Source organism: Nicotiana sylvestris, chromosome 7 (genome assembly GCF_000393655.2).
Source record: "Nicotiana sylvestris chromosome 7, ASM39365v2, whole genome shotgun sequence".
NCBI lineage: Eukaryota > Viridiplantae > Streptophyta > Magnoliopsida > Solanales > Solanaceae > Nicotiana > Nicotiana sylvestris.
The window spans coordinates 86372844-86444932 of NC_091063.1; the positions used below are offsets into that span (position 1 = coordinate 86372844).

General features: G+C 35.7%; 6 protein-coding genes across 6 annotated transcripts; 2 read left to right on the plus strand and 4 right to left on the minus strand.

The window, feature by feature from the left end:
* Positions 1–16697: 16697 nt before the first annotated feature.
* On the minus strand, positions 16698–20739 carry LOC104230415 (uncharacterized). Its single transcript, XM_009783214.2, has 6 exons — positions 20424–20739; positions 19010–19438; positions 18559–18782; positions 18209–18355; positions 17400–17624; positions 16698–17300 (listed from the first exon to the last, which is right to left on the minus strand). Exons 1-6 carry the CDS (start codon positions 20682–20684, stop codon positions 17027–17029), a joined length of 1560 nt encoding a protein of 519 aa, XP_009781516.1. The 5' UTR covers positions 20685–20739; the 3' UTR covers positions 16698–17026.
* Positions 20740–21491: 752 nt separating this feature from the next.
* LOC104230416 (ABC transporter G family member 26) lies at positions 21492–25739 on the plus strand. The gene is made up of 9 exons (XM_009783216.2): positions 21492–21840; positions 22382–22665; positions 22803–22958; positions 23064–23247; positions 23481–23759; positions 23865–24140; positions 24221–24505; positions 24588–24695; positions 25381–25739. Exons 1-9 carry the CDS (start codon positions 21499–21501, stop codon positions 25648–25650), a joined length of 2184 nt encoding a protein of 727 aa, XP_009781518.2. The 5' UTR covers positions 21492–21498; the 3' UTR covers positions 25651–25739.
* A 5976-nt stretch (positions 25740–31715) lies between these two features.
* LOC138873399 (uncharacterized) lies at positions 31716–32207 on the minus strand. The gene has a single exon (XM_070151867.1). The coding sequence runs from the start codon at positions 32205–32207 to the stop codon at positions 31716–31718; it is 492 nt and encodes a 163-aa protein (XP_070007968.1).
* Positions 32208–32832: 625 nt separating this feature from the next.
* On the minus strand, positions 32833–33528 carry LOC138873400 (uncharacterized). Its single transcript, XM_070151868.1, has 2 exons — positions 33187–33528; positions 32833–33066 (listed from the first exon to the last, which is right to left on the minus strand). The coding sequence occupies exons 1-2, from the start codon at positions 33526–33528 to the stop codon at positions 32833–32835; spliced, it is 576 nt and encodes a 191-aa protein (XP_070007969.1).
* Positions 33529–34435: 907 nt separating this feature from the next.
* On the plus strand, positions 34436–37724 carry LOC104230417 (uncharacterized). Its single transcript, XM_009783218.2, has 2 exons — positions 34436–36620; positions 37334–37724. Exons 1-2 carry the CDS (start codon positions 34764–34766, stop codon positions 37421–37423), a joined length of 1947 nt encoding a protein of 648 aa, XP_009781520.1. The 5' UTR covers positions 34436–34763; the 3' UTR covers positions 37424–37724.
* Positions 37725–38011: 287 nt separating this feature from the next.
* Positions 38012–53929, minus strand: LOC104230418 (uncharacterized). The gene is made up of 8 exons (XM_009783219.2): positions 53773–53929; positions 53426–53581; positions 39486–39589; positions 39260–39301; positions 39095–39176; positions 38739–38829; positions 38413–38513; positions 38012–38321 (listed from the first exon to the last, which is right to left on the minus strand). Exons 2-8 carry the CDS (start codon positions 53554–53556, stop codon positions 38198–38200), a joined length of 675 nt encoding a protein of 224 aa, XP_009781521.1. The 5' UTR covers positions 53557–53581; positions 53773–53929; the 3' UTR covers positions 38012–38197.
* Positions 53930–72089: the final 18160 nt, after the last annotated feature.

Genomic DNA, 72089 nt, shown 5'->3' on the forward strand with positions numbered 1-72089 from the left:
TTTTCTTCGTTTTTTTTACTGATTGTATTTAGGCTGTTTCATGTATTATTGTTTAATAATTTGAATAAGAGAAAAATAACATAAGTTGGTCTTTAGTGAATCAGCTTGGCAAAATGGGTTAATTCACTAGCTATGAAGGTTTTAATATGGTCAACAGTAGGTCAATCATGAATGGATAGTTAAATTTAGTTAAAGCCAAACAAGACTAGATAATGTTTAAGTTTAATAATCTTTCTAATAAGCTTTAGTAATTGTGGTTAAATCTAGTTTCAAATGGTTGTGAATAATTAATTCCAATAGTTTTTTTTTATATAACAATGCGAGTTTCGATCTAGCTATATTTGATTTCTTTTGAATATTAGTTGTCGAATTTCTTATTTTATTTATGATTTCGAATTTGTTTTTTTTTATTTAGTAAAATTCCTTTCCATTAATATTTGTCTTAATCTAGCAATTAGTATGTTACGTTTTCTTAATTTTTTGAAAGTTCCTAATTAATTAGGATTTTCTTTCTTTATTTTAGAAACTAATTTTAATAGAAAAATGTAGTCATTTTAGGATTGCCTTTTTAAAAAAAAATGAGATGAGCCTCGCCTAGTAAAACGTATAGATTGTGGGGCCCTCATAAATGTATGTATTAATTACTTAGAATTCGGGATCGGCCGCTTAGCGAAATTCACGGCTTTTTCAAAAATAACCACGCGCTAGTCGTTTTAGGCACGCATTCTAATAATTTTACCTTCTTAAACTCGGGTGTGCATATCATGCGACCCAAATCCAAATCCCAAAACATTGAATAAAATGTGTTCCAGATTGCGGGTGCATTTCATGTGACGCAATCCAAAGACATGTTTTAAACGATGTTCACATTCTTAAAAAAAATTATAATAATAAAAGCGGCTAAAAGTTAAAATTTGCACATAAGTTCATAATTGTATAAAATCAGATATTTAAGCCAAATATGACAGTTGAGCGACCGTGCTAGAACCACGGAACTTGGGAATGCCTAACACCTTCTCCCAGGTTAACAGAATTCCTTATCCGGATTTTTAGTTCGCGGACTGTTAACAGAGTCATTCTTTTCCTCGATTCGGGATTAAACCGGTGACTTGGGACACCATAAATCTCCCAAGTGGCGACTCTGAATTAAATAAACAAATCCCGTTTTGATCGTCCTTTAATTGGAAAAACTCCCTTGTACCCTCGCGATGCCGGAAAAAGGAGGTGTGACAGAAGGAATGCAATTTATAGCCAATGTTGAGCGATAACAAAAGAGGAAATCAGATTGCTCGTTGCTTTCTGTTTTCTGTCCGTTTTTTCTGTTTTTCAACAAGCTGCTGGCACCTTTCTTTTATAGTGTAATCAGCTCGTAAACACACTCATTTGGTGAAGCATTTTCTCACGGTGGCCGGAGCACTAAGGCTTTTAATTACTGGAGGAAGCACTCATGGTGGTTGGAGCACTAAGGCTTTTAATTAATGGAGGAAGCACTCAACATGGTGGAATGAGCACTTGCTCATTAATATTCACGGATTGGAAAACATCCGTTACAAACACGAATAATATTACGTTAATATTCACTACTAACAAATAAATTTGGTCCAAAAAATTAATCAATCAATCGATCATTTGACCAAATACAAATCTGAAGCCGAAACCGAAACCAAAGCCGAGCCGAGCGAGCGACGACGACGGCGCGAGGCTTGCCTTCTTCTTAAGTCTTTAAGAGCTACATGAAGTGCATTTGTATATAAACCCACCAAACTCCTTTTCCTGTACCAATGAGGGACAACGTCTCATTAAAAAGAGAGGGAAACTTAAAATTTTACTCAAAATCTTCATTTTCCTCCATTTCCCATTCACCCTCTTTTTAATACCTTTCCATATTAAAAAGAAACTCAACAATCCCCCACATGAATGGGAAATGGCTATATCACGGAAGTATGCATGATAAACTTATGTGATTTGCAAGCAAGGATTAGTTGCATCTGGATAAGTAGGTTTCCCTTTGAACTTTCCGTAGTGAACTTATGTCGGATATACTTAGTCAATCGATAGATTTGATATCTTTGAACCGTCGAATTTTAGTGTATATCTAGACAACCATAAGTCATACAATCAACCCTTAACCATCTTTGGTTGTCATTGTTGTGTTCGTTTCAGCCATGAACACCGCTTGGTTTCATAAGTGCGTAGAGAATTGGCCTTGCAGAATTCTCCTTGAAGCGGCTAACATTTTACACTTACATAGGTGATTCCTAAATGTGTTATCTCATAGATACACTATTTGATATATCTCGTATCAAATTTAGAAATCATTAGAAAACCTTAATGCTTTATCCTTGGTACTGAACATTGTCTCATTACGAGAATGGACCAAGATTTTTGTTGACAATGTTGAACCGTCATTAATGACTTTGTTTGATTTCCTTGAACCTAGATCTTGGGATCTCTGGTCTTCTAGGTAGAGTTACCGCCACAATGACTTTTTCTCGGCCATAGTCCCATTCCCTCGATGATTTCTCAACTACCTCTCTAGTTAGGCCTTTTGTAAGTGGATCCGACACATTATCACTTGACTTTACATAGTCAATTGTGATAATTCCACTAGAGAGAAGTTGCCTAACGATTTTATGTTTTCGTCGTATATGACGAGATTTACCGTTATACATAACGCTCTCAACCCTTCCAATTGCTGCTTGGCTATCGCAATGTATGCATATTGGTGCCAACGGTTTGGGCCAAAATGGAATGTCTTCCAAGAAATTTCGGAGTCATTCAGCTTCTTTACCGGCTTTATCTAAGGCTATGAACTCAGCCTCCATTGTAAAGCGGGCAATACATGTTTGTTTGGACGACTTCCAAGATACCGCTCCTCCACCAATAGTGAATACATATCCACCCGTGGACTTAAAATTAGATGAACCGGTTATCCAATTTGCATCACAGTATCCCTCAATCACCGCAGTGAATTTACTATAGTGCAAATGAAAGTTCTGGGTATGTTCTAAATATCCCAAAACTCGTTTCATTGCCATCCAATGAGATTGGTCTGGATTGCTCGTATATCGGCTCAGTTTACTTATAGCACAAGCTATATCTGGTCGTGTACAATTTATGATATACATTAAGCATCCCAACACACGAGCATAATCCAATTGTGATATGCTTTGGCCTTTATTCTTTGCTAGTGCAAGATTCACGTCAATTGGAGTCTTTGCAACTTTAAAGCCCAAGTGCTTGAATTTTTCAAGTACTGTCTTAATATAATGAGATTATGACAATGTCAGACCTTGAGGAGTTTTATGGATCTTAATTCCCAAAATTAAATCAGCAACTCCCAAGTTTTTCATATCAAACTTGCTAGTGAGCATACGCTTAGTAGCATTTATGTTGGCAATGTCATTACTCATTATCAGCATATCATCCACATATAGGCAAACAATGACTATGTGATTTGGAACATTTTTAATGTACACACATTTATCACATTCATTTATCTTAAAACCATTTGACAACATTGTTTGGTCAAATTTCGCATGCCATTGTTTGGGTGCTTGTTTTAGTCCGTAAAGGGACTTAACAAGTCTACATACCTTCTTTTCTTTACCTGGAACCACAAACCCTTCAGGTTGTTCCATGTAAATTTCTTCCTCCATATCTCCATTTAAGAAGGCTGTCTTTACGTCCATTTGATGAATTTCAAGACCATAAACTGCAGCTAAAGCTACTAGCATTCGTATGGACGTAATTCTCGTCACTGGAGAATATGTATCAAAGTAGTCAAGACCTTCTCGTTGTCTATATCCTTTGACAACAAGTCTTGCCTTAAATTTATCAATAGTGCCACCATCTTTCATTTTTCTTTTAAAAATTCATTTACAACCCAAAGGTTTATTTCCAGGAGGAAGATCAACCAATTCTCATGTATGGTTGTTCAAAATGGATTCTATTTCATTGTTGACTGCCTCTTTCCAAGACAATGATTCCGAAGAAGACATAGCTTCTTTAAATGTTTGAGGCTCATTCTCCAATAAGAAAGTCACAAAATCTGGTCCAAATGAAGTAGACGTTCTTTGACGTTTACTACGTCTTGGATCCTCCTGATTAAATGTACTTTCTTTTGTTTCTTCCCGAGGTCGTTTAGATCCTTCACCAAAAAACTCACATTCCTTTTTATACGGATATAAATTTTCAAAGAACTCGGCATTATCTGATTCTATAACCGTATTATTATAAATGTCGGGATTTTCTGATTTATGAACCAGAAATCGATATGCTTTACTATTGGTCGCATATCCTATGAAAACACAATCAACGGTTTTCGGTCCTATGTTTACCCTTTTGGGTTTAGGAACTTGCACTTTTGCCAAACACCCTCACACTTTAAAATAATTCAAGTTGGGTTTCCTTCCTTTCCATTTTTCATATGGAATAGATTGTGTTTTACTTTGGGGTACTCGATTTAGTATTCGGCTAGCCGTAAGAACGGCTTCCCCCACAAGTTCTGTGGCAAATCAGAACTTATCAACAATGCGTTCATCATTTCCTTTAATGACTAATTCTTTCTTTCCGCAATCCCATTGGATTGGGGCGTGTAAGGGGCTGTTGTTTGATGAATAATTCCATATTCTAGACATATTTCTTCAAAAGGAAATTCATATTCACCACCCTTATCACTTCTTATCATTTTGACTTTCTTGTTAAATTGTGTTTCAACTTCATTTTTATATTGTCTGAATGCGTCTATTGCTTCATCTTTACTATTAAGTAAGTAAACATAACAATATTGAGTACTGTCGTCAATAAAAGTTATGAAATATTTCTTTCCACCGCGAGATGGTATTGACTTCATGTCACAAATATCTGTGTGAATTAAATACAAAGGATTTGAATTTCTTTCAACCGACTTATAAGGATGTTTAACATACTTAGATTCCACACATATTTGACATTTTAATTTTTCGCATTCAAACTTAAGCAATATTTCCAAGTTAATTATTTTCCGCAAGGTTTTATAATTGACATGACCCAAACGTACATGCCACAAATTGTGACACCTCCTTTTTACCTGCGCCCGCAGGGGAGTAAGGGGTAAGTGGAGTTTTTCCAATTAAAGGACAGTCGAAACGGGATTATTTATTTTTTAAGAATCAGACTCGCCACTTGGGAGATTTATGGTGTCCCAAGTCACCGGTTTTAATCCCGAATCGAGGAAAAGAATGACTCTGTATTACAGTCCGCGAACCAGAAATCTGGATAAGGAATTCGGTTAACCCGGGAGAAGGTTTTAGGCATTCCCGAGTTCCGTGGTTCTAGCACGGTCGCTCAACTGTCGTATTTAGCTTAATTATCTGATTTTAACAATTATGAACTTATGTGCCAATTTTAACTTTGAACCGCTTTTATTATTTATTTTTTTAAAAAAAAGACTTACAACGTCGTGAAACGGGTCTCGAACCACGTCACATCAATTCACCCGTGGTTATTGACACGTTTCGACGACATTGAGATTTGGATTGGGGTCACATAAATGTGCACCCGAATTTAGGGAGATAACATTATTAAAATACGCGCCTAAAGAGACTAACACATTGTTATTTTTGGGAAAAAAACCGTGAAATTGACTAAGTGGCCGATCTCGAAGTCTATACAATTATTAACCAATTATTGAGGGCCCCGCAGCTCGTGCATTTTATTTGGTGAGGCTCATCTCGTTTATTTTAAAAGGATAATCCTAAAGTGACTACATTTTTTCTATTTAAGTTCGTCTCTAAAAAAGAGAAAAATCCTAGTTAATTAGAAGCTTGAAAAGGCCGCTACTTATTTATTGGATTAAGACAAATGCAAACTGAAAATTGCAATCGAGACAAAGGGAGATTGTTTCATGCCTTATTCTATAATTGAATATTACTAAAATTGAAATTATAAATAGAATACAGAATTTACAAATAATATTACCAAAATAAACTAATTATCCTCTAACTAATTTAGACCCACATTGTTAGATGAATTGAACCGTTGGAATTAATTGTTTACAACTATTTGAAACTAGAATTAACCTTAATCACTAATGTTTATTCGAAAGTTTGTTAAACTTAATCGTTAACTCGTCTTGTTTGAACTCAACTCATGCTTATTGGATTAATGATCTTAGCAATTACTACTACGATCCTAACTTAAAATATAGTGGGCCTACTGATTCTACGAAATTACTGGCCATTTTTTATTCTGCCTAATATTTACATATCTCCATTACTAACATGATTAAAAATTCACAAGCTTTGACTCATTTCTATTTCAGTTTGCATGAATTCAGAATTATACTTCACTAATTAAACTAAATCAAAATAATTTCCAGTAATGACTATCTATCAATTCATGTACCCATAGGCATATAGATAACAGTTCAAACTACTTAGAATAATTCTAGGTACAGTCCAATTTTCAATATAGTTGTACAATGTAAATACATATCTAAGATGAGCAAAAACATATACAATATTTCCTAATGTACATTCTAATACATTAATTGAACATACTTTAATAGACAATCTATTAAGCCTTTTAATTCAGCATTTTTGCAGTTTGAAGACACATCAGAACTAATCTCAGAAATGTGTACCTGGAAAGGGACTACAAGGAAAAGGAAGAAAAGGATCAGTAGGAGCAGTAGCAACAACACAGCAACAACAACAGTAACGGAAATAGAACAGCTCAGTAACAGTATTTAATAAAACCAGCAGAATTCCAGCAACACCCCAATGAAACAATAACAAATAACCAACCAAACTCAAGGAACAAACCAAATGAAAGCCCAGAAACACCAACAGCAATCAACAGGCGGAAACAAAGTGAACCAGAAATGCAATAGGACTATCGATTTCTGACTCTCTGTCTTTCAGACTCTTAAGGAAAGAAACTCAGAACTTCAATTCAACAAAAAAAAACCAACACTAATTCTGATTTTCAGTAGTCAAAGCAAGACCTTACTCTTTCAGTTTTTAGTTCTTAAATTACTCCCCTTTTTTTAGATTGAAAGACCAGTTAATATTTAACCCTTAAATTCTGACTCTCCCTTTCAAGTCTATCTCTGTCCCTTTTTTATGGTCGAATGACTAAGCCCCTTTTTTTTTATTCTCTAAGTCTTTCAATCCCCTTATCTTTGCCGGATCTTTAGGCTCTGATGGATAGTCAAAACTTAAAAAGTGGTCTTCCACTATTAGTGGTCTATTAACTATTCAATCCCACTTGAAATTGTCCCCTCTCTTTTTTAAATCCACTAACCTTTTTCTCAATTAAGCCCTTAGCAGCCTGTCTATTGATTATTGAGGGTACCACATTCCCAAATTACTACTTAAATTACGCCTGAAACTACTACCCATCAGTTGTACCAACTCACCTAAGGAGGAAAGCTAAGCATTGACTAAACTAATTCCCAGATGATCACCTAAATTACTACAGCTATAAACCAATTCCAGCTAGTAATTTAAGACAGAAAAATACATCAAATACAAGAGTTTCAGTGATTCAGAACAATGCTTATAATCAAACAGAATCTTAATTAATCAGACAACTAACAATTGAAAAACTATAAACAACAGAATGTCAAATGATTCAAACTATACGAACGACCTAATCAACGAAGCTTAATTAATCGATTACATATTACAATTGACACTAAACAATCCGAAACAGAGAATCAGGCAATTCACGGGTAATTTCAGTGGTATTGACAGAAACAGGGACTAACAGGAAACTAATTAATCGACGCAACTTATTAATCGATTATACATACACAATTGGTAACAACAAACAGAATCAAACATACAAACAGGGTGATTCATGGCTTTGGACAAAACAGGGGACTTATGAAACTAATTATTCGACGACATTAATCAAATCGAATGTGTAGTTTATAACAGGTACAATTAATCAAAAAACAGAAAAATCGACCAAATAAAAAGGTCACTGGGGATGAGAAGATGAATTGATAAAGAATGAAAAAATCAACAAAACTAAACTAAACAGATACACAGATAAAAAAACATGAACACAGTACAAGGGAAAAAGAAAAATACCTCAGAACATCAGAACTATACGGACCCAGGCTCGAACTCGGACTCGGACACTTTGAGGTCGAACAGACCTTAGTCGAAGTGTTCTCAATTGAGAACACTTCGATTAAGGTTGATTAAACCCCAAATCCTCACTTAATTTGGATGGATTCCATGATTTGAAATTTCTAGGGTTCCTGGTTTTCAATTTAGGGTTCGAACGTTTCTAGGCAGATTTGAACGGAACCAAAGTCATTTATGGTATGAGGGAGGTCTGGGGGTTGCCTGGTAATAATTTGGAGTGGATTGGGGTAGGTTCATGTTTGGCTCGAATCTTCAAATGAAGATTCGAGGAGTTTTAGGAAGATTCGAGCCAGATGGTTAACATATTTGGAGCGAGGGTGGTCTGATGGTCTTATGGTGTTGATTTGGTGACCGGCGGTGTTGTTACCGCTGGGTTTTAGGCGGTGGGGTGTCATGGTGGCTAGGGTTTTGGTGAGGGTGTTTGGTTCAGTCTCTGAGTTGAGACGATGAACAGGAAGACGAGGGGGGTGTTTGGTTAGGGGGGTTGGGGTAGGAGGTTGAGTTTATATAGGGGCGGGGTTGTTTGATCCTGGCCGTTCAATCAAGCACGATCGACGGCCCGGATCGTTTCATTTAATGGCACGACGTCGTTTGGTCTCTATACGAAATTGGGCCAACCTTGGGTGAAAATGGGTCGGGTATAAAGGAGGCCTTGAGGACGTTGGATCAAGATAGATGAACGGCTCAGATCTGATCACCTAAAACGGCGTCGTTTCAATTATGCAGGGGCTGAACTGGACCGTTTGATTGAAACAAATCAACGGCCCAGATTTGAGACTTAGAAACGACGTCGTTCGAGTCTTCTGAGGGACTGGCTGAAATGGACCGGGTCTTTTGAATGTTTGGGCCTGATTTTTGGTCTAAAATTTTGGCCCAAATCCGATTTGCCTTATATTTTCAACTCTTTTCATTTTCTTCTTTTAATTAATAATTAACAAAAATTCTAAAAATAAATTGTAAAACTAAAATTAAACTACAAAATATTAATTAACTCTTAACAACAATTAGCACACAAGTTAAAACATTTAATTAAAATAAAATCACACGATGGCACACTTTAAATGACATAAAATAGACTAAATGCATATTTTTGTGATTTTCTTCTTTTAAAACCAAATTATGGTTCGATTAGTTCCTAAATGCACAATCAAATCCTAAATATGCATGCAACATATTTTTGTTTTTGTATTTTAATTAATTAAAACAGGATAAACATTCACAGATAAAAACACAAATAATTATCCAAAAATGCCACGCAAATTCTAAAAATTGTACACCAAGGAAATTTGTTTTAATTTTCGATTTCTTTTGGAGTAGTTTTTTCGTGAAGCAAAAATCACGTGCTCACACAAATCATTTGACTCAAGTAAGTAAGAAGAAGCTGAAGTCATATTATTATTGTCAACAACTATTACATTGAGCTTGAAAAGGCCCTCGGTGAGGTAACCTTTTCCTACAAACATTTCATTCTTACTTATTACAACCTTGTCGGATACAAAAACGCACTTGAAACCGTGCTTTACAAGAAGTCCAGTAGAGACTAAATTCTTCCTAATTTCGGGAACATGAAGGACATTGTTCAAAGTCATGACCTTGCCAGAAGTCATCTTGAGAAATATCTTCCCATATCCTTCAATTTTTGTTGTAGCAGCATTTCCCATAGAAAGCGTCTCTTCGGGTCCAGCAGAAGCATATGTAGAAAATGCTTCCCTCACAGCACAAACATGGCGAGTGGCTCCAGAATCAATCCACCACTCCTTTGGGTTTCCTACCAGGTTGCATTCAGAAAGCATGGCGCACAAGTCATCAACATCATCATGCTTTTCTACCATGTTTGCTTGACCCCTTTGCTTGTCTTTCTTCCGAGCACGACACTCCGTAGATTTGTGTCCGGTTTTCCCACAGTTGTAGCAGTTTCCACTGAACCGCTTCTTGCTTGGGTTGTATTTCGGACCAGAAGCCTTCTTTCTCTTTTTGTTATCTTCAACAATATTTGCTCCCATTATTGTTGAATTTCCACGGCCTCTTCTCTCAGCAGCTTTGTTGTCCTCTTCGATTCTCAATCGAACAATGAGATCTTCAAGGGACATCTCCTTTCGTTTGTGTTTCAAATAATTTTTGAAGTCCTTCCACAATGGAGGCAACTTCTCAATTATTGCTGCTACTTGGAATGCTTCATTGATGACAAGACCTTCAATGAAAATTCCGTTAGTAAAATTACTAAAAAATTTACTTTCAATATCAGTATTTATTTGAAACATACCTTCAGCAAGTAGATCATGAATAATCACTTGCAATTCCTGGACTTGGGTAATAACAGACTTGCCATCTACCATTTTGTAGTCCAAAAATTTTGCAACGACGAATTTCTTCATCCCGGCATCTTCAGTTTTGTATTTCTTTTCAAGCGCATTCCACAATTCTTTTGATGTCTCCACGCCACTGTATACATTATACAGATTATCATCCAGTCCGCTAAGAATATAATTCTTGCACAAAAAATCAGAATGCTTCCACGCCTCAATCACGAGAAAGCTTTCATTCTCTGGAGTTTCATATGGCAGATCAGGAACATCATCCTTGATGAACTTCTGTAGACATAACGTAGTCAAGTAGAAGAACATCTTCTGCTGCCAGCGCTTGAAATCAATCCCGAAAAATTTTCCGAGTTTCTCTGCCGGTGCCAACACTGGTGTTCGGCTTGTTGATGCGTTGGCTGTCATCATCGGAACAGCTCGGTTTCCGTTGTCATATTCCATTTCTGTAAAAGAATGATACAAACAAACGTTTAAACTTGGAGAAAAAAAATCACGTAGATTTTAATTTCCAACAAACCGCCACGAAGGCTTTACTCTCCAAATGGGAATACCCAAAACCACAAAGGTTTTAGTTTCCAGAATAATAAGAATAATACAAATACAAAAATTAAAATTGTTAAATTCCTTAAGCTTGTTAATATTTTTATAAGCTTGTTAATTTTTATTTGACTTGTATTTGTAAATAATAATTCTGGAGAAAAGAACATTAGCCTATAAACGTAAATATAAATGAAACAGTAATTAATTCGAGCCCACTGAATTCACAGTGTTTTCTTAAGGAATTTAATCCTCTTCTAGTACCCAAGGTTATGGATTATTTCCTCCCAGGATAGAACGAATTGCATACTGGTGTAGCGGTACTTCAAACCCCAGTGTTTCAGCGAACACAAAGTTCGACAGCAAATCACACTTACGGTTGATTTGTTTGTAGTTTAAAGCAATGCACAATAAAGGAGGAGAACCCAGAAGTCGAATGAAAATTCTGAGAGGAAGGAATGCAATTTATAGCCAATATTGAGCGATAACAGAAGAGGAAATCAGATTGCTCGTTGCTTTCTGTTTTCTGTCCGTTTTTTCTGTTTTTCAACAAGCTGCTGGCACCTTTCTTTTATAGTGTAATTAGCTGGTAAACACACTCATTTGATGAAGCATTTTCTCACGGTGGCTGAAGCACTAAGACTTTTAATTAATGGAGGAAGCACTCATGGTGGATGGAGCACTAAGGCTTTTAATTAATGGAGGAAGCACTCAACATGGTGGAATGAGCACTTGCTCATTAATATTCACGGATTGGAAAACATCTGTTACAAACACGAATAATATTACGTTAATATTCACTATTAACAAATAAATTTGGTCCAAAAAATTAATCAATCAATCGATCATTTGACCAAATCCAATCCGAAGTCGAAGCCGGGTCGAGCGAGCGACAACGGCGGCGCGAGGCTTGCCTTCTTCCTAACTCTTTAAGAGCTAAATGAAGCGCATTTGTATATAAACCCACCAAACTCCTTTTCCTCTGCCAATGGGGGACAATGTCTCATTAAAAAGAGAGAGAAACTTAAAATTTAACTCAAAATTTTCATTTCCCTCCATTTCAAAATCACCCTCTTTTTAATATCTTTCCATATTAAAAAGAAACTCAACAAAAGTTAGAAAGTATCATGTCTTCAACAAATATCAAATCCTAGAAGTATAAAAAAACCGATCTTTTTAACGCCATATTCGAAGCAATCTTTAGCTCCATTAAGGTACTCCCCGCCTAATTTCAACAAGCAATTACCACGAGTGATAATTGCTTCGAGCAATGTCTTATCCACCTTAAGCTATTAAGAAAATACATGATTAAAATGTAAAAAAAAAAAGACAAAACCATGAAATTAACGTATAACTCACTGCTTCTTTAAGTTGATTTTCAGCTTCTACACTATACTCGGGGAAAGATACATCCAAGATAAATCCTTTGAGGAAATGATAATGATCTTTTGTTTTATCCAATAGCAATTCCTCTATCCAATTCAAAATAAAAAATTAACACATACATAAATTAAACTTTATTTTCTAAAATATATTCTAAACATTTACCTTTTGGTATGTTATCAAGTTTCCAGAGAAGTCCAGGGGCTTTTCTCGCTAACTTAGCAAGATCTTTATCCCGATCTTTTGTGAAATTATTATTGGGATGTTCATTGATGGATTTGACCAAAGATATTTGATGTTCAAACAACTTAGAATCACTCATCTTAGTTGGTAAAAAAGACAGAGTATGTATAAAAGAATAATCTGTAAGAGGGAGTAAGAAAAAGATATGGGAAAGGCTGATTGTAGTTAACGAGCTACCATGGGGAGATGAGAAAGGCTGACTGTAGTTAACGAGCTACCATGGGGAGATGGGAAAGGCTGACTATAGTTAACGAGCTACCTTGTTAACCACGGTACTGAGCACGCCTGAGCAGAGTAGCTATTACTTTCACAGAGTACGGAATTCAATTTCTTGTGAGACTGTATTCCTTGTTTAATTTTTTCCGCCAAATTACTCCCAAAAACTGTGGCACAGTTTAAATTTGACTGTATATTTCAGGCTTAGATTTTTTGTTTTTAAATTTTGAAATAAATTTTATGTATTTGGAAGCTATGTAAATAAATACTATAAGTTACAATAATTGACAATTTAAAATATTTAAAAGATAAATAGAAAAATTTGAATATCGAAATCCAAAAGGTATCACATAACTTGGGACGGGATAGTATTTTTTTTTCGTGAAAAGAGTGCGTCAAATTTTTGGACGATTTGCAGTTGTACTCTATATTTATGACACCTTTTAACTTGAAGTTTTATCACATGAACTAAATAACTTCAGTATTTTTTTCTGAAGTTTTTAGGGAAAACTCATTGCTAACCCTCAGACTGCAGGAAAAAACTTCACCATGTTCAGTCTGAAACTACAAAATTACATGAGGTGCCCTATTTAATTGCCCCTTTTTAACTTGTACCAGTTTTTTTTTCTTTTTCTGTTTGCATCCGTATCCCCTTTTTTGTTAAAAGCGTTTTAAAAAGATAATTTTGTCCTTCTTTAATAAAAGACTACTTTCTCTCTAAGTATATGACATATTGTCTCTTGTCTCTGTCTCTCTCTCTCTTTCGAGGTTTTTGATTATTCTCTGAAATCAAATGGTTTTCGTCATTGCATTCTGCTTGATTAGCAACTATTTCTTCACCAACAAAATTAAGTATAATCACAAGTACGATTTTAATGGTTGCTTTTGTACATTGCATTAACTGTGTATGGAATTTTACTTTAGGATTAGCTTTATGATATAGCAAATGTATATAGGTTTTGAGTTCTTCATCTGAAGTTACAAGCATTCCTTTACTTCTATTTAGTTTGACATCAAACCATATTTTTAGTGAATATTTGGTTGAATCAAAATCTGTAACTTCACTAATTTTCTTCAGGAAAGTATTGAATGATACTTCTTTACTAAACATAACAAGTTTTGTATCATGATCCAAGTATTTGTAATCGAAAGTCCAACTTCCATTGAAAGTAATAACAAGGCAAATCGAACTCATCCTGCAAAATGAAAATTGTTTATACTAAAGTTTTCGAAAAAAAGCTCATGAAAAAATTGTTTAATGCAGGACAAAACTTAAGCACATTTTGGTATGAACTTTTCGCAAATGAACTAAATAACTTCAGCATGTATTAACTAAAATTCATAAAAAAAATTACATATTGCAGGAAGAAACTTCAGCATGTTTGTCATGAAGTGTTTGAAATTGAGCTAAATAACTTCAGCATTTTATGTTGAAGTTCAGGAAAAAGCTCATTTTGGTGTGAAGTTTTACCAAATTATGTAAAAACTTCAGCTTGTTTTGTATGAAGTTTTAGCAAATAAACTAAATAATTTCAGCATGCATTAGCAAAAATTCACTGAAAATTAACATAATGCAAGACAAAAACTTTAGCATTTTAGTGTTGAAGTTTTAGAAAATCAACTAAAAACTTCAACTTGTTTAGACTGCAAGACAAATACTTCAGCAATTTTGGTGTGAAATTTTAGCAAATCATGTAAAAACTTGGGCTTGTTTAGTATGAAGTTTTAGCAAATTAACTAAATAACTTAAGCATGCATTAGCAAGAATTCATTATAAAATTACAAAATACAGGATTAAAACTTCAGCATGTTTGTCCTGAAGATTTAGCATATTTGTCATCATGACAAAACTGTTGAATGCTGGACAAACATGCAGCATGTTTGTCCTGCATTCAACATCATACATTAGCAAGAATTTTTAGCTTGAGCATGAAACAACTTCACGCTAACTTGGGTTTAACGTGAAAAATCTTTTGGTACAATAGCATGAAATTTTAGCTTGTATTTTATTAAAACATTAGAATTCAACGTGAAACAACTGCATTCTATATCTTTCATGCAAAGTTTTTGAAGATCTATCACTGAAAACTTCATGTTTATGCAAGTGTGATTTAATTAGCATAAGTGAAAAAATCTATACGTTGATTGAATTAAAACTTAAAAGGCATGATGAATTATGAAAATAATTGCAAAAAAATATATATTATGAAGATCAATCAGTATGAAGTGCAATACTTACAATGTATTTTCTAATTTTGAATTTTGAATTTGAATATGGTTCAACTTTCTGGTTTTGTGATTATGGCAGATGTGAGAGGAGATCTGAGGAGGGACGGAGTGATGGAGGAGAACGGTAAAATAATTTATGTGTGATGCATCTTTTATATCTTTTGTCAATGGTATAATTGTCATATTATTATAGATTTTTTGTCAACTGGCTATCAAATCAATAACTTTTAAAAATAGAATATAGATTAAAACAGGGCACAAATATTGGGTGAGGCTGCAAATCGTTACAATTGTAAGTCGCCACCTCCATTCCAAAACTGGATTTTTGGGGTGTGGCATACCCGAAAGTTAATTAATGACATTAATTAAGAAGTAATTTGTTAATGTATCCTTTTGCTCTCCCAGTTACCTTCTTTAATGCTATATTCCTAGAAAATGTAAAATAGTTTTTTTAAAAAAACAGTAGAGAGTGATAATTTTGAAAGACATTAACTAATACACGACATCTTTGAACTTTATAAAATTTAAGTATTTATTTGAAAAATTGATATAGAGATGGAATGGAAGAGACGCGTTGCATGGAAGGAACAAAGTGCAGCTAAGCAGAGTAGCGGAATGCAAAAAGACTAATTTCTGTTAGGTTGGTTGCAATATTCTAATTTCTGCTCACATTTTTCTAGTTGTTATATGAAGGAATGTATTGCTTGTTTTGGCCTTTTCTGGATGGTAAAGATATCTCGACGATCAATTTTGGCCCTCATTTTTCTTAATCAATTTCTTTATGCTTCCAAATTATTAGTAATTTACTAAATATATTTGACCTTATTTTATCCGAAATATTTGTTGTAATCACGATTTTTTAAGTAAAGAAATAAAATTATTAGTTTTAATATAATTTAGTATTTTGGATTTATTATAGTTATATTATCATCTTTTTAGTTAATTAATTAATCACCATCATTTTATTAAGTATAAAAGAATTATTTACTAATTTTGATTTATTATATGTATACATGCATGAATGATTATAACTATAAAATATAATATTTTATTATAAATTATTAGAATTATGGAAGCATAGTGAAATTTAAAGAGAAAGATTTTTAAATGTTAATTGGATCATCTTTGTAAAGTCCAATATCATTCAAAAAGGGGCCAATTCTTAGAATACATTTTCAGATTTCTAGACCCCTGGATCAACCAACTCGGCCCACAACCATTCGACTCCTATCCATTTCAATCCAATACTTACACTCTCAGCGAGTAGAACTTAAATTTTTTGTAATTAAATTCTTAAAAGAGAAATAGTTTTTTTCCATTTTTAATAGAAATTTGAAGGTTTAAGGAGCAGGAGGCAACTCAGTCACAGTATCAAGAACTCGTTAAAGTAGTGAGTGAGCAACCAAATTATCCCAGATCTCAGTCTCCTCGAGTGAGGTGGGGATTTGGTATTTAAAAACTTCCCTTCTTGGCTGCTTCCATCCACTCGGTTAAACTATAATAAAAGGGAATGGTCGTATCAACTTAATCTTATTCTCTGAAATGTATTGGGTCACTATTTGAAGAATGCCTGTAATGTTCAAGAGTAGTTTCATATCCAACAATTTAAAATATTTCGCTTAGAAAAAAGAATCAAAAAGTAGCATGGACGTATGTTTAAAATGGTAAAACCTTAGTCAGGCTTCTCATTATTTGAAGGAAAAATAAAGAAGAGCAGACCCCCACATTTCAGAATGTGGAAGCAACCTCACGTTTGCTTCAAGGCTCATGATTACAGGCAACGTCAACTATAGTTACTCGGGTGAGAACATGCAGAGCAAGTCTCAATATCGTCAAATGGGGAGCCTTATTATCATCACTCACTCACTGTGTGTGTGGTGTCACAGTTCAAAAAATGCAGCAAAAGAGTTCCCAACATTCAAGCTTTTCATCTTAAAGAATCAATCAACTTCGGCCGTTCTACCCTACACTTTGTGACGAGTCTTTGGACAAATTCTCGGACAGACGTGCTTCAAGAAGATCATTTTCCCTCCTGATGATATCAAGGTCTGCTTTCAGCTTGTCAATATCAACGGTCCGAGACGCCATAGTTGCAAGCTTGCCTTCATAATCAGCCACTTCTCTTCGGGCTCTATCCGCTGCAAGAAGATTTTCGGCTATTTGTTCAAAGCTGTCATGGATGCTAGTAAGTATCCTGTAAGCTTGCCGTCCTACCTGGTCCTTTTTTGCCTCCCTTGTAAAAAAAAATATAGACAATTTACATTATTAGAAAAATCTACATTCTCATTAACACAGCCAATTTTGTAATCACCAGCATATCAAAAGATTGTACCTGAACACCATCTCATCCACCACTGCATGAGTTCGATTAAGCCGTTCTTGGATAGAGTTGCTCTCCAACTGAAGCTCCCTTGTTTCTTTTAAGATCCTTTCTATGTCAGCATCCTGCTTCCGGCTGTTTTTTGTGATCTCTTCAATACGCTGAATGTAGGTACTCCTAGGTTCCAATTCGGGCCGCTTCTCGGCCTTTGCTGAGAGTATAATAAGTTCCTCCTCTCTGCAGAGTGACAGATAGCAAACATCCAGACAAAGTTACCACGTTGATGCAATTTCTCAACATACTTACAGAAATGAGTTAACTTCGTAACACATACAGTCTAGCAGCTTTCAAGGTTCACAAAACCATGACAATCTGCAATGCAGTTAGTGTCTGTTCCAGTCATAGATTCTTGACAGTTTACATGCAGTAAGATGTTAAGGCTTTAAGCCGCGTAAAAAGCTCTGATTTATATATAGACAAATATCCCTCTATCCCACACTATTTAGCCTCTTTCCTAATGAGTAACGACAGATTCTATTCTCAAAGAATCCAACCGATAAGAACCAATAATGTTGTATAGTAACTTAATCATGCCGTATCATATTTTCAACTAAATATTCCACTTTTCACATATTAATTGTTATCCTCTAATACATTTACCGATTCAAAATCGAACAAATAGAGTTTCCTATTCTATGATTTCTTCTGCTACTTCTTTCATTGGCTACAACACAATTTCTTCTCTCAATATTGTTCCTAGTCAAACTAGGTAATCTAAAAGGCGATGGAGAGTCTGCATGACTTAATTGATGATGACCTACCTTTTTTTCTTTTCAGCTAATATAAACTCCAGCTCCAACTCAATCTCTTCCAACTTTTTATATTTTAAATAGCTCTCTGGCTCTGTTGCTTTTAACGTTTCCTCAAGATAACTCTTTTCCTGCTCAAGGGCCGCTCTCTTATCATTCCTGCAAGAGACTTTAGAATTATCCCGAGCTTGCATAGGCAGAACTACAGTTGAGATAGTTATCCAAGTTTCAAAAAGAAAAATATAAGAAATGATGTTAGAAGTCTATAACATGCATGAGACTGAACCCTTCCACTTTTTTTTTTTTTTTTTTTTTTTGAGGTCTTCTGGGGATACTTAATAAGCAACAGATCATTATACTACCAGTGGCTCTCCATTTCGACAATTTTGCCCATTTTCAGTTCCACCGGATCGTTTAGTTGATTCACATAAAAGCCAGTGGGACGACTTTCATTAGAACCCATATCAACTGCTGCTCTCAACAAACCAAGCTTTTCTTGTAGTTTTTGTAATTCGACAGACCCTGAGACTGACTTCTCCACGAGCATTTCCTTTTGGTCTTGTAAAGTTTCTGTTTTGCAGTTCATCTGCAGAATGGCATGAAATAATAAGAGAAGATAACATGCTGGAGGCTTTCTGAAAGCCTAACCACAAAATCAAATATCAATGTCTGTTCCCTACTTCTCTATCTTCAAATATGCTCCAGTTCTAAATTGTCAGCTTGTCCGTTTCATTAACATCGACCTATCTACCTCAAAGCAGGTCTACCAAAAATTCACTAAAGATCAGATGAAATCCACCTACTATTAAGTACCTGAGGCAAATTCACGCACGGAGAAGTTGATTGCTGTCCATATTCAGAATCATGTTCATTTTCCCTCAAAGAACTCCTCACGCCTTCCACCAAATCCAGGACGTTTTGTTCACTGCCTGATATCTCCTTGCTGGAGTCAACTCTACCTTCTCTAGGTATATGAACACCATTATAAAACTCATCCATCTTATTCGGGATAAGATAAGATCGCTGTGACGACTCTGGTGTTTGTATCATCATCAATGGATCACCCACTCTTCCCAAAAGCTCCTTATGTGGCAGTGGTCCTGTATCATCAACATTTTCTTCTGGAGTCTTAAGGGGTCTTTTAGATTCAAAAACTGCATCTTTTCGAGCTTCAACATCAGATAGCCTCCCAACCAAGAATCGGACCAACTCGTACAAGTCCTCTTCCGATGGATAAAGAAACTGCCTAAGCAATAGACATAATGCTTGCTCTAAGCACAAATGGAGACAAATCTAACAGACACATGTAGCAACACAGCATTTTTAAAAGCGGCGTGAAAACTGAAAAAGACAAAGTCCTTGGAGCTTGAAGCGAAAAGAGAGAAGTGAAGCAAACAATCACAGAAGATAACTAGACATATATGAATTTAGTAATGAGGCCTAGTGGTCAATGAAATAGGAGGAGAACCATGACATTTCCGATTCAAATCCCAATGGAGGCAAAAAAAAAAAAAACACTAGATGATTTCTTTTCATCTACTCAAACCTTGGTTGACAGAGTTACCCGGTACCTCAGTGGAATTGTCGAGTTGCTCGCAAGCTGGCCCAAACACCATTGTCATTTTAAAAAAATGAATTCCGTAATATAATAGTCAAATTGTAATTAACATAACTAATTTCAACCTCCAATATACAATAATGTCAATATTAATCGAACTCTTCAAAGTTGAAATTTAAGGAACTGATAACTTTTCGTTTAATTCAGTTTGTGAAGTCATCAATTTAAAGGAAGCACATGTCTTCACCTAGGAAGCGATAACCCCTCGTTTCGCATCGCTTCATATAAGCGGCAAAGAGAGGGCTTTTGGTAACACTGCCTGATCAAGCACTAATGCACATCAAAATCAATTAATTCCTTTAACAAGACGCAGTTAAATCATAGATGCAGCACCTACTACGAACGAAGATAATTTGACAGATTAAACAAAACTTCAACAGAATAAACATTGAGATCTCTGGAAGTAGAAAAGCAAAAAAAAAAAAAAAAAAAAAAAGAAATTCCAACTCATAAAAAATACTAAATACTTATCAAATTCGATTTCGTTTGCAAAAAGCAGTTCTTAATTGTGCAAAATGCCAGCGAAACGACGGCGTATTAGATATAAGATCAAAAGAAGAAGAAGAAGAAGAAAATGGAGAGGTATATAACAGTAGTAGTAAGTAAAACCTTGTGGAAGCTGATGTCACCGACGAAACCTAGGGTTTTGAAGGCGGAGGCAAGGTCGGAGCAGAGCTTTAAGCGGTCGGACACTGAGTTCTCCGGCAAGGAAGAGGTAAAGGATGAATTTTGGTCAATGAGGTGCAATGACTGGGAGGAGATAAAGAATAATGTTTCCGGCGTGAGATCTTTGACCGATGAGATGCCGGGAGGTATCGTCACCCCTGAGTTGGCGATGGAGTTGAGTAGAATCTCTTGAGATTTTTCCATTGTCTCTGCAGAGTGCAGACCTTTAGAGATAGCGGGGATAGCTTATACAGTTCATTTTCATTTGACATCCTGTATAAAGTTTATTTTCTCAAGTAGTAGTATTATTTATATTTTATTTTATGTGACATAATTTTTTATATTAATAATTTAATAAAGTGACATATTTTTATATCTAAATACAACTTCACTTTAAAGTTATTATTTGATGCTTAGTGAAATTTTTTTATAACCACATAAGTATTATTAGATATTTAAGATTGTAAATTTTAAAATTTTTATAGCTATATAAATATTATGACATTTAAAATCACATATTTCAATTTATTGATTACATAAATTGATACTTACCTGAGTTAGAATAAATGAATAATATCTTATCTCTATATGCTACTTTTAAGTATTTCTATCTCCTCTTTGTCATTTTTTTTCAAGTTATTTCCCAAGAGTAATGGAGTATAGTTCCTTTTAAACTTTCTTTCATTTTAAATAGTTTTAATAATTTTTTCTCTTTAATATTTTATTGAAATCCCCATTTTTGTTCTGACAGTACTGCTTATTTCTATTACTTTTATGTAATTTGTCTTAATCGTAAAATGTTTTGTATTTTTCTAGAAATATTCATTTCCTAGAGTTTTTAGATGTCATTAAAAGGTCTAATTTTGTTACTATTTTCAAATTATATATGGTATACATAGGGTATAAAAATAAATTCAAGTGAAGAGCAACAAGGCTGTGCCATAACTAGAAAATAACCTCAAAGATCACACGATGCATCAAGAGCACCAACAAGTTTTCTAGTTTTCAAATAGAAAGCATGTGTTTCAACAAGTTTCAAGATTTAGGCAAAATTCTGGTTTGGATCAGCTTCTCTACCATATATAATAGGCATGAACTTAATTTGTCCAACACCATTGAAAAAGTTCTCAATTTTTCTATTTTCATGGAGCAAGTAGCACAAGATGAAATCGAGGATCTGTCGTTGTCCCCTCCAACTGTTGGCTCCATGCAGATTGCTGGAAGCAATGGTTTCGGCCATAACATAGAGTTTATATCTCAAGCTTATCTTAGAAACAGAAGTTGTTCTGAAATTGATATAGAAGTAGACCATAATACATGTATCACTCATAATGATCAACCCCTTCCCATATTTCTCAAGGTACATTTTGCTCCAACCAAATATTTTTTCATTTAGATTAATTTTATCAATTATTTGTGGGCTTCTTAAGTTTTTTTCTTTTATTCCCTAGTTCAGTGTTCTTTTAAACTGGGCATTCCTTCTTTCGAAGAATACAATTTTAGTTCCTTATGGTTTTCTATATGAATTTATACATATTTCTATTCACTATCTGTTTTATTTTGTGCTTATATTAAGATATATATAAAAATGTCAAAAGGAAACTTAAGCAAGGCGGGCAGAATGGGACAGGTTGTAAATAAGAAAAAAAAAATTTAAACGGGGCAGAGCAGGGAGGGCTGGGCAGGTTGTAAGTAGGAAAAAATGTTAAATAGGGTGGAGCAGGGCATGATCAGCGGACCAAGGCTTTACCCGCTCTACTGCTCTGCTCCCGCCCGTCTCACAGTAGTGAAGCCAAAAATTTCTCTAAGAGTATTCAGACTTGAATAAAAAAAATCCTGATAAATTTATGATATAAGTTTAAGAGTTTTGGCTTCTGTAATGTGAGTGGTTACAAATGCAGTTTGCAAATGTGGAGTACAAGGTGAAGATTAACCAAGCTTTCTCCAACAATCCTGTCAAGGCAGTTGTATCAAAGGTAGCTTCCCAGTTTGAGCATGACAATTACAAACATATACTCAAGGGTATAACAGGAAGCGTTGGTCCTGGTCAAATTCTTGCCTTAATGGGGCCTTCTGGCAGTGGGAAAACAACTTTGTTAAAGATATTGGGCGGAAGACTGCACGAAAATGTCAGAGGAACTGTCACTTACAATGACATTCCATATAATCCGGCTCTTAAAAGAAGGTGATACCTATCCAACAATAACTTCTTTTTGCCTCTTTTTATTCTGTTGCCTTAAAACTAGGAGTAGGTACAAGTTTTTCTTTCAATGTAGATGATTTTGTATTGACTTTTGTTTGTGATGTGTGCTAATGCTATAGGGTGGGTTTCGTGACACAAGATGATGTACTTTTTCCGCAATTGACTGTTGAAGAAACCTTAGTTTTTGCTGCATTTTTAAGACTTCCAAGCAAGATGAGCCGACGCCAGAAGTATGAAAGAGCAGAAGTTATTATTAAGGAATTAGGCTTGGAAAGGTATGTGAGCTACCTTTGCATGAACTTCAATACATACTGCACCTCTGCTAAAAGAAACTTAACATGATTGTTGCAACTGTTTATTCATGAATTTCAAAATCATAGATGTCGTCACACGAGAATAGGTGGAGGACTCGTTAAAGGTGTTTCCGGGGGAGAAAGAAAAAGAGCTAGCATAGGTCATGAAATCCTTGTTGATCCTTCTCTCCTCTTGCTCGACGAACCAACTTCAGGCCTTGATTCTACCTCCGCAAATAGACTACTTCAAATTCTTCAAGGGCTTGCTAAGGTAAATGCTTCAGCCATATTTTCACAGATTTGCTACATAATTCCATCTTTTTAGATGGATCCATTTATTGCAATATATTCATATAGTTATTTCATTTTGTTACTTACAATACTCTCCTGTATCTAGTTTCTTTTCTTGTTTTAGCTATAGCCAAAGGTGGCAATTTTTGAAAGCACCATTAGGCTCTGCATTATGATTAAGTTGGCGAAATACTAATTTATTTTGTTCGTCAGATGGGAAAGACAATCATAACAACAATTCACCAGCCCTCAAGCAGGATTTTTCACATGTTTGAAAAAATCTTGTTGATATCAGAAGGTTATCCGGTATATTATGGTAAGGCCAGGGAATCAATGGAGTACTTCTCATCTCTAGGTTTCATCCCGGAAATTGCCATGAATCCAGCAGAGTTCTTGCTGGATTTAGCAACGGGGCAAGTAAACGACATTAGTATTCCTGATGATTTATATCCACCTCAATGCACATCTGAACAAGAGAGGGTTGTGATTAGAGTAAGATTCTAATTTGTACTTGTTCTGATGTTACATTTCTTTAGTTTCTTTGAAAGCTCTTTATTGGACATACTTTCACAGAATTGTGTCTATGACCATAATTAGTATCTGCAACACAAGTACAAAATCCAGTTGGAACCAAAAGAGAACCATCAAATCGCTAAGGCACCAGAGCATCTTCAAATGGCCGTTAAAGTAAAGAAAGATTGGACTATATCCTGGTGGGAACAATTCAGGATACTGTCAAAGCGAACATACAAGGAAAGATGCAGAGATTATTTTGACAAGTTGAGGTTAGTTCAATCGCTTGGAGTTGCAGTATTGCTCGGCCTTCTTTGGTGGAAATCCTCAACTGCAACTGAAGCTCAACTTCGTGATCAGGCAAATCCCAATATTCAACTTTTTCTCTCCTTGTTATAGTATCTTCAAGAAAGTTTACTTTAATTTCACCTACATTGCAGATTGGTTTAATGTTCTACATCTGTATATTCTGGACTTCTTCATCAATATTTGGAGCAGTATATGTTTTCCCATTTGAGAAGATCTATTTGGTGAAGGAAAGGAAAGCAGACATGTATAGATTAAGCGTCTACTACGTCTGCAGCACATTGTGTGACATGGTAGCGCATGTTTTATATCCGACATGTTTCATGTGCATTCTCTACTTCATGGCTGGATTCAAGAGAACTGTCCAATGTTTTTTCTTAACATTGGGTGCAACACTATTAATTGCAATAACCAGCCAGGTAAATCCAATCATTTTAAGTTCGCGAACCAAAAAAGCTCTCATTTTTGGGAAAGATAAATGGATTTGTTATCTGATGATAGGGAGCTGGAGAACTTTTTGGAGCTGCAGTTATGAGTATCAGAAGGGCGGGGATGGTCGCCTCCTTGATATTGATGTTGTTTCTTCTCACTGGAGGTTACTATGTTCAGGTATCCAAATTACAACATAGTAGTATTACATTCTTAATCATTGTCAAAAAGGATATGTTGGCCCAAGTGAATCCTACTCAAGTTAAAATTGATGATACTTCTTGTATCATATGTCAATAACAAATGAAGCTCAGAAAATAAAACATCTCTCCTTTGGTAAATGATTTTTGCAAACAGTAAATCACTATTACTATATGATTGCTAGCAAAGGATTGAGAAAAATTCTGCTCAAGAATCTGTCAAACTTGTCAACAAATGGGATAACTTGATAATTGTTGGGCTAAAACAGCCCAAAGTTAGACTTAACATGATATAATATTGTCCGCTTTGGCTAAGCCAACGCGGTTTTTCCCAAAAGGCCTCACACCATTAAGGGATCCCTACACCTTATACGTAGGCTCCCAATCTTTTCACCTACCAATCTGAGACTTTGTTCGCACGCCCAACAATAATATATAGAAGTACATGCATGAGACTAATTTTATCTACATTCACTGAATTCTTATCCGCTATAACAATGAAGTCACAAAACTATCTTCTGTCACATTAAAGTAATTGAAGGTTACTCGCTATAACAATGAAGTCAAAAAAATAATCTTTTATGTCACATTAAAGTAACTGAACTTGGTTGAATTGCTCAGAAAATACAAATGATTGTATTGTTGGTGTGTGTATTTGTTTGCAGCATATACCAAAATTCATGAGGTGGCTAAAGTACTTATCATTCATGTACTACGGATTTAGGCTGCTGTTGAAAGTGCAATACTCAGGAGATGAGTTATATGACTGTGAAAGCAAAGGAGGATGCAGAACCCTACAGAGTTCTCCATCATTTGACACTGTCAATTTAAAAGGTGGCTTAAAAGAAGTTTGGGTTTTGATAGCAATGGCTCTTGCTTATCGCTTCTTAGCTTACCTTTGCCTTCGTAGAAAAATCAATATTTGTAATCTTTAATTCGTGAAACTTAATTTCTTGATATTTCACACTTTGGTATTGACTATAGGGAAATTGAATTCTCAATTTTTGAAAGCAATCATTTTGAATTTCACAATCTTTTCTTTACTTCACTTCTAATTCCCCCTCCCGGAAAGAAAGATGGTTCTCTTTTACTAATGTCAATGTTGACTCATTTAGTTAAACCACCTTTATACTCCCTCTGCCTTATATTATGTGCCGTGTTTCTCTTTTACACGCCCCTTAAAAAATACTTCATACGGTTCACAATAAGTGATTAATTTGCTTTTGGCACACCCATTAAGAAAATACTAAATTCTAGACAAAAGTAGTTAGTATTACTAAACTACCCTTAATTAAATGTTGCAGCATAGTTAATATGAGGAGTAAAAGACTTTTTAGAGGTACGTACATGAGGTTAATTTTAGAAAAACAAATTGAATTGTTTCTTGGTTATATAAATGAGCACTTATTTTGGACCAAAATAAAAAAGTAAATTAGTCACTTATTGTGGACCGGAGGGAGTATTAATTAGGAAAGGGATTAAACTATTCTACCCTTATTTATGTCTAAGATACAATCTCTCTTCATTAAATATTTATTCTATTTATGTGTTATCTCTATCTTCAGGAACAATTATTACTAAAGGCAAAAAAGGGGGAAAAATCAATTTTGTCTTGAACTTCTGAAATAACAAATAATTTGAGATAACTATTTTTAGTAGCCATGACTAGTAATATGAGACCGTGGGAGTAGCATAATTCCATTCTTTTGTTTCCTAATTAAGCTATAACAGGGAAACTACATTGATTAGCTTTAAATCCTTTATAATATTGTTTAACTTTTACTCCTTCGACATTTTCAATATCACCAGAAAAAAATAATTAAAACCTTATTTCTTTCAAATAGAATTTTGTCCTTTGTGTGTTCTACTATAACACAAAAGTAAATTGTAAGGGGTCGCTTGGCCCAAATACTCTAAAATTCTAATCAGAATAGATAATTTCATCTTTTATATGAAATATACAATTTCGTAATTTTGGTATAAATCTTATCTTTATTTTTACTAGTATTCGCAATCAAATGCTGAATAAATTTAACATTACATATCTTTAAAAAGATATTATTTTATTTTTAAACATAATGGGGATAAATGTCCAAGTGGAATAGTATTCAAAGTCATAGGTGCATGTTGAATAATTCGTTGTTTTCATGTCTACATGTGCCATCCTCATTGTGGGTCCCCCATTCCCCCACATCCCACGTTCTAACTGTTTAATTATCGTCCCATGACTCACTGTTTAATCACATTCACACCCCTATAATTATAATATTGTATACATAACTCCTTTCAAGTTAGTTCTAATTTTTACATAAGATGCATGAAAAAGAATAATGAAACTGTTTCTCCGTTATATTTTACTTTTGCAAAAACAAAAAAAAAAAAGTAGCCGATGCACTAAACTCCCGCTATACGCGAGGTCCGGGGAAGAGCCGGACCACAAGGGTCTATTATACACAGTCTTACCCTGCATTTCTGCAACTTATATTTTACCTTTGCAAGAAGGAAAAATAGATATGACGACTGCACTAACGACTTATATAGACGGGCGATGGACTTGAAAAAGTAGCATTTTTTTTTTCAAAAAAAGAAATACGAGGAACATTAACTCGATCAATAAAAGCATTTTAATTAAGAAAGAATTATTTTATTGTTCAAACGTTTTTAGATACTCCGGTAAAATGCAACATATATCAAGATTCACTATAGAACTATAACATCAAACAGTGTCAAATTACTTAACATATGTATGATACAAAGTTGTAGATGGAAATAAATTATCTATCTCTTGCCAAAACTAATTCAAGAAGACATATATTATCTCTTTACACAAATTATTATTGAATAGTTAAAATACATTTGCAAGTAAACGAGACTATTGTAAGCACATATGGAAAAGAGGCAAACAATGTATGAGTCTCTTGGCAAATGAAGATTATAAATTTAACAAGATTCGTTTTTCTGGAAGTGAAACACTATACTCAAAGAATTTTATAATTACATCTTTTTCATTGTGTCTAAAGGCAAAAACAAAGATCCTATCTTTCCATTTTATCCTACGACGTTGGAAAAGGGGATATATATATATATATATATATATATATATATATATATATATATATATATATATATATATATATATATATATATATATATATATATATATTAAAATTAGTAGGTTCATATATGAGGATTTGAAACTTAATTAAGGTGCTACTTTCTCGGTCTCAAATTATCTGTCGTATTTCCCTTTTACACTTCCCTTAAGAAAATATTAATTATAAGGGGTTTAGATTATTTTATCCTTATTTTATGTCTTATTTACTCTTATTTATGTCTTGATAAGAGTGAGTTGCTCTACTGGTGAGAACCCTCCACTTCCAACCAAGAAGTTGTGAGTTCGAGTCACCCCAAGAGCAAGGTGGGGACCTCTTGGAAGGAGTAATGCCGAGGGTCTATTGGAAACAACTTCTTTACCTCCTCAGGGTAGGGGCAAGTTATAATCTCTCTTTATTGAATACTAGTGATATTTTCCGCGTTTCGTGCGATTATAATATATATCACTAAATTTAAAAAAAAGAAAAATAATGACATATAGTGGATGAGAGAGAGAATTTTTTTAAATTAATATGAATATAAAAGTTAATTCTAAATACTGATAAATCATATACTTAGCATTTTAATTAGAATTAGATTTTAGGTAAATGATGTTTTCCTGATTTTCTTTTCAAAAAGAAATAAAAGAAAAAAGATTTTTAAGAAAAAAATTTCATTTACATATATTATAATTAATGAGGAGGAAGCGAGAGGTTAATACGTGACTCTTTAAGTACAATTATATGTTAAAGGCATGTAAATAGATAATTTTTTCATTAGATAGTATAATATCGGCTTTGCTAAAATTTCTCCTATTCAAATAAAAGAAATATGAAATAAAAGAAAAGAAACTAATAGCGAAAAGAAAACAAAACAAAACAAAAGAAATATGTGGAAACTGCCACGTATTCTTTTTTATATTCCTTCTCGTTATGCCCTTCTTAGCCTTCATCTTTATCTTTTCTTTTCTATTTATTAGCTTCCCTCTCATATTCTCCATTCCAAGGAGAATAGAGTACTTCACTTCATAATACTTGCTCAGTTATTTGTACCCTCAGCAGAATAAAAATGTTTTTGTCTTACAAATAATAGGCAATTCAAAGAGAAAATCAAAACATAACTTTCAAAAAAAAGATAATTATCATAATACTTCAAAAAGAATCAAAAGTTACAAAGTAAACCAAATACTTTATTTTATTTTGTCGTACATATATTACATGATCCAATCATATGAATAAAATGAAAGATAATTTACTACTTAACTTTATAAAAATTACAAGTAGAAATGAAGTAGAAAATAATTTCTATTTTACAGAAACAAACATGCCGATGGCTAGAGAAGAACCTGTGCCTGCTCTGTGACTTTTTGCCCTAACACTTTTTACTGACTAAAAGAAATAAGAAGTGTTACCAAAATATCCAATGAAGGGCGTATATGAATGTTTAAAATTTATCCATTTTACACAATAAGCTGTTATTGGTTAGTAGTTAGCAGATTTCCAACAAAGTTTAACTCATAAGTAATTAATTTGAGTCTAAATGAAAATAAAAACTTGCGACAAACAAAAGTTCATAGAAAATAAAGCGAAAGAGAACACACGAGAAAGTAAATGGAGAAGAAAAGATACAACTTGAGACCTTAATCTTAAGAAAATAGAAGGAAATAGAAATGCAAAATCAGTGTATAATTTTTCGAGTTCTTATCGGCACCCCCTCCCGCAATATCGATCATTATTCAAGAACCTTCTTCCTCGAATGAAACTAAACATGAATCAAATATTGCAGTAAATATGACAACATTACTATTTCAGATAGAGAATAGAAAGGGTAGTCTTGGGTAGGGGTCTCATGAAACAAACTTATGAATTTATATAGGAAAAAATAGATGAATACCATAAGGTATTTTAATTTTTAAATTAAATATGTGGGGGTTATGAATATGAAAAGCATAGGAGTTATGGATATTATTGAGAGTAGAAGTTAAGGTAGTATGAGTTATGAAAATAAAAGTTTAAATTTTAAAGTAAATAAAGGACAACAAAGATAAATAAAGAAAATGGTATTCAATTGCTAAAGTTATGTGAGCTTTTTTTTTTTTTTTTGGTAATTAAAGAGGGAAAATATTTACAAGTATAACAAGAACCCTCAAAACTAATATAGATTTGGACATGTAGCCCTAAATCTAGTGCCCTCATATCTACATAACTACTCAACTACAAACTATGGATAAAAATTGAAATTCTGTAAATGTCTCGCTATCTTAGAACTCAACATTCCACGACAGTGCACTTCCTGAATTATCAGTTTGATCATCTCCTTCTTCTTGTTTAGATTCCACAATTGCTTGATTAGTGCAGCTCTATTCCATATAACCATATATGTGATATTCAAACCCCCTGCAGATTTTGGCCAACATAGTTGTCTCCAAGCTACTAAAGCTCTAGCTTTGGTTTCTGTTTCACCTGTCCACAGAAATCTCTTGCAAATTGTCTCAATTCCTTGTAGGATCTTCTTAGGTAAAGGAAATATTTGTGATCAAAATGATTGAATAGCAAATAAAACAATCTTGATCAGCTGCAACCTGCATAAGACAGAAACTTTGTTGTCCGGTTTTTTATTCTGCCTAACATCTTATCCAGTAAAGGTTGACGTTGAGTAATAGATAACCTTTTACTACTCAATGGGACTCCCAAGTATCTGAAAGGCAAAGAGCCTTTAGAAAAACCTAAGCACTGGATAATGTTTTGTTGAATATCTTCAGTGACCCCTCCAAAATAGATACAGTTTTTTTCCTGATTAGCAATCAGACCTGAAACCTTTGAAAACTGTTGAAAACATTCATACAATAGTTGTATAGACACCACATCTCCCTTGCAAAACAGCAATAAGTCATCTGCAAAACTGAGTTGGATAATATTCAACTTCTCACACCTAGGATGGTAGTTAAAGTCAGGCATCTCTTTAAGAGTCTTCAAGATCCTTATAAGATACTCCATAGCTAGAACAAACAAATATGGTGATAATGGATCACCTTGTCTAATTCCTCTCTTTGCATCAAAAGGAGTTGTTGGCTTTCCATTAACCACAATAGCATAAGACACTGTAGTAACACATGTCATAATCCAAGAAAGAAATTTCCCTAGGATATTCATTTCTATAAGTACTTGTTCAAGGAAACACCATTCTACAGAATCATACACCTTTTGCATATCAATTTTAACCATACATCTTGGTGACACACCTTTTCTCCCATATCCTTTTACAAGTTCATGCCCCAGTAGAACATTGTCACTTAGTATTCTCCCTGATACAAATGTTGCCTGACTCAGATCAACTAAGTTTCCCATTACTGACTTCAGCCTATTTGTGAGCATTTTGAAAATAATTTTGTAAACAATAGTGCAACAGGATATTGGCCTAAACTGCTTTATAGAAGAAGGATTTTTCACTTTTGGGATCAGAGTAACTGTTGTCCTATTTACCGGTTTATACATTATACCTTCATCAAAGAATTTCAGAACTGCTTTTGTGATGTCCTTGCCAATTATATGCCAAGTCTTCTTGTAGAAGTAGTCATTGAAACCATCTGCACCTGGTGCCTTTGAGTCACCAATCCTCTGCAAGGCTATCTTCACATCTTCTTTAGTAAAGGGGCTATAAGCTGAAGCTGTTGTGACCTTGTAAGTCTTGGACCATTCCTCATTATGCTAGGATTAATAGTAGGCATGTTGTTAATTTATCTCCCTAATAATCCTCTATAGAACCCCACTATCTCCTGTTCAATGCCCTCTGGATTGTTGATCAATCTTCCATTGCTATCTATTAAACTCTTTATTTGATTCTGTGCTACTCTCCCTTTCATGCTTGCAAAGAAAAAAGCTGTGTTGGAACCACCTAGCCGAAGCCATTATATTCGAGACCTTTGCTTATAGATGCTCTCTTCTATATTACTCCACTTCTCTAGCTGATGCTTTGTGTTTCTCTCCACATCAAACATATCAGCTGCTGTGTTAGTTGTTCTCATCTGTGCTTGAATGTTTGCTAAGTTTTCCCTTAACTTCTGCACCTTCTTTGTTGTATTGGAAAACGCTCTCTTGTTTAAACTTTTCATCTCTTCTTTGATCTGCTTCAAATTACACCATATATCCTTCATATTTCTATTCTCATTTTCCCATCTTCTACTTATTATTTGTTCAAACTCTGGATGCTCAGTGAGACAGTTAAAAAACTTGAAAGGTCTCCCTTTATACTCCATTCCTGCCTTCACCGCTATACATAAAGGAGAGTGATCAGAGAACTGAGGATCCATCACACAAACTTGCAATGGTGGCATATTCATCATCCAATGTGCATTTACAATAGCTCCATCAATTCTACTAAACACATGTTGTTTGTCCATGTGTTTGTTCTTCCCACAGTTCTTAGTTCATTTAACCTGCAATCCTCCGTTAGAGCTCTAAAGTTCTTGATTTCATTATCCTGTATTTCTGTACCATTTACTCTGTCTTCTTTGTCCAATACTGCATTAAAGTCCCCCATGAGCAGCTAAGTACTATCCATCTGTGAATCAATTTTCCTTTATTCTTCCCACATATCACACCTATGAGCAACAGTATGCAGTCCATATATAGATGTAAAAGCAAATTGCTGGCTGGAGTTATTATTTTTGACTATACCATGAATATATTGAGTATGAGATTGCAACATAGTGAATTGAATACTATTTGCATCCCATAGAATCCAAATTCTACCTCTTTCAGTAACCTTACTATTTGAGCACCAACTCCAGCCTGGTGCACATTTATTTATGACCTCCTTTTCTTTACTACTCTGTATTGTATGCTCAACTATTGCTATAAGATTGATTTTTTGTTTTTTCAAGAAATTTTTCATCTCCTTTTGTTTATGAGCCTTATTAAAACCCCTCACAATCCATGTCACTATCTTCATATAGGTTTCTACTTAGTTGGACTTATCTCTTCACCTTCTCCCCTACTACATCCAGCTTTATCATCATCTGCCCATCATGTTTTGCCTTCATTTGCTACTTCTCTCAATGGAGAAAAGCCATTGGTAGTCCTTATAACTTGCTGTATAGGACTTGTCAGTCCCACCCTGCCATTTGCTTTTGTCCATACTTGTTGATCTTCTTTTGGATCCTGTGTTTCATCTTCTTGATCGATCTGTTTGCCCGTGTCCCTCTCTACTTGCTTTGATGGCCCTATTGTCACCCATTGAGTTGTTGGTTTCCTTGTTTGCTGTATATTCCCAATTACGTTGGTACTCCTTCCTTGTTGCTTAGTCTAATATTGCTTATTTTGTACACTTCTTTTTGTTGTTCTAGCTCTGCCTTGATCTCTTTCACAATCATGACCCACCATCAAGCACTTCTTACAATACTGAAGAACCCAATCATACTCCACCATTTGCTCAAACTCTTTGCCTGAAGGATATTGAATTTTGATACACTTAGGTAACTTCTTGCTGATATCCATCTCTATAAGCACTCGAGCATAGGAAATTCTAGAAGCATTACTTGTACATTCATCAGCATACAAAGGTGTTCCTAGTCCTCTAGCAATTCTACTCAATGTCAATCGTCCCCAACTGTTCAAAGGCAAGTTAGGGAAGCTTACCCATAATGGAATAGTTTTAAGAACTTCATTGTATAAATCGAAGTCCTTTGTCCATGACTTCAGAATCAATGGCTTCACTCCCATTGTATATGGTCCTAGTATAGTACAGCATTTTTATCATCCATACTATTGAATAGTATCACAAAATAGCCTTCATTATGATAATACACTGTAGGTTTGACAGCAAAGTTCCATTGCATAGCTATGAATCTCTCCATGGCTCCTATTGACGGTGATTCTCCAATGATATATACAATTATAGCTTTCTGCCACTTTGTAGTTTCCAATTCCATCTCCTCCTGATGTAATTGTACCTTTTAACCCCATCCTGAATAGTAGGTGGTATGAACACTAGATCCATACCTCTTGCAGCCATTTTATTCCCTGTGAACATATTTGACCATTTCTGTTGATTTTCCCCCACTACTACTTTTGATTTCTCCTGTTCTACCTCCTTCGTTGCTTTTTGATTCAGCAATTGCTGGTCTTTCAAAGTAATTTCTTTGTTCGCACTGTCGATTACCTTATTCTCCATGATGTTCAGCTCATTTTCCTTGTGACTACACACTGTTTCCATTGGTGAAACAGTAACTAATGGAACAGTGTTCATATTCAAAATTTTGAGTTATGAAAATAATTTTATTTTATTTTTATTATAAAATAAATTGAAAGAATGATGAAAAATTCCCCAAAAAAGAGAAAAAAGATAAATATGTTTCTTGGCCTAAGAGATGTGTCACCTCACTTTCTTATTGCCCACTTATATATATATAGATTTATGTGCTATCTCTATTTTTAAAAACAATTACTATTGGGTAAAATAAGAAAAAAATAATTAATTTAAATGACAGCTAACTTGAGACAATTGCTTTTAGAAGAAAAAAGCAAATTCAAGGATTAGAACGAGAAAATAGCAAAGGGCAAAACCGTCATTGCAAAAGAAATAGGAATGGACCATGTGCTCAAAAACTAAGAGGTTCTCAAATCATTGAAACCTGTTTTTGTATCAGTTTGAAGTTGTGGATACTAATAAAAGACATCATTCATGTTAGAGTCTTCCTAAAATTTCCCATTGGAGGATACATAAATTCTGTCAATTTGTGTCAGCTTAGTCCTGAAACACCCTTTCCCCCCTATCAATTTCCTTCAAAATCTTACAGTATAAGTTGTACAGATACTAAAAGCACCATTTATGGTGAGTCAAGAAAGTCAATCTTAAGAATTTTCCCCATTTTGAACAAGCACATGTTCTGACAAAAAGACTTAGTCTTGAATTTCATTATTTTTTCAAACACTTTTCTGTAAGGATTCTTGAGTTAATGGAACTGATACCTTATTCAGACCCAAAGTCTGAATCAAGCTGTATTAATCCACCTTGGGAAGATATGTTTAGATCAGCCTCAATGAGGAAACCAGAAGAACCAAAACCACAGAACCAGCCACCTTCTGAACCTCAGCCAACAAACCCCACAAAGGAAAATAACTCAACAGATGAGAATTCTTTGTCTTCTGATCCTCAGGTACGTTTAGCCCTTTACATAGCTATGGCTCATGCTGGACTTGTATTCACAATTTTCATTATTTATGGAGTTGGTAAATTGCTTGAAGAGTATTTGAGAGCTATGTTATGGGCTGTACTATGTTCAATTCCTTTGAGGGGAATTCAGCAAACCCTTGTTGCATTTTGGTCTGAACCTTTAAAGTTAGGCCTTACTGAGACCATTTTGGCTGTTCCTGTGGCTGTTTTTAGGGTCTTCCTTGGGACCCTTGTTGATATTAAGGATAAGATTTTCAGGGTTGTTCTTAGGAGACCTAAAGTTAATGCGTCGAGGCGTCATACTAGTGGATTTTTCATTTTGTTAAGGTGGCTTGTGTCTTTTTGGGTGTTTGTGATTGCTTATGAGCAGATTGGTGGAATGGGGTCAGTTGCTCTGCTTGCCTTGGGATTTATGTTTACGGCTAACAGTGTGGATTCCACTATGAATGCAGTAACATCTTTTAGAAGTCATAGCTTTCGTAGATTCCCCATCACTGCTTTCTTTACTAGAGGGATATTGAAAAAATTGAAGACTATTGTGGCGATTGGTTTGATTGTTGGATTGAGTGTGGGTTCTTTGGCAGGTATGATTTTCTTCTCTTATAAAATTGGTGTTGAGGGGAAAGATGCAGTTATTGCATTGAAATCCCACGTAGAGGAAAGTAATTATGCTGAGAAAATTGGTGTTAAGCAATGGATGGACGAAAATGATGTCCCGGGGATGGTGGATAAGTACACCTCTCAAATGTACGAGACAGTATTTACCCAAATTGATAGCTACGCTATGCAATATAATATGACGGAGTTTGTTTCTGGAATAAAACATTTTGTAATAGCCCCTGCAAACAACTCATTTAATCACTCCACGGCTTTGGCATCCCCCTCTCCATATGCAGAGAAATTCTTAAGTTTAAAAAGAAGGATTAAGGATCGAGAATGGGCACAGATATATACAGAAGTGGATGTTATGTTCAGGGAACTGCTGATCACTAGAGAGGACTTGGTTGAGAAGGCTAAGGGGTTTGCTCTTCAAGGAGTAAATGTAATGCAACGGATACTTGTTAGTAGCACATCCGTCTTAGGTGGAAGCATGAAAGTTGTATTCTTGATTGGGAATTCCATAGTTTCAGGTGCTGCTGGTCTTTTTAATTTTGTATCTCAGCTAATGGTATTCATATGGGTACTTTATTATCTTATCACGTCGGATTCTGGTGGAGTAACAGAACAGGTGATTAGTATGCTCCCTATGTCACATTCTGCAAAGAGGCGAAGTGTTGAGGTTCTTGACAAAGCTATTTCTGGGGTTCTTTTAGCAACTGCTGAGATTGCACTCTTTCAGGGATGCCTTACTTGGCTCTTGTTCAGATTATTCTCCATACATTTTTTGTACATGTCGACAATCCTTGCATTTCTTAGTCCTTTATTTCCTATTTTCCCGTCACTGCTCTCAACTATCCCAGCAGCTTTACAGTTGGTGCTTGAAGGTCGATATGTATTGGCCGTCAGCCTATCCATTATACATCTTGTGCTTATGGACTATGGTACATCCGAAATTATGGAGGATATCCCTGGCTATAATGCGTATCTCACTGGTCTCAGCATTATTGGGGGAATGACATTGTTCCCTTCAGCAGTTGAGGTAATTAACCGACATCACTCTCTCTTGAATTTCCATTATGAATTTCCTTGCATCACTTGTGTTAGCTGTGAAAGGTTTGTCATGTTGTCCTCTTGTTGAGTATGAGAAAAGAAGTGAACCTGGAGAATTTGCGACTGCCATGGATCAGCTATTAATATATCTTCCATATTAGACAGAAAAATATTACTAACTTTTTTTAATTCTTTATTTACCAGTCAAAAAGGGAACAAGATTTCAGCTCTTTTATGTTCTGACTGTCACATGAGATAGCATGACAGGAACGGCAATAATACCATTAGGGAAAGAAGCTACGAGTCCTTCAACCTTATTCTTAACTCCAATCATTTTATAGATCATCATGGTCTTGGAACTAGAGTTTCCTTATTTCACTTAAGATGAATTTATTACCATAAGTGTTTCAAGTGGCTTGATAGAATACCTTTACAAAATCTCTAGCACCAAATGATGAGTCCTTGCAGAAATAATGAGTCAGTATAAAGAAAGATTTCAAGAATGGTGAATTAGGAAGTCAGATGCATAGGGTCGGTAGGGTCCTTTAGGTGCATACTCAATGCTGGAAACTGAAAGATTGTATATTTCCTTACACCAGCATTGGGAAAAAGATCATACTTGGTAGTTCTGTGCTATTGCATGGTATATGCCCTAACGGGTTTAAGACTTTGACATCGTTTTTTTGTGTATATGTTGCGCAGGGAGCAATAATGGGGCCACTAATGACTACCGTTGTGATTGCACTAAAAGATTTGTATGTTGAGTTTGTATTGGAAGAACAGAAGGAATAAGTAGGAAAAAAAAAATCCATATTTGCAATGTCTTGGCCTTTGAAGAAGGGCGCTGCCACTTTGCTTGATGGAAATACATTGCAATATAAACTGAATTCTTTTTTCTCCCAGTCAACTGTATCCCACATGTGATAGGCTTGCATCATCCGTGTTTTGTTCTCCACAAATTGGGTTGAGGTTTTTTCTCTGTTGATAGTGTGCAGAAGTTGCTAGCTCCTTTAAATATTTAATTTGTATACAATTGTGTATCCTCTTTGTAAAACTTTGATCGTGTGAAGAGAAATTTTTTCAGTGTTTCGAATGCCTTTATGTCTAGCTCGTGACATGTGCTAAAGATCACCTTTAATCAGTTCACTGTAAAATGTTATGACCTACAATTAGATTCAAATAAACCTCGATTTGAAAATGTGAAATACAGCTCGGAGATAGGTTGGTTTTTTCCAAGTGATAGAAGTAGCGTAAGTTGCATGACTTCTGAATCAGATGCATATTCAAACCATGATACATGTTAAATTAACTGCAGATATATATTATATATTTTGTTTCCCCCTAATCAATTCAAAAAAAAAATTATAAGAGAAAAGGACAGAATCGAGAACAGAAATGTATTCAATTTCTCATTGTGAATAGCTAGTTTAAAAATGGCAGTATTACACAGGGATAGTTGAGTGTTTCAACAGAATGATGTAGAGGACATTTGAGAAACAACTCAACAAAACTATCCACTAGGCGCTAAAGTTTGTTGCTTGCCTTTTTTCACATTAAATCCTATTATCATTTCATGTATTTCTGCAGGAACTTCCTATGAAAGTCATTCCGAATGGTGTCATTTATAAAGCGCTTGGCCGCCTTCAGTTCCCCGCGAGCCTGATTCTTGAAGACCACATCATCATCCCACCTAAAGAGAATAAATTAAAGCCAAATGTGGTAAATTTTACACTAAAGTAAAGCTAAAAAATCTTAAATAAGACATATCTTAAGGGGTCAACCTTCTCTTCACACTGAAAGATGTTGGCTGGTTTAATAGAGGGTTTCCCTTCAACAGTTCTGCTTCCTTTGCTTTAAGCTCCTCCTCTTGCTCTTGCCGTTCCTGCCAAAAAGACAGAACTTAGAGTTTATAGCAATGTTATTTAAATCTCTGAATGGAAATTTTACACAGTTCCTGAAGCTATTCCCACAGAGAATGAATACCACCAATTTAATATTAAACTACAGAGAAATATAGTTCAAGAAACAAAAAATAAATAAATAAATAAAATTGAAGAACCAACATATTAATTGATAAAGAAACTATTGAGCATTTAGTTATACTTACTTTCCGAAGTTTCTCCTCAGCTTTTTCCTTCTTTATCTGTTCAAGCTCTGCCAGGAGAGCCTCTGTATCATCATCGTCATCATCATCCTCACTAATCAGTGTAAACAACTTTTAAGTTTTTGAAGTAACAAAATAATACAATTGTTAAGCAAAGCTACAGTAAGGGGGGAACCACATCAAGGGCGGACTGGTAGTATTCAACTGATACATGGCTACATGCATTCTATAACAACTTTTTGATCGTACAACAAAAACTGCATACCCACCACTGCCTTTGCAAAATATTATCCCTAATATATCAATGGAAAATTATCAGGCATACCCATGTTGGTACAAATAGGGAACGAGGTACAAACCTCTCATCATCACTTTTGACGTCAGCATCATCAGCGTCAGCACTGCGTGGAACAATGCGATCTTCAATCTCTCTTTTGCCCCCTGCAGCATAATGTCATATAATAATGGATACTCAGTGTCAAATTTGAAATCCTAGACCAGTCTAATGAACAAACAGCACTCACCTTCTAAAAGGAGTTGACCACCCTTTCTCCGGTCTCTGTCCTCTACAACAAAATAGAGTACAAGTTTAAGAGTTGAACAAAATCAGATTGGAATTAGCATGCGTCAGTATGTGTTTTTTTTACCGGGTAAAGTTAGCATGCGTCAATATATGTGTTTGTATCTGTTTCTGTATGTGTGCTTGTGTGTCTGTGTGCAAGACATAGAGAGTGTCCACATTTCACATACCATAGCCTTTATCTTTTGAAGAAAAGTGTCTCCGCTCACGGTCTTCTAACTCTTCCCGGAGGTTTCTCCTCTGCAACTCATCCTGAGTGTCCTGTCCATCCTTTCTGTGTCATGCATGACAATGGAAACACAATTTAATTTGGAATGATGATACATTTTAGAGGACTACCAATTTAAGTTACTAAGGCACAATCATTAATGGGATAGAGAAATGCCCTGTTTCTGCCATGCAAATAACGGTATCGAGTTTAATTTAGACTCGTGATACAAATCAGAAGACAACCAACTAATATTGCCTTAATGAGAAACTCAATTGAGTTAAAAATACAGTCTCAATTTCATATACCATGAAGTATGACTACTGGAAGTTCATCAAACAGTTTGACACAAAGTACAGCGCATAATTCAGCCTGTTTCTCACGCAAATATATTGTTTCAGCCCTCAGAAAACTTTAGATCAAAATTGTTTCTACTTCAAAGTCACACAAATAAAACTCACTACAACACCAATTAATGATCTAATTTTTATGTGAGAAATCCTGGAGAGCCAGCTGGCGCACGGTTAAAAATTCAACTGATAACGGGCCCCCTTTTACCCTACTCACTTAAATACCAAACTTTTGTTTGTGGCAGGATTCGAACTCGTGATGTACATGGGCACCTTTTACCCTTCTCCACTTGAATACCAAGCTTTTGTTCGCGGCAGGGTTCAAACTTGTGATGTGCACCTAATCCACACATCATGAGCTACGTTTGTAAGGTTGAACCAAAGCCCTCCGGCACCTATTAATGATCCAATTCATACCATGAACTGCAGTACCTAGATAACAAGGACATAAGATATCATAAACTACGCATCCTTTTCTAATTCTAGCATTCATGTAGTACAAAGATCCTTGTCATATTATGGTTTTGCTAAATTCATCCTTGACACATAAATTTTCAACAACTCGAATGCAGAAAGACCTATCAATTTGCCCATACAGGGTAGAAATAAGAATACATATTTTATTTGTATCATAAACGTGATCTGTTTCTTGCAAATATTGACTTCACAAGGACTTCCCAGTTACTTTTATGTGGAAACCATGTCTATTTGGAAGCTGCAACTAAAGGAGAGAATATATATATATATATATATATCAATGGAGTTGCCAACCATTGCAGAATCTAAAAGAGTGCACATTATCATTATCAGCTACAATTATTATTGAGACCAAGAAATCCCTCAGCCTTTGAAACTCAGGGATAATGGGCCCACCCCACCCCTCTACCTTCTCCAGGCTTAGTTCGCATGACGCAGGACTAGAACCTGTGACCTAATTCACACGTCCCTCAACAATTATATTCAATGTAACCTTCCAATTGCACTTAGTTGCGTGTTAGCATACGCCACTTCACATCAGAAATCTACACACACAATAACCAAAAAGCTCACTACTGAGCTAGGTAACTTGTGCAAGCCACAAAAAATTCCATCTTTTGCATTTTCGGAAGTCATCAATACCCCTTACCACAATAAAAGGAAATAGAAGATCCTCATCCAATTCAATTTAGGATCGTCACAGTAAAATAGTTTTTGTACAGGGCCACAACCTCCAACAAAGTTCATCCACCAGTGTAGGATAAATCAAAGTCATGCAACTTTTGCTTCTAAATTACACTCTAGTTATGTCTCTGTGTTGCTTCTAACTAATGCTGTATTTTGTCCCGGGCCCGGGCCTTAGTGGGCCTAACGGGCCGGGCCTCGCGGTCCCGGGCTCTGGCGGTCCCGGTCTTCGTGGGCCTAATGGGTGGAACCGGCCCGTGACGGGCCTAAGCCCACATGGTCCTGTGCTTAACGGGCCGGGCTCGTGGGCTTCGCGGGCCTAGCGTTTTTTTTTTTTTAAGACAATTTCTTGTAGTATCATGGCTATATTAAAAATATATATGTAGTATATATGTATATCTAATTATTAAAGTGCTTGACGAAAAAGAAAATAACAAAACAATAGTAAAACACTAAATTGTCATGCATAAATATCACTTCTTGAAGTATATTATATTGTATCTTATGTATATATATTCTCTTATATATTTTCTTTTAGTATATGTATTGTATCTTATGTATATATATTCGCATAATAATATATTTTCTTGTAGTATATATATTGTATCTTATGTATATATGTTCGCATAATATATTTTCTTGTAGTATATATATTGTATATTATGTATATATTGTAGCATAATATATTTTCTTGTAGTATATTATATTGTATCTTATGTATATATATTCTCTTATATATTTTCTTATTCCAAACAAGTGTTCGTTTTCTAGGTCATAATATTTGCCAGGGAAAAATTACCCCAATACAAAGATCTATTGATTTTGCCTCAAAATTTCCTGATGTTATCACTGACAGGACTCAATTACAAAGATTTTTGGGAAGTCTAAATTATATTTCCCATTTATCACCAGGATCTAGGTAGGCGGGCGGTAGTCCGCACGGCCATCCAGATCTAGCTGCTTTAGTACACTTTAAAGGTTGGCGGTAGTCCGCACGACCAATAAGGATTCGAAATATACGGAAATTCTATTATAGTTTAATGACTGTATGGAAGGATCTATATCCTTTTACCCAAGCAAGGGGCCTGTCTAAGCCCGATACATACTCTTACTGAGCCCATGTGTCTAGCAGTTCTAACTGTGAAAGAGGTAGCCCTTTCGACAACTTCAGCGGGCTTTAATGTCACAGCTGGCTAGACGTAGCCACTAAGGCAAAGCCAATAAGAGTAGTACCAGAACCGACTGTACCACCATCTTGGAACCAAATCAAGAAACTATATTACAATTTCTTTATATTTTGAAAGAGTCTGGATTCTTCATGGTTAATATGCAAGAGAAATTAGTGCTTCAACATAGATATGAATCCGTTTAGCCGGACATAGTCACGGCTAGGGAGAGATACTAAAAATACTTAAAAGAAGAATAAATATGTACCTTGTAGGCCGAGAAGCAAGGCCCTGAAGATGAACTTCAAAACTTTTATTAATTCTTGAACTCGATTTACAAACTAAGCTATGAACTAAGTGTTTACAAAGGGGGTTGGTTGAGAGAGAGAGAGAGGAGAGAGAAAGTCGAGAGAGAGGGGGGTTCCGGCCTTCTTCTTCTTCAAATGAAGAAGCATTCTTAAATAACAAAAAAAAAAAGAATCTTGAATAGTAAAATGGGTCCCACATCTGGGTCCCTACACAGTGTTTTTACTGTAGATAAACAGTGTTTCTACTGTTGATGAACAGTGTATCTACTGTTTAAGTGGGTCCTGGCGGCTGATAAGCTGTCAAGTCTTCTTTTTGTCCATATTTTGCATCTGTTGGAGGAATTCTTCCACCTTGTCAATTTCTCTGTCAGATAATATCATTTCTGGCTGTATAGGTTGAGTATCTTCTACGAGGTCATCACCACTCGTCTCACTTCTCATTGAAGTGTCTGATTTTTCACACTGATCTAGTGATTGGAGCAGATTTCTTTTCAATCCTTCTAAGTATTGATTTATCAAATCCATTTTATCTCCATCTTGGATTGATATTCTCCGAGCAATATGTTTAACAGTGCTTTCTTCTACTATCCTTTTTTGAGGGGCTGTCACATATAAATGAATTTGTGTTTTTATAGAATCTAATAATTCTTGGCCGTATAACGTCTTTGTTTTGGGATCAGTTTTCATCAATTTGTCCCAAAAATTGTTGTAGAATACCCTATATAAACAAGGGATTTGTTCTTCCGTATAACCCATTTCCGGGGTCCATTTATGGATCCAGGGGATAGAAAATTCAATAAAGAAGTAAATCTGATCAATTTTTTCTAGATAGCAGATATGATCTGCGTGATATAAATCTGTTAAGAACGGAGAGGCTTTTGTCCATTCTTTGTATAATTTTAGGAATGGTTCAGGCAAAATTTTTGTAGTAGGACCGTGGTATGACCACCAGTTTAAAAACCAGTTAGGGATAGGTCCTGTAAATACCTTGGCGCATACCTTGATAAACCAAGTATGCTTATGTCTTTCATTGTTATAATAAAGCACTCTATCAAATGCTTGAATATAATCCCAATAAGTGAAATTCATTGGTGATTTATTAAGGCTTATCTGCCTTTCTTTCATTGTGGAAATACCCCATTCTTCAACAGATATAATCTGTTTGATAATGACTTTTGAAAAGTTATAAACATTTTCATTTGTGTTATAACCTGAAAAGTGCTGGAATTCTGCACTACCTGTACTGATCAGGATAGTTTCATAATAGGTGCGGGTTTTATATGATTCACCCGGATAGTATAATCCATTAATCAGATATCTCTGAAATATTTTCCACGGTTCTTCTTTTCTCTGAATCTCAGAGTTTTCAAGGAGAAATATCATTTCTCTTTTTGGTAACTTTTCATATGACTTGATATCGTCATTGTCTTCCTCTTTAGCAATTGAAGCAAAAGTATCACTTTGCTTTTTGGATGCTAAATAAGCCTGCAGATGTCCGTATAACGGACTGTCTTCTGGAATATCTTCCAGATGTATAGAATGTCCTGAGGATTCTCCTGTATGCGGCACTTTTGAGTTTATCAAACTCTTTTTTCCTCTTTGTATTACTGGAGAGGTTGATGAGGATCCGTATGACGATCCCTGAGAATAAGTCCTACTAGGGGAAGATCTTCCCCTACCTCTGCCCCGGGTGACCCATGAAGGGTCCATTCTGCGGAAATTGCAAATCATTATTAATTAAAAAGGATAGCATAATTCTAGTGCTGATATCATCTTGACCGAAGGGACACACATTTTCAATTAACTGAAGAATATCAATAACTTCTTGAAAATTATAGTGTTCTTCTTCCCTTGTTTGAATAATGTCAGCCATAATAATATCAAGTATAACTTCTTGTAAGTCTCTATTTAATTTAATCACTTTAAGAATAGTGATCAGTACCTTATCATCCAAAAACATGGTATAATAATTCATAATCTATTCTAAATATTCCCGGGATAGAAAATCCGGAAGGGAATTATCAATTCCTTTTTTGTATTGTATTTCAAAATCGAAAGGTGCTAGCTGAGCCTGCCATCTAGCAAATATTAATTTTGAAGCATCGTGCTTAAAATCTTTGTCAAACATGTATTTAACCGATTGAGCATCAGTTTTTATCAAAAACTTTTGGTTGTATAAGTCGTCTTGAAATTTTAATACACACTTAACAATTGTTAACATTTCATGCGCCACAGTAGCGTATTTCTTTTGAGCTTCGGTCCATTTACCAGAGTGAAATCTTATTAAGTATTCACTCTTATTATTGGGATTTACTTGTTTCAAAATCCCTCCATATCCAACATTAGACGCATCTGTCTCGATAATCTTTTGCCAAGTAGGATTGGCAAGGGTTAAACATGGTAAAGATTTAACACGCCCTTTAATATTTTTGACTAACTCAGTATGTTGGTTAGTCCAAGGGTGTTTATGATCTTTCTTTAGCCGATCGTATAGAGGGGCTAGATCTCGTGACAAACTTTTATAAAAAGGGGAAATATAATTTAGACTTCCCAAAAATCTTTGTAATTGAGTCCTGTCAGTGATAACATCAGGAAATTTTGAGGCAAAATCAATAGATCTTTGTATTGGGGTAATTTTTCCCTGGCAAATATTATGACCTAGAAAACGAACACTTGTTTGGAATAGACTCATCTTGGGCTTAGAGATTACTAAACCGTTTTGTATAACAATTTTCTTGAAAATATCAAGATGCTTAATATGCATCTCCAGAGTTTTAGAAAATACCAATATGTCGTCAATATAAACGATGATAAAATCCAAATATGGGTTAAAAATATCATTCATAATTTTTTGAAATTCAGAAGGGGCATTTTTCAAACCAAATGGCATAACATTCCATTCATATTGCCCAAATGGAACATTAAAAGCAGTCCTATAAGTATGCTCTTTAAATATTTGAATTTGCCAATAACCAGATTTTAAATCAAATTTTGAAAATATATTGGCGTCATATAATCTGGATAGCAAGTCCCTTTTATTAGGGATAGGATACCTAATCCATTTCAGATGTTTATTTAATGGTTTATAATTTATGACTAAGCGAGGAATACCTCGTTCCTTCTCTGCCGCATTATTAACATAAAAGGCAGAACATGACCAAGGAGATTTTGAGGGTTTTATCAAACCCTTTTGTAACAAACTATCAATCTCGTTTTTGCAGAATTCAACTAGCTCAGCATTCATCTGGCAAGGTCGAGATTTAGTAGGAATATCATCCTCAGAGAAGGTTTCTTCGTATGGAAGAGTTACAATATGCCTTTTCCTGTTCCAAAAGGCACTAGGGTGATCGGCGCAAACATCAACGGCCATTTTTTCAGCAATTAATTTAATCTTCTGCTGAACTTTTGCAGATTGTATAGTATCAAATATATTCATACTAAGAATTTCTAATTGTAGTGAATCAACATGCCTTTGTTTCATATTAATCAAGGCATTAATATCTCTAGTTACGGGATCTGTAACAAAGGAATAGCTTATCCTTTTATCTTGATAAGTAGCAGAAAAACCATGTTTATCTATATTATTAAACGGATAAATAGCATTAATAAAAGGTGTTCCAAGTATGATTGGAGGGTATAACTGGTTTTTTACCAAAAAGAAGAAATGTGGAATACAGACTTTATTCTGGCAAATATGAGTATTAGGCAATTTGTACTCTATATCTAAAGCATGACCAGAAGCGGATTTCACCAAATGAGTAGTCTTTTGAAAATATCTAGTAGGAATCAATCCTTCCTGAATGCAGCTTACATCTGCACCACTATCAATCATAGCTATATCAGTTATAGAAAAATTATTATCAATTAAAATAGTACATTTAATATACCATTTGTGTGCAGTAACAATTTGCATCATACCTAAAAATAAATCAGATTTTTCATCAGAAATTTCTTTTCCTTTATCATTAGAAAAATCAGAAAATCCTTTAGTCGAAGATTCAGGTAGAGAATTATTTTTCTCAATTTGAGTAATCCGGTGATCGCAAATCATTTGATTTTGCTTAAGAGACTTAATATCTCTTTTCAAATTTTCGATTTCTTCTTTTAAATCATCAAAAGAAGTATCTCGACTAGGAGTACTGGACTTTTGAAGTCTTCTATTTATTTCAGATAAAGAATATGGTGCAAAGTGTTCAAATTCGTTTTTGTATTTTTCAACAGTTTTTGAACTACTAGAACTTGAACTTGCAGCTAAAGTAATAATTTTTTCACGAAGTTTTTCATCAGTAACTTCTTTTAAAAGTTCTATTACATTGTCAGATGTAATAGTTTTTATATTAAGATCATCAAATTGTGATTTCAATTTATAAAATTCGTCACTATCACAAGCACAAATATCACCTTTGCAAGCAGTGCAAGCAGTATCAACATTTTTATTATTATCAGAAAAATCAATTAACTCAACTTCAGCTTCAGATTCAGTCTCTGAGTAATAGTCAGATTCTGATCCCGAAGTGTATAACAAGCCATAAACCTTATCGTGTAACTCATCATCGAGTTCTAAGGTTTTTAGCTTTTGAAGCTTGCAGTTTGGAGAAATATGACCAAACTTTCCACACTTATAACACTTAATATCAGCGAGATCACGTTTGGATCTATTCTTCGCAAATCGAGTAGATTTCCTGTTCGCTTTTCTAGTATCACGTTCTTCCTTAGGCCTATATCTAGACCTCTTTTTCTTATACGGGCTATCCGGGTTAGGGTACCTATGATATTTGGTTTTCTTCTTCCTATTTTGAGTGGAAGTTCCGGGTAAACCAAACTGGGTACAAAAGTCACCTACTTGGGACCTTTCTTTAAGCTTATCTATCTTAAGCTGTCTAGAAAGTCTTAGCTCATTACATAATTTAAGACCTTCTTCTGTACAAACACCTATAAGCTTACCATAGGTATAATTATTATACAGAATCTCTCCGCAACTACCCTTTAACACATTCCTTACTCTTTCAGCAAATAAGGAAGGGAGGCCGTCTATAAACTTGGCTTTCCAGTGCTCATATCTATTCTCGGGTAGTTCCATAACTCTACTCATAAAAGTATCTTTATACCATCTAAACTCACTAAGGGTCTTACATCTAAGTCCATTAAGTAAAGTTCGGACGGTCTGATGGTTTGAGGTAAATCTACCGTTGAAATGCTCTAAAATTGTAAGGATAAGAGTATAAACTGCATCTTCTCTACCCACTACTAGAGCCATACCTATGTTATCAACACCTTCGTCGGTTGCCGTAGCATTTATAACGAACGCCTTTTCCTCTACAGATAAATGATTACAGTCCGTCCAGCTCGCAATCGTGCGGCTTCTTTACACACTATTGCTAGCGATAAGCCTGATTCCAAAGATAAGAGGGTTGAAAGGGTTAAGATTAACCCTCAAACAAATATTGTTCAAGATAATGACAATATTTCAGATAAGGATATTCCTTCTCTATCTGAGATGGATTTCGACCCCAATAATATTTAATGATTCCACACCAAATTGATTTTAGCCCAGGTTCTCGGGCCCGTATTTATATTCAAAAAGAATTTTTTAGTGAAAAATGGAACCAGTTTAAAACATGGTTTTTTGATACTTATAGTAAAGAGGATTTGAGTAATATATCTCAAGAATTTTATGAAACTTGTGCCTTACATAATCAAATTATGTATTTTGTTCCTTGGTTTATAACAACTTATTTACCTCTTTATATAAAGGTATTAGAAAGATCTTATAAAGACGGGAGTGGTAATATTACTAAAGCAATTTATCCGCCTCAGGCTCCCTTTATTTTACCTAATAATACTGGTATTACTTTCACTGCCTTTCAAAAATTTATTGATGATAATGTGGCAGCTATTAGTATTGCAGAAATTAATAAATTGATTTCTCAAAACAATTATTTGGGTTTATATGTTAAAATTTTAGGAGAACATATTGGTTCTCTTGATAAAAAACTTGATGATTTGACTATTTTAATAAAAAAAATGGGTACTAAGAAAGGACCAACTGATATTGCCTCCACTTCAGGAAGTAAAACAGTTGATCAAAACATTCTTACCCATATTCAAAGACCTCCTGAGATTCAGGATTTTAAATTTAAATCTCTTGATGACTTAGCTCAGCTTTTAGATAAAAAGCTTTCTGGTTTAAATATTAGACCTATTGATTTATCAAAAAATTTTGCTGATAAAATGGAGACCGTTTCTGATTATAAAACTGAGACTTGGTCAGAGTTTAATAAACTCAAAGGGATTGTTAAACAAAATCATAGGTATGCTGATAAACCGAGAATGCAGACCTATTATTATCCTCGTCCTACTCCTCAAGATGTGTTGATTGAGGAACGAGATTGGAATCAGACTAATACGTCTTATAACGGTTCCGAAATTTATGAATGGAATCTTGATGGTCTAACTGATAGACAATTAACCATTCTCGTACACAGAATGCTCATGTATTCGACTATCTGTAAAAGTGTTAAAAATACAGATAGAACTATTTGCAAAATGATTATTGCAGGTTTTACTGGCCAACTTCGTGGCTGGTGGGATAATCATTTATCTGTAGAGGAAAAGGCGTTCGTTATAAATGCTACGGCAACCGACGAAGGTGTTGATAACATAGGTATGGCTCTAGTAGTGGGTAGAGAAGATGCAGTTTATACTCTTATCCTTACAATTTTAGAGCATTTCAACGGTAGATTTACCTCAAACCATCAGACCGTCCGAACTTTACTTAATGGACTTAGATGTAAGACCCTTAGTGAGTTTAGATGGTATAAAGATACTTTTATGAGTAGAGTTATGGAACTACCCGAGAATAGATATGAGCACTGGAAAGCCAAGTTTATAGACGGCCTCCCTTCCTTATTTGCTGAAAGAGTAAGGAATGTGTTAAAGGGTAGTTGCGGAGAGATTCTGTATAATAATTATACCTATGGTAAGCTTATAGGTGTTTGTACAGAAGAAGGTCTTAAATTATGTAATGAGCTAAGACTTTCTAGACAGCTTAAGATAGATAAGCTTAAAGAAAGGTCCCAAGTAGGTGACTTTTGTACCCAGTTTGGTTTACCCGGAACTTCCACTCAAAATAGGAAGAAGAAAACCAAATATCATAGGTACCCTAACCCGGATAGCCCGTATAAGAAAAAGAGGTCTAGATATAGGCCTAAGGAAGAACGTGATACTAGAAAAGCGAACAGGAAATCTACTCGATTTGCGAAGAATAGATCCAAACGTGATCTCGCTGATATTAAGTGTTATAAGTGTGGAAAGTTTGGTCATATTTCTCCAAACTGCAAGCTTCAAAAGCTAAAAACCTTAGAACTCGATGATGAGTTACACGATAATTGTATCTTATGTATATATATTCGCATAATATATTGTCTTGTAGTATATATATTGTATATTATGTATATATTTTCGCATAATATATTTTCTTGTAGTATATTATATTGTATCTTATGTATATATATTCTCTTATATATTTTCTTGTAGTATATATATTGTATATTATGTATATATTGTAGCTTATAAATAATTCTAAGTATAGACAAAGAAATATTGCGAAAAGAAGCTCATGGGTAGAAGCAATAAATTTTATTACCAAAAAATGACATATCTTTCTTAGTCATCCTTCCCCCAATGGAATGAGCACAACAAGGTACTAATACCACCATTAGAAGGAAAAAAACTAAGGAAGATGTGCCAAAATACAAGTTACATATTATTCTATGTATTATCTCTAACAAATCTCATAAATCCTTCAAGGTTCGGAGGAGGTTGCGTTGGTGGTGGTGGAAAAGAAGCTTGTTCATCACCACTTCCGGGCGAAGCCGAATCCTCCGTAAGTTCCGCTATCATTTCTTCATAAGCTTCATCTATCGCCGGTTGTGCTTCTGCAATTCCAAAGTTTCTTCTTTCCGAGCGGATCCAATCTCTAAACAATACTGATTTTTCCAAGCTATCCCTCATAGACGCTCTATGATCACCTATTTGCAGTCTTGCTTGACTGAAAGCGCTCTCTGATGCAACAGTTGAAAGATCTAAAGCCTTATAAATATTTGAATACCAAAAATGAGGACCTCCCAATTTCATTGTAGGATTTAGCATTGCAGCAAGACCATAAATAGGAGGGATAGGAAAAAAATATTTTTTAAACTTTTGTTTCATTTCATTTATAGCAAGTTCATAAATATCCCCACCCTCACTAAATTCAACAAACAAATCAGATAGTGCTGCAATATAAACTAAACAGTTTGAAATAGTAGGATAATATTGCCCAGAAAATGCATTTGTTGCAATTTGAAAATGTTCTAAAAAATCTAAAAGAATTTTAACATTAGTCCAATCTTGAGTGGTAAGCATTTCATCATCATCTTCACCACCTACCCGAGAATTAAACGTTGCATTAATTGGGTTTCTATATTCATATGCTACTACTAAACTTTCGTACATACAATTCCATCTAGTCGGGCAAGGTTTAGGAACCTTTCTTTCTCTAAGGCCATATTCATCACATTTTTTAAAATACTCTCTAAGTCTACTTCTACGGTTTGAATAAAAAAGCCAATTAAGAGCCATTCTAACCTTTTCAATTTCTATGTTTAATATTCGCATACCATCACCGACAATTAAATGATAAATATGACAAATACATCTAACATGGAAAATATTAGTAAATGCAGGATTTAGTGTTGTTGTAAGCATGCCTATAGCACTGGTGTTACTAGAAGCATTATCCATTGAAATTGCCATTATTTTATCGCTAAAGCAAAAATATCTACAAATATCTGCAACAGTGTTAGCTATAAACTTACCTGTGTGACGCGAATTAATTATTCTATATGCAATTATGCGTTTTTGCATTATCCATTCCTCATCTATCCAATGACTTGTAACAGTTAGGTAATCACAATCATTACCACTTCTACCAATATCAGTAGTAATAGAAATCCGATTAGGTATATGAGTAAATAAATAACGCAAATATTGTTCATATTCATGTTTGAATTTATAAATATCACTCTTAACTGTTGCGCGAGGCCAACCTTTATAAGTAGGATTAAACACTCTTCTAATATAATGAACCCAATTAGGATTAGAAGCAAAAGTATAAGGTAAGCACATAACAGTAATCATCTTTGCTAATTCTTCACGATCTCTATTTGGATCGTAATATAAAATACCTCCAGTGACAGTGTTAATTCCTGGTTGAACTAGATTTGAACCTGTACTAGGGTTAACCGCAGAATCTACACTTGTCCCCTCTAGATGCGCTTTCATTTGAAAAAATCTAGCCTTATCTCTAGGGTGTGTTTTTATGTGCCTAGTCAAACTACCTGTGCCGCTACGGTCTCCTACATATTTATGCGACATTAATTTCCCACAAGTTTTACACTTAGCCTTATTTTTTTCTCTTACTTGAGTAAAAAAATTCCAAACTAATGATGTTTCTAAGCGTTTAGCAGGTTCTCTATTAAAAGTAGGAGTTTCTACAGGTGGGTCGACCGGTGCATCACTTGGGTTATTAAGAGGACTAGTAGGTGTATCATCTAAATCCGGTGCTTGAGTTTCATCATCATCCTCATTTTCCTCATTATTTTCTAAGATGGTTTCATTAGGATAAAGAGCATTCATAATTTCATCATCTAATCTATCACCTGGTGCAACATTATGATAAAATTCACTATCGGTAAATTGAAAACAAGGGTGATCACTATCAAGAATTACGGAAGGAGGAGGACGTCTAGGTTGGCGACTACTTTCAACTTGCTTATCTTTTCTAGGTCGGGGAGCCGGGGGAAGGGTAGTTGGTTGGCCACTACTTTCACCGGTTTTATCTTTTCCTTTACCAAATATTTTTTTCAAAGTAAATGCCATATTAATTATAATTATGCAAACTAAACCACACAAAAATATATTCTAAAAACGTAAGAGTTGAAACGAGTTTACCGGATTGCCGAACAACTTCTTGAAAATTGAAAATCGTTGAACACTTGAAAACTTCAATTCAACAACTTCACAATTTTTCACGAAATTTCAACAATAAATTAAGTAATTGTAGTAGAGAGATTGAGAGATATTGAGAGATATTGATGAATTGGTGAATAAAAATGAAAGAATGAGGGGGTATTTATAGTTGAGAAATGGGGAAAAGTGTAATTATATAAAGTTTGGGGTTAAAATAAAGTTTGGGGGCCAAATGGCCATTTTTTTAACTTAAAAAACGGTCATATTTTCAGCCCAAACGGCTAGATTTTAAATATGGCCGTTGGAGATTTTTTTTTTTTTTTTTGAAAAATAGCCGTTGGGCCCGCCATGCCCGCCTGCCGGTCCCGGGCTAAACGGTCCCGGGCTCGTGGGCTCAACCATGGAGACCAGCCCGTGACGGGCTCAGGAGGCCCACCAAGACCGGCCCACCCAGGACCGGCCCACCAGGCCCGTTAGGACCGCGGGCCCGGTCCGGTCCGGTTCAGGCCCGGCCCACCGAGCAGCATTACTTCTAACACAAGAATATCTCTAGTCATGCAAATTTTTTGCTAGAACAACTAGAAACTAAGAAGATAAAATATACCAGTCTTTTGCTAGAACAACTAGAAACTAAGAAGATAAAATATACCAGTCTTAACAAATAAGTATTAGCCTACTGAAAAGACTCTCCTTTTTCGGGGGGGGGGGGGGGGGGTCACTTTAAGAACTATGTCAAAGTAACCTCGAAATTATAGAATCATCACCATCAGCACCTCCCTTCGATTTAACCAGCCGGATTACGACATTCTTCTGTTCTTTTACCCCATATAAAAGATAAAAGAAGTGCCATAAAAGTTTAAAAACAAGTAAATAAACAAAAGAAGAGAATCGGACAAGAATAAAAACCTGGGCTTTAAAGTAGTGTGAGATGCAATGTCTCTGGAAGAATATTTCTGAGATGGACCAAAAATTCGAGTTCCACCTTGTTCATTGCCACCTTTAGCTGGCGCCCATGTAGGCCTAGCTGCTGTTGTCATAATTCAAAATTCTCCTCCACCAAATCTATCAATAAAAATAACTTCTTTACTCAGTATAAACAACACAAGGCAAGAAATTAAATGCAAGACAAACTAGGGCAAAACAAACATTAAGATAATTCAATGCAGTGGAACCCTTGAAAACATATTGATTTGTCGCAGTGTATGATGGATGAGCCCTAAAATTGGAATTAGAAAATCGGATTTTTCGATTACCTAACGAGTGACGAGAATCAATGGCAGAATCAGAGAGACGGTTGAGCTGGGAACTTCGGATTCGGTTCGACCCGATTCGCACCGGAGGAAGAAAGGAAGAAGACACTGTAGAATACAAAAAAACAAGGGGAGTATATTGTATTTTATTTGACCAATTATTTTACTCCTTTGTTTTATTCCCTTTGTTTGCCATAGTCGGTTGGCACCACGCACGGCCGACGCGCTTGGGCCCAATAATAGGCGCCGTCATTAACATTTTAAGTCCAAAAAATCACTATATTATATTAATGATTTCTTTTAATTTCTTTTTCTCGTTTCATAAAAAAATTAATTTTTTTTAAAGGGAAATAAAGCAACAAAAGAAAATTAGCTAGAAATCAATAGAAACAGTAAAATCCCAACAATATTTCCGCAACGAAAAATAAATTTGATTATATGAAATACTTATTATGTATACGTAAAGTTGACAACTATCCTATTTTTATCAAAGAATCATTTCACATGTACGAAACAGCATGAGCGGATCTAGCCGGTCATCTACGGGTTCCCGTGAACCCAATAGTTTTTGTCCAAACAGTGTAAATGTATTCTAAAAATTCATTAAATATCTATAAATATTTAAATGTAAACCCAATTATTATTGAATTTACTCGAAGTCGTTGCGGGAACCTATAAACATTAAATTCTGGATTCGCATTTGGGAAAGAGCACCTATTATGTATAGTTATTATTGAAAGACCCTCTTGCCAATATACTCCCTATAATTTTGTTACTCCTAAAGTCTGCTAGTAAGGTTTTGACACAAGTAGAACAAATAAGGGAAATTACCAGCAATGTCCATTTATAAGTAGTTCATTATAAAAAATGGTCAATTGATAAAATATTACTAATATTAGCCAAATTAGCCAATTAGCTATTTGTAGCAAAAAATATCAAATTTTTTCTTTGTTTTGAGTGGGTGTTATTAGAATAGATTGGGCACAACTTAAGGAGCTTGAATCTCAGTTTTGGGAAGATTTGGTGAAGTTTTAAGGTGGTTTGAATTGAAAATTCGAAGTAAAGCCGAACATGAAAAAAAATGATTTGTGTATCACATATGTATCATATTTGTATCAATTGTGTATCACATGTATATCCATGTATACATGTGTGTGAGATACATGCGTGATACATGTTTGATACATGTGTCGCTGAAGACTTTTTTGAATTCGATTTAATTACGAATTTTGATACAAAACTAATCCAAATCACCTCCAATCGTCCTCAAATTTTGTATATTGACTTATCTATATATTTTCAATGAATTTCAACTATACCCATTGAAAAAGTTCCTTTTTTGTTTAGATTTTTGGAATATTGTATGTGAGCACGTGATTTTTGCCCTATATGAATTACTCCTACAAATTCAAAACAAAATAATTTCTTCCATTGTTTACAATTTCGTGGATTTTTGTGGCATTTTTTGTTATCGCTTGCATTGGTCTACGCATGTTTATTTTGTTTAATTCATAAAAAATACAAAAATATATTGCATTTGCATTTAGGATTTAATTTTACATTTTTAGATTAGTTAGTAAATTAGTTTGTTTTATAAAAATGGAAAAATCACAAAAAAACAACTCATTTTTGCATTTTAATTTAAGTTTCGAATGTTGGGATTTTTTCTTTTAGTTTGGTATTTAATTAGTTGTGGTAGTTATTATTTAGAGTTAATTAATTTGGTTTAGGATTTAATTTAGGTGTTATTTTTCAATTTTGGAAAAAGAAAAAGAATTTTTAGAAAGAAAAGAAAAAAGTTGAAGAAATCAGATTTTTTGGGCTAAGTCTTTTAAATTTCCCAAAGCCCAATTCAATTACCCCTTAAACCCGTTTAACCCAAGCCCAAAACCAATCTCTCATCCGGTCTGCCCCCACTCAAAACCAAACGACACTATTTCATTACATCTCCTCTTAACCGTTGGATCAACGAAATCCACCGGACCAGAACTAATCCCTCCCTCGTATATAACTGTCTGAACCCCTACCCCTCTCTCACTCGTCTCTCTCATCTCCCATTCTCAGAGACCAAAATCCCTAACCCTAATCCGCCGCCCTTTTTTCCATCGCATCCGCCCAGCGGCACCACCTCCAATCACCCTCATCTTAACACCCTGGAACCCCCTCACCTCCCTCTTCTCAAATCTCTGACTAGTTTCCCCCGAATCCCACCACAAACGCTCGAATGTCAAATCTAAATCCAAGATCTAAAAAATCCTAAAACCCACAAATCTACCCGAGTTCACCCCAAATGACCCTTCACCTATTTCCCGCCCCAAAACATGTTCTTGCTTCCCGTCAATTTAGCTCGTCAGTGGTGGAGCAGAAGTCTGAAATGCCCTAGGTCTTGCCTTGTGTTTTTTTCCTGGTCCAGCAGGGTTGAGTGACCCTAAACCGTCATTAACCGTTTGTCTTTTGTTAAGGACAATCGATTAACATCTGTCAAAGGTTCACTTTCTTCTTCAAAAGTTTTATTCGAGTGCATGCGGGTTCTTGCTGAGGCAGGTTTTAGATAATTTCTTTATGTCGATTACTTTCCGTTTGATCTTCTCTTTTGTTTGTTTGTTTGTTTTCCCGTTTATCTCTTCAGAAGTTTCGTTTCTTGTTTAATTGCATTACGTCTCTGGTTTTTAGGTTCATTAGTTAACTTGTCTGCTAAACCATTAATGACAATCAGCTTCATAGGGTTTGAGCATAATTTGTTTTCAATTCATGGGATTTTCTTCTGTCTGCTAGGTTTCATTTTTATGTTCGAGAATTAATTCTGGAACTGAAGCATTGAGATTAGCCAAGTATAGGTCATCATTTGCATTAATTCCTATTTCAAGAGCATTTTTTAGTCCATGTTTATATGTGAAGGATCTTAGGTTTAATTCAAACTAATCTTTCATGGTTTAATATGATTCAACAATTGTTTTGAATTTCATTGATTTTCAATCCAGCTGAAAGTGTCAGCTCGTTTGCTTACTGTTTATTGTGATTGTGAGCATTCAGAACTTAGGAGGGGGTAAGTGTATAACTAGGAAAACTTTAGGGGTAGTTTTGGGGATTGGGTTAACTTGAAGAATCTTTTAATAACTGATTGTGAAGCTTCCTAAATGGACAACTGCCCAAAATTACTAGGGAAAACAGGCTGCAAATTAAAAATATCTGAAGGAAATGGACAGCTGTCCAAAAATCAATTTTAAAAGATGCCCTGTGAGGGTATTTTGGGAAAATCTGATTGCCTTGCCTTGGAAGGCACACAACAGACCCCTATCCTTATAAATGGAGCCTTCTTTTCACTCAATACACAGTTTTTTGGGCTCCATAGAGAGACTAAAAAGATAAGAAGAAATACTAAATTTCAGAATCAATTAATTTCCTTCTGAAAATTCCGAGAAACTGCTGAAAATTGTTTGGACTGTTTTTGATTTCTTGGTTTTGGTTCTCTGAATCTTCTGTTAATCTAGAATTTCTGGAAAAAAAACTTCCAGATTGTGCATCTGGTTAGAGATGTGGCTTAAGCTTTGGTTTGGAGTTGGTTTTGGATTGCCTCTACGATTCCATTGATTTTTCCTGAGCTGATTTCACTGTTTTATTGACTGAATCTGGGCTGATTTCTGCTACTGCTTGCTGTTGATCCTTCACTTCTTTTGGTTTTTCCCTTGTTCATTACCAGGTATTTCCTTCAAACCAGGGATATAAATGAAGTTTGTTATGGCTGTTATGTTGAAGTCGTGTAATTCAAGTTGAAGAAACTGATTGTTGCTCATTCTCTTGCATTACCAGCTTAAAAATCTATTATATTTTGTTTTCATGTTCCTCCTAGATTCATATGAGTTATTTAATTTCTTGTCATTGCCTTTTAGGTTCTGTTACAGTGTTGTATAAATTTTCCTTTTCACTTGCTTAGTTTAAATGCTAGAAGGTTTATAATCACCTGTATAAGTGGTAGAGAACTAATGCAAGGAGATTTCAATAGCATCAAATATGTTTCAGGTCTGATCTGGCCTGTTGAAGCCAGTGTTGTTCTGCAAATGTGATTAAATTTGTTTTGAGATTGATGTCCCTAAAGTTTGAAATCAGGAACTTTCATGTTGAGGTTTGCACTAGGTGATGAATTTTATATGGTCTGCCTTATCTTTGATGAAATCAACTGTTTAATATAGATTGAAATTTGATAATAGGGGCATGAATGTAAGATGGTTTTTAAAAGCATTTAATGTTTCATGCATGTCAAGCTGTTTGACATTGATGATTAGGCTCTTTTGGCATATCTTTTTAACTTGTATGTCAGTTTGTTTTCATTTAGGCTCGATTCTGGGTCTTCTGCCCTCAACTTGCATATTTGTAAAGGTTGGGTCTCTTCTGGGCTTGAACGTCGAAGTTATTGTGAGACGAAAGGGGGTTTGTTGCCTTGGGCAGTCCCGTGATTCTCTACTCAAGGTGGAGATCTTCAGTAAATTATTGGGTCTGCTGCCAGGCCCATGTTTTTCTTTTTTGAATAAATAATGGATCAGATCTTTTCTCTTACTGGACCTTTGAATAACAATTTGAGTTCAAACTTTAGTTTATAAGTAGCATCAATTTCATTGAGCCTTTCCTTAATTAATTAGTTGGTCTCCTAAAAAATAGATTTGAGTTGAGCCATTTTGAATAATGGAAATAGTTGATGGCCCTCAAAAGCTTAATTTCGAATTTCCTTTAAGAATGGGGCAATCGAGGCGTGCCATTTAGTTGAATTTTTCATGGCCCTCGCAAATTTAAATTGCGTAGTTGCTTTAGGCACGCTATTTTAAAAATTACTTTCTTAAACTCGGGTGTGCATTTATGTAACCCAAATCCAAATCTCGACAACGTTAGATAAAATGTGTCGTGGACCGCGGGTGCATTTATGTGACGTGTTTCAAGACATATTTTAAATGACGTTGCAAAAATGATTTAAAATGATTAAAAATGGTTAATAGTTTAAAATTGCACAATAGGTTAAAACATGTATTAAAATCAGATAATAGGCCAATTATAACAGTTGAGCGACCGTGCTAGAACCACGGAATTCAGGAATGCCTAACACCTTCTCCCGGGTTAACAGAATTCCTTACCCAGATTTCTGTGTTCGCGGACTGTAATACAGAGTCAATCTTTTCCTCGATTTGGGATTTAAACTGGTGACTTGGGACACCATAAATTATCCCGAGTGGCGACTCTGATTCTTAAACAAATAAATCTCATTTCGATTATCACTATAAGTTGGAAAAACTCCCTTATACCCTTCCGGGGGTGTAGGTAAAAAGGAGGTGTGATATTGTATAGATTTTTGTATTTCATCACCTTATTTGCTACCCCGTCCATGATATTTCCTTTTCGTCTTGTATTTAATTTTGCTAGTCACACTTAAAAATATGGACGGTGATTTTTGCATGTGATTCTTCGATAGAAAGAACCCTATTATTTGATTTTTTAATTTTTGTTGGCTAGTTTTGGTAAGTCTATGACTAATGGCTAGAGATTGGTAAGTTGAGATTTATTTGAGACATTTGTGTAAGTTTCCCAATAAATAATATCCTAAATAAAATGTCTTATTTTATTATGGAAGAGCTAAATTTCGTTGCAATCAATATATTAGAAAATTTTAATGCAAAAGTTTACGTCTTGTTGTATCTTCGTACAATTTTTGAACTCACAACTATAATTTGTTAGGACATAATCCACTCCTTAACAAAGTCAATTGACTTTAGGCAAACCAAGTTGGACATGCCACTTAACGCTCTGTTTGGATCATTGTTTCGCATCATTTTATAATGTATTGTACTGTATTGTATTGTATCGTTTCGATGGATATAACGTTTGGATAGACTGTATCGTTTGCTGTTGTTAAATAACATCTTTATTAATTGGTTTGATTGTATTGTACTGTACTGTACTGCTAAGTTTACTAAAATACCCTCAATTATTTTAAATACAATGCTTATTAAGAATTACTCATAAAAATAATTTATTCATTTAACCTTTGTATCTTCCTCATAGGGAATCATCATTCTACTATAATAGCAAAAGCCCCAAATCGATTTCACACAAACAAACAAAAAATTCACAACCCCATCAAAACAGTATAGACAACTGACCTTGAGTTCCTCACCTTTAATGTAGCAAATAATCCATAACTTAAAGTGTATAATATAATAAAAATTTCTAGCAATATGACATATAAAATTCATATCGATCTAGTCAAATTCTATAAAATCCTCAATAGCTAAAGCACAAAAAATATTTAGTCTAACTCAATTGTCAGGTGACGACATCAAGGTCAGTAAAACAAATTGCGGTCTTCCAATAGACACCCAATCAGTGTGTGACACAAGTCTGCATTTTTGCAAAGAAATATATAAGCCGTCATGTGCATACTAGGATCTAAATCCAACACTTGTACCATTTACCATATCTCACTCTCAGGAATAAGTGGCATAGTTGAAAGGCGATTAATTGCATTAGCCAAATTATTCATCCCACCTCTCAACATATCATTCATGCCTTTAAGATGATCATGTTTAGATTTTTTATTCCTGCTAGAAGTCGGTACCTCTAAATATGCATTCGATTTACGTGCTTCCTGAGTTGATTGATATTGCTCATGTTGTCCATGTTCCTCGATATTTTCCAAAAAGGCAGCATTCATGAAAATTAGTTCATCTACCTCATCAATAGTCAATGAGCTATCAATTGATTTTCTCAAATTATTACGAGCACCCCTTTTTACCATATCTGCTCCAGTCTCAGCTTGCTTTTCAGTAGCTCTATCCCTTCCATATAGCTCAATTAGCTTATCATAATTTCTAATCGGCTTGTTTCTCCATTCAGCAGCTTCAGGCTTAGCCTACAAAAAAAAGTACAATATAATAATGCAGAAAATGAGATAAACATTATAAGATGCAAATAAAGAACAAAACTACTAAAAATAAATGTACATGTATTAATTGATCCCATACTTCAGATTCAGCATTCCACATATTTGTGTTGGAATACCATGCAAACCCGTTCATCCCATTTGGAAAGGTATCATAACATTTGCTAAATTTTGTTTTAATATTTCTCATTCGGTTGTGAACTCTCTCCTTGGTAAGAACTTTACCTGGAAATTTTGATTGCATCTCTTTCACTATATTGTCAATCGCGTATGCAATAAAAGTTTTACCAACCCTGTTTCCAAGTGTGTGCTCATGATAGAATGCATCAATTAAGGCATCATCCATAACATTTGATCAAATACAAACAGAAGTGTTATCTGAAAGATTTGTATCGCTTGAGGATGCCTTTGAAATATTGATAACTATATAATTAAGAGATATTCATAAGACTTAATGAAAACTTTATCAGACATAATATTTGTAAGAGTTATAAAATAAAATAAATGCATAGTACATAATATATTTTATTCAAATAATAGCCGAAATTACTTTCAAACAACATCAAATAAATAAACACAAAAAAATTCATTGACTTTTTCTCTCCTAGAAGATTAAACTTGATAATTAGACCACATGTCAGCTGTCATGCCATCTCTAATCAACTCCCCCTTCTAAACTCCTCATTACTTTCCCTAGGATTTGGTGGTTCTTCATGCACATCATTATCATTCATAAGCTCCGCATCAACTTGTGCAAGTAACTCATCATTTGGATCTGCAACTCTTAAGTAGTTGTGCAAAATACAACATGCAAAAATAATAAGCTTTTGGGTTTCAACACCATATGACGGTTCAGTTAAACTGGAAATTATAGGAAATCTCTTTTTAAGAACTCCAAAAGCTCATTTAATAGCATTACGCAAAGATGCGTGTCGCAGATTAAATAATTCACGAGGACCTCGAGATGAATTTCTTGAATACTCTTTCAAGTGATATCGCTCCCCACGATAAGGCGTAATAAGTCCACTTCTCAACATCAATGCATCAACAAGGTAGTATTTTCCTAAAGATAAAAAGTAAAAGCTTTAATTATTTATTCATCACATCTAACTTTCCCTAGATAAATATATGAAATATTTGCCTTTTGAAAGTTTTAGCGGGTCTTGTCTATTTAACACTTCTTTCATGATTCTTGAATCAGATGCCGTCCCTTCCCAACCAGCTAACACATATGTGAATTTTTAATCAAATGTACATGCAGCCAATACATTTTGTGTTGGATAATCTTTTCTTCCACGGTATCTGGGTGCTTCACGTTTTGAAACTTTAACACGTATATGTGTTCCATCAATTGCATCAATACAATCCTGACATTATTATAATAAATTATATGCAATCAACCTTGAATTTAACTAAAAGTTCAATAAAATTGTATTTGTGTTTACATTAAAATATGGGTAGAATCTTGGGCTGCTGGCAATTTCAGAAGGAACTTGAGAGCCATCAGGTTGTTTAATAAATTTTTCATATAACCCCAAGATCACTCGCACAGGACAATATGAAAATGACGACTAACCGACTCCCCAGATCGTCGAAAGATAAAAGCTAACTCACGATTCGTCGTATTATGTGCTAACAGGTAAAGTATTTTTGCAACTTGCTCTTCAACTGTAGCTTGAAATATTGGTCTAAGATCACCCTCTCTAACTAATATCTCACATAGATCGGTAAAAGCTAAAGGGGTCATTCTTATAATATTACGACAAAGTTCAGTTGAGAATAAATGACTCAATAATTCATGTCTAACTTGTTCACTTTCCAGTCGTATATCATGTGTGATCGTACGTTGGTCATTTTCAATTTCACGTACATAAGTCCAAAACCAAATAGCTACTAAGTAAGCAGCATATGTAGCTAAAGAGCTCACTTGTTCCAATATCTGTCTATTATTTTGATTATTCCGATCAGACATCTATAATAAAATTAAGTGAGATGCATCAACCAATTGACTACGTAAAATAAATATGAACCGAAAATAAACTCTTCTTCATAGAACACATTATAAAGTATGAATATAAAGTATGAAGGAGAATTCAGATATATACTAAAAGGATTGTATAAAAAAGAGAATTCTAGTCAAATATTTCATCACATTACACTAAATTAATTAAGTAAACAGGAAAATATATAAGCAAATTTATTTGGTACAACAGAAGCCACACATAATTCATGTTTTATATTTTTTGTCGGTTTTGACTGTATCAAACTAATAACTTGGTGCTACACTTTAAACCATGATATTAACTTGATAAATTATATCGCCAGAACATATAGTTTGCAAATATCATAGATAAACTAACCAGAAAAAATACACAAGAAAAGAGAAGGAAAACTAACGTATTATTTGAGAAAAAGTGTTATTAATAAGTTATGGAGAAGACAAGGTATGAATCTTGATTAAGCACAAAAAATTGAATAGATATTTAGAAAAACAAATTTTCCACCAAATATCACTACATAAATTATTTTAGATTTTTGGGATGCAAGCAAAGATAATGCTGTAAATATTATTGCCATGTATATAAATGATACCTTTTTCAGCCAGTTTTTTCTAGGCACTTATTATTTAGAGAAAAATTCCCTTAGCAACAGTGGAATTAGTTAAGAAAGGAGATGAAACTTAACCTGTAAAAATTTTGTTGGAAAGAGACAAAGACTAGGGAAGTACGTCGTTGACTAGTTGCACGGTAGAAAGAAGATGGAGACAAAGTACTTATTAGTTTGGTGAATATAATATAAATAATTGGGTAAAGGGTAAAATTAAAATATAGAATAATAAGTGTGTGCATAATTGTTAAGGAAAATATGGAACAATCCCACCACATTGATTTGGTTGTTTCATAAAATGGGATTTTTCTTTGTTCCGGAACAATGAATTTAATAATACAATACAATCAGTTTTATACTAACAATCAAAACAAATATTATATCTGGGGTAACAATACAATACAATACAACCAGAAACAACCATGCAAACAATACGTAAGACTTAAGAGGGCATTTTTATATATACTTACTTTTGGGCCGTTATTGAAGTTATACCTGTATTGTATAAAAAATTGTCAAAATTTACCTATCGGAATTTGAAATAGTTCTATCTTTCAATACAACTTCAGAAATTAAATTTTAAGTTTTTCTATCTTTCAAATGTAGTTTCACAAAATTTGAATCTTAAGTAATTCATCCCTTCAATGCAACTTCAAAAATCAAATCTTAAGTTCTTCTATCTTTCAAATACAATTTCAGAAAAATTGAATTTTAAGTAGCTCTGTATCATCAACGCAACTTAGGAAATCGAATCTTAAATTCTAAAACATAAACTTATTTTTCGAATTTCAATAATCCAACACACGATTCAATGCCAAATCTATTCTAAATAAGCTCAATTTTGAAACATAATTTCAATTATCATAAAGAATAAACACAATCATTAATTTGTCAAAATAATAATAAATCTAACAAACCCATTTTGCAACTAATTATAATAATAATAAGAAGAAAGGCTCCTGGATACACGAGACATGAATACAGAGAAGAAAAAAACAACATCGAAACTCCTGGATATATGTGATATGAATATAATGAAGAAGAAAGTAGCAGCAAAGAAGAAGAGAAAAGCATAACTATACGAAGTTACCTAAAAATTAAGTATTAGTTAAACTTTTTTTAAAAGGTGGTTACACATTAAATTTGGATGACCAAATAAGGCATCCCGTAAAATTTTTACCATTTAAGAGGAACGAAATATCCTTTTATAATTCATATTTAGTATTTTCAATCACTATCTCTGTTGAATCCCATATGGAAGAAAAAGATGGCCTTTTTACATGATCTTGAACAATCATCATTTCCTAAACTATTTTTTGGTGTTGTGTTAAATCCAATTTCTTATCACAAATAATACAAAATCATACAGAAACTAGATAACCGAGATTCAAGTGGATAGTTTTTCTTGAATTGAATAACATTTGGAAGGTTAGGCTGAAACTGTGACGACCCGACCAGTCATCTCATGAGTTACCGCTCCGTTTCTCCCATTTCTGATTTTTTATGCTTCGTTATCCATGTTTTGTGGTATCAGATTGGTCGGATCGAGTCCGAAATGATTTTGATAAGGTTTGAGACACTTAGTCTCTTTTAAGAAGGTTTAAGTTGGAAAAGTTAATCAGATGTTGACTTATGAGTTAGAGGGCTCGAATATGAGTTTCGATGATTTGGTTAGCTTCGGGAGGTGACTTATGACTTAGGAGCGTGATCGGAATTGGTTTTGGATGTGTAGAGAAGATTTAGGCTTGAATTGGCGAAGTCGATATTTTGGCGATTTCTGGTTGGTAAGCAAGATTTTTGATATAAGGGTCGAAATGGAATTCCGAGAGTTGCAGTAGCTTTATTGTGTCATGTTGGACGTGTGTGCAAAATTTCAAGTCATTCGGACGTGGTTTGGTTGAGTTTTTGATCAAAAGTGTATTTCGGAAGATTTTAGAAACTTAGGCTTGAGGTGTTTTGGTTGATTTGGTGTTGTTTGAGGTATTTTGATGGTTGGAACAAGTTTGAATAAGGTATTGGGTCATGTTGGTATTTTTGGTTGAGGTCCCGGGACCTCGGGATAATTTCGGGTAGGTAACGGGGAAATTGGAGATTTGTTGCAGCAGCTGATATTGCTGCTTCTGGTGTTTTTGTACCTGCGGTTTGGGGACCGCAGGTGCGGCACCGCACGTTCGGAAGGGAAGGCGCATATGTGTATTGGAGAAGTGGATTCATGAATCGTAGATGCGGTATGGGGACCGCACCTGTGGAGTCGCAGATGCGACGTCTGGACCGCAGATGTGGTATGTGGCCGTTAAGTGAGTTCCGCAGAAGCGGAGGTGTTGACCACGTATCAAGCCGCAGGTGCGACACCGCACGTTCGGAAGGGAAGGCGCATATGTGTATTGGAGAAGTGGATTCATGAACCGCAGATGCGGTATGGGGACCGCACCTGTGGAGTTGCAGATGCGACGTCTGGACCGCAGATATGGTATGTGGCCGTTAAGTGAGTTCCGCAGAAGCGGAGGTGTTGACCACGTATGCGGTACCGCAGAAGCGGATTTTGGACCGCATATGCAGGTATGCCTGGGCAGAACATATAAGTTATTTCATTTCGCGAAATTGGGTTATTTCACCATTTTTGGACCTCGACTTGGGAACTTTTGGACAATATGGAAGGGAGATTTCAAGGGAACTTCGTTAAAGTAAGGATTTTGGAACTAAAACATACTTTTATGGTAATATTTTGTGGAGACTGAAATTTAAGGAATTGAAGGACTAAAAATAGAGGATTAGGGCTTGAGTTTAAGAGGGCTTAGAATGAGAATTTGAGGGGTCGTTTGAACTCCGATATTTGTATTCTTGTTATGAATGAACTCGTGGGGAGATGAGGAATCTATTGATGTGAAAATTTCTGAGATTCGAGAATTGGGCCTAGGGCTCGAGGTTAGCTCATTTCGGGATTTTTAATATTTTCGATTGGTTTCGCTTGAGCTTTGTTCCCTAAGCATATTATGACATATTCGTTCTGATTTTGGATAGATTCGACGCGCGTGGAGGCCGATTCGAGGGGCAAAGGCGTTGCGAGCTAGAGATTTAGCCAGTTCAAGGTGAGTAATGATTGTAAATGATGCTCTGAGGGTTTGAAACCCTAGATTGCACATCGTAGTGCTATATTGAGGTGAGACACATGCTTGATGACGAGCGTGGAGTCATGCACTATTGGGGATTATGACTGGGTCCGTCCCGATTGATGATTTTACCGCGTATTTGATTGAAACTTATTTGCTATCATCATGATTTGGGCTGATTTCCATATTTGGGCTTCGTGCCAACTATTTGAACCCTTTGGGGATTTTAATTACTATTTCCTCATTGTTTTGATTTATTACTTGAACTCATTCATGTTATTTTCCACTGTCTTACTACTCAGCCATTTTACTCAGTTTTGAGACTTAAATGATATTTTAAATGATGTTTTGGGATGAGAAATACTGTTTTACTAATGCCCGAGGGGCTTGTGTTGATTTTCGGATTGAGTAAGGCCGAGGGCCTAGTTGTGAGGATACACTGGTACTGATATGAGGCCGAGGGCCTGAGATACATTATACGCCATGAGGTGGCTTGATTGATATGAGGTCGATGACCTAGATTTGATGCCACGAGATGGATTGATATTGCGATTGGGCCGTAAGGGGCCCCTCCCGGAGTCTGTACACCCCTAGTGAGCGCGAGTACCCATTGTGATGTGAGATTGAGCCCGAGGGGCTAGTATTGTTCAGAGATTGAGCCCGATGGGCTGGTATTGTTCTGATATATTGCCGAGGGGCGGATTTCCTGACACTATGCCCGAGGGACAAACTTTTATTTGTTTACTTTATCTTAAATATCTGTCAATTACCTGTTTTACTGGTTAAAATAGGATTTTACTTGATTTTTACTGGTTTTACTGATTTTAAGTGATTTACTGCTTCATTATATACTGCTTTGTGTTTTACGTGATTTCTTACTTTCAGTCGTTATTTACATTTGTTACTCACTGAGTTGGAGTACTCACTTTACTCCCTGCAGTCTGTGTGAAGATTTAGGCGTTGCTGGTTTCGCTCCTGAGTGTTGATTCCTCCAGTTCCAAGTGGTTTTCCGGAGACTACGAGGTAGTTGTTGGCATCCGCAGCCCCGTGTCTCTACTTCTCTTTCATTTCCATTTCCTTTCAAACATTTGTAGTAGTTTATGACTTTTGCAGACTAGTATTGTGGTTTAGAGATGCTCGTGACTTGTGACACCCTGGTTAGGGCTGTGTCGGGTTGGATTTTCCGCAATGTTATCGTTATTTCCGCTATTCAGTATTATTAATCATGTTTAGACTATTTTTTTGTGTTGTTTAACTGTTAAAAAAATGAGAATTTGGTTCAATTGGCTGGCCTTGTCTTCATGAGAGGCGCCATCACGACCGAGTTCAGGGTTAGGGTCGTGACAAGTTGGTATCAGAGCCTAGGTTACATAGGTTCACGAGTCATGAGCAGGTTTAGTAGAGTCTCGTGGATCGGTACAGAGATGTCTGTATTTATCCTCGAGAGGCTGCAGAACCTTTAGGAAAAACTTCATATTCTTGAAATTCTTGTCGTGCGAACTTGTTGATCCGAGTACTAAACTTCTGTTATTCTTTTCTCTCACAGATGGTGAGGACGCGCGCTACCGGATGGGGTGGACGACCCCTAGTGCCACCAGTTGAGACCACCAAAGGCCGAGGATGCGATCGTGGAAGAGGCAGAGCAGCGAAGGCAGCACATGTTGATCCACCATCTGCCCTAACTCAGGATCAGGCTCTAGCTATGGATGCTCCAGCAGCACCAGTTCAGGCACCAGCTGTGCCCATCATGATTTCGGGTCTTCAGAAGGCCTTGACACAGATCTTGTAGGTTTGCACTGGCCTGACTCAGGCGGTTTCAGCCACTATCGCCGCAACTACTTCACAGGCCGGGGGAGACAATCAGACTCTCGCCGTTCGCACACCTGAGTAGGTTGTGCAGGGACTTCAGACACTGGGGGCACCTCCAGCCCAGCCGGTTGCACCAGCTCAGGAGTTTGTGGTACCCGTTATGTCGGATGATGAGCAACATCGACTTGAGAGGTTTGGTAGACTCTAGCCTCCGACATTCAGTGGTGCAGAGGGCGAGGATGCCCAAGGATTATTGGATAAGTGCCAGTGGATGCTTCTTACAACAGGGATTATTGAGATTAGTGGTGTGGCATTTACTACCTTTCAGTTTTTTGGGGCTGCCTTCACTTAGTGGGAGGCGTATGAGAGGGGTAGGCCTGTTGGTGCAGCACCCCTTGCTTGGCAGTAGTTCTCTGTTCTTTTCCTGGAGAAGTATGTGCCGCAATCCCGTAGAGAGGAGATGCGTAGACAGTTTGAGTGGTTACGATAGGGGGATATGACTGTGTCACAGTATGAGTTGAGGTTTTCTGAGTTGGCTCGTCATGTCATCTGGATGGTTCCGACAGATCGAGAGAGGATCAGGAGATTTGTTGATGGCCTTACTTATCATCTCCGTATTCTTACGACCAGAGAGAGGGTGATGGGTGCTACTTTCGAGGAGGTGGTTGATATCGCTCGTGAGATTGACTCGGTTCTCCGTCAGGAGCGAGAGGAGAGGGAGGCCAAGAGGCCTCGAGGATCTGGCAGCTATAGTAGTGCTCCTTCGAGGGGTTAGTTTCAGCACAGCAGAAGCCATTCATTTAGGCATGCACGGTTAGCTCACCCAAGTTATCGTGGGGCATCTTCAGGTCATGGTTATCATGGATCTCAGTAGGGTCAGTATTGCCCTTCCAGCTTAGAGTGCATCTCATGCTCCATCGGTTCAGGGTTCTTCTTTGTCGAGTGCATCTACTAGTCACTCTGGTGCAAGGGGTTCCCTTCAGTCCCCTTCTCCAGCACTTGGGAGTTGTTATGAGTGTGGCGAGATGGGCCATATGTGGAGGCAATGAGTATGGGGAGTTTGGCATATATTTCAGTTGGGGAGATACCTCTTACAGTGGATGTTCAGGCCTTGGCCAATTGGTTTGTGAGGTTAGATGTTTCGGAGCCTAGTCGGGTATTGGCTTGTGTGGTTTCTAGTTGTTCCTTATATAATCGCATCAGAGAGCGCTAGTATGATGATCCGCATTTGCTTGTCCTTAGAGAAAGAGTTCAGCATGATGATGCTAGAGATGTGACCATTGGTGATGATGGGGTGTTGAGGATTCAGGGCCGGATTTGTGTGCCCAATGTGGACGGGCTTCGGGAGTTTATTTTGGAGGAGGACCATAGCTCGCAGTATTCGATTCATCCGGGCGCCGCGAAGATGTATTAGGATTTGAGGCAGCACTGTTGGTGGAGAAGAATGAAGAAAGATATTGTGGGATTTGTAGCTCGGTGTCTCAATTGTCAGCATGTGAAATATGAGCATCAGAGACCGGGTGGCTTGCTTCAGCAGATGGATATTCTTGAGTGGAAGTGGTAGAGGATCACTATGTACTTTATTGTTGGACTCCCACGGACTTTGAAGAAGTTCGATGCTATTTGGGTGATTGTGGATCGGCTGACCAAGTTCGCGCACTTCATTCCTGTGTGTAATATCTATTCTTCAGAGTGGTTGGCAAGGATCTATATCTGAGAGATTGTTCATTTGCATGATGTCCCAGTTTTCATCATTTCAGATAGAAGTACTCAATTTACTTCGCAGTTTTGGAGGGCCGTGTAGAGAGAGTTGGGTACTCAGGTTGAGTTGAGCACAACTTTTCATCCTTAGACGAACGGGCAGTCCGAGCGTACTATTTAGATATTGGAGGACATGTTGCGTGCTTGTGTCATTGATTTCGGAGGATCATGGGATGAGTTTCTACCACTTGCAGTGTTTGCTTATAACAACAGCTACCAGTCGAGTATTCAGATGGCTCCATATGAGGTTTTGTATGGGAGGCGGTGTAGATCTCCAGTTGGTTGGTTCGAGCCCGGTGAGGCTAGGCTATTGGGGACTGATTTGGTACATGATGCTTTGGAAAAGGTGAAGGTGATTCGGGAGAGGCTTCGTACAGTGCAGTCGAGGCAAAAGAGTTATGCTGATAAGAAGTTTCGAGATGTGTCTTACATGGTTGGCGGAAAGGTGTTGTTGAAGGTTTCGCCCATAAGAGGTGTTATGAGATTTGGGAAGAAAGAGAAATTGAGTCCTCGATTCATTGGGCCTTTTGAGGTGCTTCGGAGGATTGGGGAGGTGACGTATGAGCTTGCTTTGCCACCCAACTTGTCTAGTGTGCATCCAGTATTTCATGTTTCTATGCTCCGGAAGTATATTGGGGATCCAACTCATGTTCTGGATTTCAGCACGGTTCAGTTGGATGATGATTTGACCTATGATGTGGAGCCAGTAGCTATTTTGTATCATCAGGTTTGGAAGTTGAGATCAAAGGATATAGCTTCAGTGAAGGTGCAGTGGAGAGGTCGGCCCGTAGAGGAGGCTACCTGGAAGACCGAGCGGGAGATGCAGAGCAGATATCCTCACATGTTTGAGGCTTCAGGTATGTTTCTTGACTCGTTCGAGGACGAATGTTTGTTTAAGTTGGGGAGGATGTGACTACCCGGCCAGTCATTTCATGAGTTACCACTCCGTTTCCCCCATTTCTGCTTCTTTATGCTTCGTTATCCGTGTTTTGTGGTATCAGGTTGGTCTGATCGAGTCCGGAATGATTTGATAAGGTTTGAGACACTTAGTCTCTTTTAAGAAGGTTTAAGTTGAAAAAGTCAATCGGATGTTGACTTATGAGTTAGAGGGATCAGATGTGAGTTTCGATGGTTTGGTTAGCTTCGGGAGGTGATTTATGACTTAGGAGTGTGATCCGAATTGGTTTTGGAGGTGTAGAGAAGATTTAGGCTTGAATTGGCGAAGTAAATATTTTGCAATTTCTGGTTGGTAGGCGAGATTTTTGATATAGGGATCAGAATGGAATTCGGAGAGTTGCAGTAGCTTTATTGTGTCATTTTGGACATGTGTGCAAAATTTCAGGTCATTCGGACGTGGTTTGGTTGGGTTTTTGATCAAAAGCGTATTTCGGAAGATTTTAGAAACTTAGGCTTGAATCCGAGGTGTTTTGGTTGATTTGGTGATGTTTGAGGTGTTTTGATGGTTGGAACAAGTTTGAATAAGGTGTTGGGTCATGTTGGTGTTTTTGGTTGAGGTCCCGGGGGCCTCGGGATGATTTTGGATGGTTAACGGGGAAATTGGAGATTTGTTGCAGTAACTGATAATGTTGTTTCTGGTGTTTTCGCACTTGCGGTTTGGGGACCACAGGTGCGGTGCCGCACGCGCGGAAGGGAAGGCACAACTGCAGATTGGAGAAGTGGAGTCAGGAACCGCAGATGCGGTATGGGGACCACACCTGCAGAGTCGCAGATGCGACGTGTGGACCGCATATACGGTATGTGACCGTTAAGTGAGTTCCGCTGAAGCGGAGGTGTTGACCGCATATGCGGTACCGCAAAAACGAGTTTTGGACCGCAGATGTGGGTATGCCTGGGCAGAACATATAAGTTATTTTATTTCATGAAATTCGGTTATTTCACCATTTTTGGACCTTGGCTTGGGAACTTTTGGACGATCTGGAAGGGAGATTTCAAGGGAACTTCGTTAAGGTAAGAATTTTGGACCTAAAACATACTTCTATGGTAATATTTCGTGGAGACTGAAATTTAAGGAATTTAAGGACTAAAAATAAATGATTAGGGCTTGAGTTTAAGAGGGCTTAAAATGAGAATTTGAGGGGTCGTTTGAA

Coding starts and splice junctions, on each gene's coding strand:
- LOC104230415 (XM_009783214.2), bottom strand. CDS start 20,684: ATGGAAAAATCTCAAGAGATTCTACTCAACTCCATCGCCAACTCAGGG. Junction 18,783..19,009: donor CGTGCGTGAATTTGCCTCAG/GTACTTAATAGT, acceptor GCCATTCTGCAG/ATGAACTGCAAAACAGAAAC. Junction 17,625..18,208: donor TTAGCTGAAAAGAAAAAAAG/GTAGGTCATCAT, acceptor GTCACTCTGCAG/AGAGGAGGAACTTATTATAC.
- LOC104230416 (XM_009783216.2), top strand. CDS start 21,499: ATGTGTTTCAACAAGTTTCAAGATTTAGGCAAAATTCTGGTTTGGATC. Junction 23,248..23,480: donor TTCTTCAAGGGCTTGCTAAG/GTAAATGCTTCA, acceptor TTTGTTCGTCAG/ATGGGAAAGACAATCATAAC. Junction 24,141..24,220: donor AAGCTCAACTTCGTGATCAG/GCAAATCCCAAT, acceptor CCTACATTGCAG/ATTGGTTTAATGTTCTACAT.
- LOC138873399 (XM_070151867.1), bottom strand. CDS start 32,207: ATGGACAAACAACATGTGTTTAGTAGAATTGATGGAGCTATTGTAAAT.
- LOC138873400 (XM_070151868.1), bottom strand. CDS start 33,528: ATGGGAGTGAAGCCATTGATTCTGAAGTCATGGACAAAGGACTTCGAT. Junction 33,067..33,186: donor ATTGTAAGAAGTGCTTGATG/GTGGGTCATGAT, acceptor GGGAATATACAG/CAAACAAGGAAACCAACAAC.
- LOC104230417 (XM_009783218.2), top strand. CDS start 34,764: ATGGAACTGATACCTTATTCAGACCCAAAGTCTGAATCAAGCTGTATT. Junction 36,621..37,333: donor TGTTCCCTTCAGCAGTTGAG/GTAATTAACCGA, acceptor TATGTTGCGCAG/GGAGCAATAATGGGGCCACT.
- LOC104230418 (XM_009783219.2), bottom strand. CDS start 53,556: ATGACAACAGCAGCTAGGCCTACATGGGCGCCAGCTAAAGGTGGCAAT. Junction 39,590..53,425: donor CACACTACTTTAAAGCCCAG/GTTTTTATTCTT, acceptor TGCATGACACAG/AAAGGATGGACAGGACACTC. Junction 38,830..39,094: donor GTCAAAAGTGATGATGAGAG/GTTTGTACCTCG, acceptor TACACTGATTAG/TGAGGATGATGATGACGATG.